This window comes from Musa acuminata, chromosome BXJ1-8 (assembly GCF_036884655.1).
Source record: "Musa acuminata AAA Group cultivar baxijiao chromosome BXJ1-8, Cavendish_Baxijiao_AAA, whole genome shotgun sequence".
Lineage (NCBI taxonomy): Eukaryota > Viridiplantae > Streptophyta > Magnoliopsida > Zingiberales > Musaceae > Musa > Musa acuminata.
This window is the reverse complement of record NC_088334.1, coordinates 36,755,182-36,827,270: the sequence shown is the minus strand read 5'-3', so window position 1 is coordinate 36,827,270 and position 72,089 is coordinate 36,755,182. Positions and strand designations below refer to the sequence as shown.

At 39.3% G+C, this 72,089-nt stretch overlaps 1 protein-coding gene across 1 annotated transcript; it reads left to right on the top strand.

The window, feature by feature from the left end:
* The first annotated feature begins 27,980 nt into the window (after window positions 1-27,980).
* Window positions 27,981-30,306, top strand: LOC135587766 (DELLA protein SLR1-like). The gene has a single exon (XM_065079515.1). It carries the CDS (start codon window positions 28,237-28,239, stop codon window positions 30,055-30,057), a length of 1,821 nt encoding a protein of 606 aa, XP_064935587.1. The 5' UTR covers window positions 27,981-28,236; the 3' UTR covers window positions 30,058-30,306.
* The last annotated feature ends 41,783 nt before the right edge of the window (window positions 30,307-72,089 follow it).

The window sequence follows — 72,089 nt, the reverse complement described above, 5'->3', positions numbered from 1 at the left end:
TGAGTGTGTGCTAAATATCAAAATCCATTTCACAAATTGATACTCAATTAAACTCGTTTTTATCTAATGCACAAAATAAGGCATTCATAGCCTTTGCGCTTAAAGCGAAAGTCTTCTTCTCCAATTCATTCCAATCGTTCATTTGAAGAAAAGACTTTTGAAAGTCATTTTCTACAATATTCCATAATTTGAAATCTATTAAAATTAGGAAGATCCTCATTCTAGTCTTCCAATATGTGTAATCAGTCCCATTGAACATGGGCGGATATGTAATTGAATAACCCTCTAGGTTGCCAACAAATGCTATCTCTCTTGGGTTTTAAACCAAACGAGAGTGAACCTTGCTCTGATACCAATTGTTAAGATCAATAGCGGCACTAAGAGGGGGGGTGAATTAGTGCAGCGAAAAACTTTTGTGATTTCAGAAAAATATTCGTTTCGATTAAAACTGATTCAAATGAAAATGGTTTCGATTCAATCCATTTTGGAGATATTATGAACTTGAAAGCTTTCGTAAAAGTGCAAGAGAGGATTAAGGAGATTTGTAGTAATGTAAATTGCTCAAATGAAAAGTAAACTAGGATTTAGAATGGTTCGATCAATGTAACCTACATCCACTTTCGGATTCCTCCTCCGATGAGGTCTCTGGCGTCCACTAAAGGCCTTCCTTCAATAGGTCAAGACCAACCACCTCTTTTACAGCGCTTTCTCCTTTTCACGAGTTTAGGAGAGAACCCTTATAAGTCTCACACCTCTCTTGAATGATCTCAAAACTTAAAAAGGGAGGAGGAGAACTCTAGCACTTGTTTACAACACCTTTATACCCCAACAACTCAAGATTATCTCAATACTTTCATGCCCTTTCATACAGAAAAGGGTGAGGTTTTTATAGGCCCCAATGGATTCAAAAATGGAGTCAAAAAGTATCTGATCCCAAATTTCTAAGGTCCTAGTAGTACTATCGCCATTACTAGGCAGTACCACTGCTTGACACCTGACACTAGGTGGTACCATTGCCTAATCTGGGCGGTACCACTGCCTGACAGAGCTCGGAGACCGAGCTCTAGCGATACCACCGCCTAATAAGGGCGGTACCACTGTTAGCAGCAATAACTATCGACGATACCATTGCCCAGATTTCCTGGGGCATTGCTTTCCAAGTGGTGCCACCGCCAACCAAGAATTCAGGAGCTGAATTGGGTACTCAATTCGGTCCAATTCAGCCCTATTAAGGGCCCAATTGGCCCTTAATTAAGTTAGTGGGATTATCTCCCAATCCTAAATTAATTTACGCTCTAACTATGATAATTAAGACATGTTTACTGCACTTCTTGTTCTGGTGCGTCAATTGCTCTTCCAGCGTACTTCTAGTGAACATCCGACGAACTCTCGGCAATGCTCCGGCGGACTCCCAGCAAGCTCCTGGACTTTACGATAATCTTTTTGGCAAGTTCCGACAAGCTTCTTTGGCAAGCTCCTGGACTTCTCGGTTGGTTCCGGTAGAACTTCTGATGAACGTCCGGACTTCCAACAAACTCTCGAACTCCCAATGATATCTCGATCTTGACTCCGGCACAACACCTACTTTATGTCTTCATCATCAAAATTCGAGATTAGATCAATATATAGATTAGATCAAACAATTTATAATTGACTTCATCATCAAAATCCGAGATTTAACAATAGAAGCTTATCAGAACTCGCTAAGAAGATCGTCAAGAAGTCCAAGAGCTTGCCGGGAGTCTATTGGAAGATTACCGAGAGATCGCCGAAAGTTCGTCGGAAGATTGCCGGAAGCTCGCCGAAAAAACCCTAGACTTACCAGACTTTTTTTGTTTAGTATATACCATAAAAATCGAAGTTAGCATATAATTAGGGTTAGGATTGGGAGGTAATCCCACTAACTCAATTAGGGGCCAATTGAGCCCAAAACAGGGCTGAGTTGGGCCAGATGGAAGGCCCACTCGGTCACTTGGAGCATTGCCAGGTGGTGGCACCGCCTAGTGTGAGTGGTGCAACCACCGGAGGCTCAGCCTCCGAGGAGGTTTGGGTGATATTACTGTCTAGACTGGGTGGTGGTATCGCGATAGTTAATGTTGCTAGGCAATGGTACCGCCTTGTCAAGCGGTGGTACCACCCTATCAAGTGGTGGTACCACAAGAGCCCAATCTCTGAGGCTCTGTCAAGCAGTAGTACTATCAAACTGGGCAGTGGTACCGCCTAGTGTTAAAGTATCAAGCGATAGTACCACCCAATAATGGTGGTGGTACCGTTAGTACCTCAAAAACCAAGGATGTGACATATTTTGGCTCCAATTCTGAAGCCAATTGAGGGCTATAAATGCCCGTTACTTCTCAACTGGTAAAGCATAGAGAAGTGATAAGAACTGAACTGAAACCATAGTGAAATAGCTTACAAAAGTTGAGAGTTCATCTCTATCGTTTCTAAGTGTGAAAGTTTGTAAAAGAAGAGTGACCCACTTGTGAAAGTTCTATAAAGGGGTGATTAATCTTTGCCCTTTAAGAAAGATCAATAGTAGAAACTGGTGATCTCATTGGAGGAGGTATCGAGAGTAGATGCAGATTGGACGACCGAACCACTATAAAATTGGCGTGTTCTCTTCTTGGTGCATACTTTACTTTTGCTGCATTTTACTTTACTTTATTGCGAACTGTCCAATCCCCTCCTCTCTACTCACTTATAAACTTATTCAAGTCAAACGTCTTTTCAAAATAGCTTTCATCGAACTAAGAGTTTCGTTGTACGAAGTTTTCAGAAATTGATTAAATTTATCGTTTTTATCCACTGCACTAATTCATTCGCATCAATATCTATATGTGCAGCGATGCACTCCATGCCTTATGATCATCTATTTCATCCTCGTCGGTTCCGTCGGCATCTTGGCGCATCTCCATGCATCGCAATCATCCGTCTCGACCACGTGGGTCCCGCTACCGCTTCCATGGTCCTATTGAATCTTGAATTTTGATAATGAAATCAAATGATAAATTATTTGATCCAATCTATATATTGAGAAAAGTTTGCAGGTTTAACTACAATAGCGATCAAGGCATAAAGCAAAACGAAGTGCTAGAGTCAAGATCGAGAATTCGTTGGGAATTCGAGAGTTCGTCGGGAGTCCGGAGGTTCATTGGAAGTGCCGACGGAATTGGCCAAGAAGTCCAGGAGCTTGCCAAAGAAGCTCATTGGAACTCGCTAAGAAGATCATCATGAAGTCTAGGAGCTTGCCGGGAGTCTACTAGAAGATTGCCAAGAGATCGTCGGAAGTTCGTCGGAAGATCGTTGGAAGCTCATCGGAAGAAACCTAGACTTACCGGACTTGTTTTGTTTAGTGTATACCTTAAAAATCAAAGATAGCACATAATTAGGGTTAGGATTGGGAGATAATCCCACTAACTCAATTAAGGGCCAATTGGGCCCAAAACAGGATTGAGTTGAGCCGGATGGAAGGCCCACTCGGCCATTATTAGAACCCTAGTGGATTCTAAGCTTGGGGTTGAACTTTTTAGGGGATCAACCTCTTTGGAACTCTATAGGGGTTCCTTCCTCCAAGTTGCTACTCAAAGGCTTTGTTAGGACTCTAGCTAGAAGAGTCCTAATTAAATTTTATTGAAAGGGGCATTCATGTAAAACCTACCTAGTCGACCCCTATTAAAGAGGTGAAGAGGCCGGCTAGGGTTAGGGTTAGTTGGGAGGTTGCTTCTCAAAATAGGAGTCTTATTAGGAGGTAGTTAAAAGTAGGATTCTTGAGTAAGAGTCTTATTAGGATTTTGGGTTTAGAAGCCCTATAAATAGTCATGTATTCATCCTCTTTTGACAAGCAATAGATAAATATTCTTAGCAGCCTTTGAGCAGCAACTTGGAGGAAAGAACCCCTATAGAGTTCCAAGGAGGCTGATCCCCTAAAGAGATCAATCCCAAGCTTAGAATCCGCTAGGGTTCTAACACTTGATATCAGAGCAGCATTCTTGACATCTCGCTGCCCTTCCACAGCCATCTATCAACCATCCAAAACCACCCAAAGCAATTCCCACAAATGCTTAAAAGATCATCGCTGAATTCCATCGTCATCTCCACCACTGTGTATCATCCTTTCATCTCCCTATGAATTGCAATGGGCATATGCAATGGCTTCTCAAAATCCAGTTGATGCCAAATTTGAAGCAGGGGAATCTTATATTGAATCGAGGATTGAATCGCGCTTGGAGGACAAATTATGTGCTTTGTTTGAAGAATTCATAATTGGACAACAGTCGAGTTCAACCAAATTTCAGTAAGGAGAGAGTTCAGAGAGGCCTCTAGAGAAGGAGGGATATGTTAGAACCCTTGTAAATTTTAAACTTGGGGTTGATCTCTTTAGGGGATCGGCCTCCTTGGAACTCTATAGGAGTTCCTCCCTCCAAGTTGCTGCTCAAAGGCTACAGAAAAGATTCATCTATTGCTTACCAAAAGAGGAGGAATACATGGCTATTTATAGGGTTTCTAAACCCTAACTCCTAATAGGACTCCTACTCAAGACTCATACTTCTAACCAACTCCTAATAGGAATTCTACTCAAGACTCCTATTCCTTTACAACTCCTAATTCTTATCTAAGAAACAACCTCCTAACCCTAGCCGGTCTCTTCACCTCTTTAATAGGGATTGGCTTAGGTAGGTTTTACATGAATGTACCTCTCAATTAGGACTCTCCTAGCTAGAGTCCTAATAGACCCGTCCTCTTCAAATCAGCCTTGTCCTCGAGGTTGACGATTTATGAATTTTGGGAATTTGATCTTCAAGTCATCATAGTTCTCCCAAGTGGCATCTTCTGTTGGTAGGTCCACCCACTATATTAGCACTTTAGTAGTGGGTCATCATCGTCGAGTCACGATCCGTCGATCAATAATGGCACTTGGCTGAGTCTGGAGTTATCCTTAGATAGTCATATTTGGTGGGTGGCTTTGGGTTGTCTCCAAGCACCTATTTACAACTTCTGTATGGTCATCGATTTGTGGGTGATATGCCGTACTCCTTTTCAATTTAGTACCCTGCATATGGAATAACTTTGTCCAAAATCTGCTCGTGAAGATGCAAGTAGAATTTATCATAAGCACAATGCATCTCTTACAATGTAATTCTTTTGAGTCTCAATTGTAATGAGCCACGGAGTTTGGTGCTTCCTCCAATTTTTTTATAATCTTACTAGTCTCTGAATCTTCCTGTCATTCCATCTTAATATCCTCAAGGAAGTCGCTGGTCGGAAGTGAAACAACCGAAACTTCAGCTTGCTCGGGTAGTTGTGAAAGCGCATCTGCAAGAACATTCTCTTTCCCCTTTTTGTAAGTTATTTCATAATCAAATCCAAGAAGTTTTGTTACCCATTTTTGCTTCTCAAGGGATGATATCTTTCACTCCAAAAAGTACTTGAGGCTTTTATGGTCGGTTTTAATTTGAAATCATCGACCAATCAAGTAGGGTCTCCACCTCGTTGTTGTGCGCACAATGGCGAGCATCTCCTTATCATATGTTGACTTATTTTGATGGGAGGGAGATAATGCCTTGCTAGTATATGTGAGTGGTCAACCATCTTGCATGAGAATGGCTCCAATTTCGACTCCAGATGCGTCGGCCTCAATAATGAATGGTCGATTGAAATCTGGTAGTGTTAGCACCGGCGTCGTCGTCATAGCTGCCTTAAGTTTGTCAAAGGCAGCGGAGGCTCTGTCCAACCATTGGAAGACATCTTTTTCCAGTAAGAAAGTAAGTGGTGCATTGATTTTTCTATAGTTTTTCATGAACTTACGGTAGTAGCCTGTTAAACCCAGAAAGCCATATAGCAATTTTATGTTCCTCGGGGTAGGCCAGTTTTGCATTGCTTCAATTTTAAAGGGGTCCACCATCACACCTTCCTCTGATATGATATGCCCAAGATATTCCACCTTCTGTTGAAGAAAGCAAAAATTCTTAGTGGTTGTTGTGTGTTCAAAAGGTGGTTTTTGGTATGTCTTCTTCGCACACTCATATTTGATGATACCTGGATCAAAGGTCCAGCTTTGTGAAGATTTATGCTCCCTTTCATCTAGCAATTCATCTGCTATTGGAATAAGGTATTTGTCCTTGATGGTTATGTCATTGAGAGCTTGGTAATCAACGCATATTTGCCATGTTTCATCTTTCTTGCGTACAAGTAGCACTGGTGAAGAGTAGAGGTTGCAACTTGGCCGAATAACTCCTGTTTCGAGCATCTCTTTTACAATCTTTTCTTTTTCATCCTTCTGAAGATGTAGATATTGATATGGCCGAGTATTTGCTAGAGGTTTGCCTGAAAGAATCGTTATATAATGATCATGCCGACGGGTAAGAGGTAGGTTGTGCGTTTTGTCAAATATATCTGAAAATTTAGCAAGCAAAGGAAGTAGGTTTGGATCTTCAAATTCTATTGGCTCTCCCTTAGTATGCTGCTCAAGTTGTACTAAAAATCTGCTGCATGCTTTATGCAAAACCTTCTTCATTTGTTGTGTGCAAATCGTCGTTATGTCACCCCCACGTTTCCTGTGCAATATCACTTGTTTCTCCTTACTGTAAAATTTCATAATTAGTTTCATAAAATTTCATAATTAGTTTCATAAAATTTCAAGAAACATCACATAATGTCATCAACCATTTAATTCTGAGCATGGCCTCATGATCGTTAAGAGGGAGAAGGAAGAAATCTGCAATTATCTCTTGGTCCTGCAGCAATAGTTTCTCCTACGGGCACCTACGATCACAATTCAAAATCCGTCCGTCAGTGACCTTAACATCAAACCTGCAACGATTCTTGATAGGTAATGTCATCCGAATAGCAAGCTTACTATTTAGGAAGTTAGTAGTACTGGCCGTGTCGATGAGAACAGTGATTGGTTGTTGTTTGAGAAGGCCTCCAACTTTCATCGTTTGCAGGTTTGAGTAGTCGGCTAGTGCGTGTACTGTAATGTCAATCGGTTGTGGCTCTTCTTTCGCATCTTCTTTATGTTCAAGGTTCTCTTCTGAATGTTTAATGACCTCTTCTTCTATTGGTTCAATCATAAGAAGTCTCCCTTTCATCGTTTGCGGGTTTGAGTAGCTAGCTAGTGTGTATACTATAACGTCGGTCGGTTGTGGCTCTTCTTCCGCATCTTCTTCGTTATGTTCAAGGCTCTCTTTTGAATGTTCAATGACCTCTTCTTCTACTGGTTCAATCAAAAGAAGTCTCCCTTTTCTACAGCAATGCTTGTAACTCCACGGCTCGTCATAATGCCAACATAACCGCTTCGCAGATTACTCTCGAAGCTCTTCTCTTGTCAACCTCTTTAGTATAAGGACTCGATTGACAGTAGGGGGGGCTAAGGGCTTTAGTATTTCTAGTCGAGGAGCAACTCTAGTCCTCCAAGCTTCATGATTCAATCGCTCCTCTTGATGTCGTGCGAAAGAGATGGTTGTCATAAGCGTGTACGGTTATCGTGCTTTAACTTCTCCCTGGATCTCCAGCTTCAAGCCCTCAATGAAGGTCCTCAATAGCTATTTTTGAGACCAATCATGAGTTTCATTAGATAACCTTTCAAACCTGGTTTGGTACTCCTGAATGGTGGAGGTTTGTCGGATCTTTGTTAGTTGTCCGTCAAAATTCTCGTAATCGGTTGGTCTGAAGCGGATCATCAATCCTTCTTTGAATTGTCGCCATAAGTGTGTTCAAACCAGTCAAACCACTGTATGACATCCCCTTCAAGATGTATAGCTACAATTTTCACCATAGATGCGTCCACAATTTTGTGGTATCGAAAATATCGCTCCGCACGCGAAATCCAACCAATCGGGTCTCCTTTTTCCCATCTAGGGAAGTCCACCCTTATGCGTGGATAGTTGGGATCGATTATAGAACCTCCCCTCTTTTGGAAGTCATCTCTTTGTTGAATCTTGGATTTTGATGATGAAATAAATTAATGGGTTAATTGATCTAATCCATATTATTAAAATTAAGTGTGCAAGATTAACTATAATAGCCTAAAAACATAAAGCAAGGATACTGGAGTCAAGTTCGATGGACGTTTGAGAGTCCGAAGAATTATCGGTGATGTTGTCGGAACCAACCAAGAAAGATCGAAGATGTATCGGAACTTTCGGAAGTCAACCGAAGAGATTGTCAGAGGTTCACAGAGATCACTGAGAAAGCTTGGCTACTCGTTGAATTCGTCACAAGATCGGGAGCCTACTGGGAGTCCACCAGAAGAAACCCGAGGGTGTATCGGAAGTCCACCGAAAGATCGTAGGAAAGCTCGCCGAAATAAAACTCGACGTTTGTCGGTTGAAAACTTGCTTAGGATTATGCTTTTGGGTATGTAGTTCACATGTAATTAGGGTTAGGATTAAGAGACGATCCTATATCTTGGTTAGGGGCCAACTGGGCCCAAAAGTGACCTGGTTTGGGACGGAATTAAAGCCCAACCAGAGATCTGTAGGGATGGGCGGTGGAACCGCCGGACTGGGTGGTGGCACCGCTAGACTAGGCGGTGGCACCACCCAGCACCCAAGATCAAGCGGTGGCACCGCCAGTATACCGTCTGACAGACATTGACAGGCAGTGGCACCGCCACCGATAGGCAGTGGCACCGCCAGTCTCGGAAACCTAAGAGCATTCAAAGTTTGGAACCCAAATTTGAATCCTCTTAGGGCCTATAAATACCCATCAATTCTCAGCAGAGAATACAACTTTTGCAAAGCATTAGTTTGAGATAAGAGCCTTAGCAAAGTCTTAGCAAGTCTTGTTTTCAAATTGCTTGAGTGTTCACCTCCTTTCTTCTTGTTGAAAAATTGTAAGAGTGTGAACCACTTGTAAAGGTTGTAAGAGGGGTATTAGTCCATCCCCTTCAAAGTGATCTGCTAGTGGAAGTTGGAAGCCTCATTGAAGAAGGCTTCGCAAGTGGATGTAGGTCATTTGATCGAATCACTTTAAATTGGCATGTTCATTGAATCTGTGAGTACTTACCTTTCTGCAATCGTTTTCGGTTTCTTACTTTACTCAAGTTACAATCAAAGCAAAATCTCCTTGCATTTTACGGAATCATTTTCAAACTTACAAGTTTTAATCCGCTGCACTAATTCACCCCCCCCCCCCCCCCCCCCCTCTTAGTGCCACTCCGATCCTAACAATTGGTATCAGAGCAAGGCTCACTCTCATTTTTGGTTTAATACCCAAGAGAGATGGCTTACTCCGGCATGCATGAGGGTCATTCTATCACACGTCCACCTATGTTTAATGGGTCGGATCACACGTATTGGAAGACCCATATGAGGATCTTCCTCATTTTCATGGATTTCGAGCTTTGGACTATTATCGAAAATGAATTTCAAAAATCTTTTCTTCCGATGAGCGAATGGAATAAATCGGAGAAGAAGGTTGTTGCTTTAAACGCAAAAGCTATGAATGCCTTGTTTTGTGCACTAGATAAAAATGAGTTTAATCGTATTTCAATTTGTGATTTGGCTTTTGATATTTGGAGAACTCTTGAGGTCACTCATGAAGGCGCTAGCCGAGTGAAAGATTCTAAAATCAACATCCTTGTGCACTCTTATGAACTCTTCCGAATGAAACCAAGTGAGTCCATCGGAGACATATACACCCGTTTCACGCATGTCATCAATGGACTCAAAGCTCTTGGTAAAGATTTCTCTAACTTCGAACTAGTAAATAAAATCTTAAGATCCCTTCCTAAAAGTTGGGATCCAAAAGTTACGACCATTCAAGAGCCCAAGGACCTTAAAACATTCCCTCTTGAAGAACTTATTGGGTCTCTAATGACCTACGAAATGACGTGTCAAGATCATGACAAACTCGAGAACCCCCTTCTAAAGAACAGGAAGGATATGGCACTCACATCACAAGAAGATCACTTAAAAGGAACATCAAGTGACGAGGACAGTGAAAATGACATTGCACTCTTGACTCAAAAATTTTAAAAATTTTTAAGAAAGAACAAATTTAAAAATAACACCAAAAATAGACTTGAATATAAAAAGGACCAAGTGATATGCTATGAATGCAAGAAGCCAGGGCATTTCAAAATGAATGCCTCCAAGCCAAGAAGAAGCAACCAAAGAAGAAGAAAGCTCTAAAGGCAACTTGGGACGATTCAAGTGATTCCAAAAGTAAAGAAGCTAACAACAAAAAGGAGGCAAACTTCGCGCTAATGGCTTTAGGAGAAGAGGTATGTGATTTAATTAATGAAGATTTATCTTTTGAAGAACTCTCTATCGCTTTTCATGAATTATTTGATGAATGTAGAACTATTAGTAAGAAGTTAAATATCTTAAAGAAAGAGCATGTTTTACTACAAAATAAGTTTGATAGTCTTCAAACTCCTCCATGCACTAAGTGTGAGCATTTAGAAGCAATAAAAAATAAAAATTTACTTCTTAAAGAAACCTTAAACAAGTTTAAGGTTGGTAGCAAAGGATTAGACACGATCCTTGCAAACAAGGGTCACATCGAAAATAGAAGTGGAGTTGGATTTGTAAAAGGATCACATCAAAATCCTACCACTTTCATAAAAGGACCTACATTACATGTTTCATCTTATATGAAATGTAACTTTTGTTGAAAATCCAGATATATTACCTACAAATGTCCATTTAGGAAAATTAGTCCACATAAATTAATATGGGTTCCTATAGGAACTATAAATAATTCAATAATGAATAACAAAATTAGTGGATCAATTTTTGAGGCACCCAAAATCAAATGGGTACCTAAAAATCATCCTCTTTTGTAGACAAACCCACAAGCTAGAGCAAGAGATGGTATCTCGATAGTGGATGCTAAAGACATATGATTGGAGATCCATCTCATTTCTCTATGCTCACTAGCAAAGAAGAAGAGTACGTCACCTTCGGAGACAACAACAAAGGCAAAATCATTGGCAAGGGAACTATAGGTAATAAATTAAGTTTTTCTATTGATGATGTTTTACTAGTTGATGGATTGAAACATAATCTCTTGAGTATTAGTCAATTATGCGATAAAGGTTATATCGTTAGATTCAAATCAAATATGTGTATCATTGAAAAACCAAACAATAACATGACTATGATTGCATTAAAACAAAATAATGTCTACACCATCAACCTTGATGAACTAAGTAATGAGATGTGCTTCTCTGCTCAAAATGATGATGCTTGGCTTTGGCATAGGAGATTAGGCCATGCAAGCATGAAACTGATATCTAAGATCGCATCTAGAGAATTAGTACGAGGGATTCCATATATGAAGTTTAATAAGGACAAAGTATGCGATGCATGTCAACTAGGTAAACAAATAAAAACTAGTTTCAAACCAAAAAATCAAATTAGCACCACTAGACCATTACAATTGATTCATTTGGACTTATTTGGACCAATTGACATGATAAGTCTAGGAGGAAGCAAATATGCTTTTGTAATTATGGATGACTATACTAGGTACACTTTGACCTATTTCTTAGTTCACAAAAGTGATTACTTCAAGTGTTTCTCCAAATTTTGTAAACTCACTCAAAACGAAAAAGGCTTTATGATTTCATCAATTCGGAGTGATCACGATTGCGAATTTCAAAATCGTGATTTCCAAAATCTTTGTGAAGTTAATGGATACAATCATAACTTCTCCATTCCAAGAAATTCTCAACAAAATGGAGTAGTTGAAAGAAAAAATAAAAACCTATAAGAAATGGTAAGGACTATGTTAAATGAACATAGTCTACCCAAGTATTTTTGGGCCGAAGCCGTGAATACGACTTGCTACTTCATGAATAGGGTTCTAATAAGACCATCTTCATCAAAAACTCCCTATGAATTATGGAATAACAAAAAACCAAATATTTCTTATTTTAAAGTTTTCGGTTGCAAATGCTTTATTTTGAATGAAAAGGATGCCTTAGGAAAATTTGAAGCTAAATCCGATGACGGCATCTTTCTTGGTTATTCTTCCGTTTCTAAGGCTTTTCGTGTTTTCAACAAGAGAACCTTAATTATAGAAGAGTCTATTCATGTAGTTTTTAATGAAATTTTTTATTTAAAGAAAAATAATTTTGATGATGATTTTGGTTTTGATAATTTGAATTTAAATGAACCCTTTCCTAAAAATGGCAACTTGGAGGCATCTTCTTCCGAAATTTCCTTACCCAAGGAATGGAAGTATATAGATGCTCATCCAAAGGAGCTAATTATAGGAGATACATTAAAAGGGGTTCAAACTCGTTCTTCTTTCAAGAATTTTTGTGCTAACGTCGCCTTCCTTTCTCAAATCGAACCTAAATGCATTGACGAGGCCTTAAAAGATAATTTTTGGGTTATTGCAAAGCAAGAGGAATTGAACCAATTTGAGAGGAATGAGGTATGGAAGCTTGTTCCTAGACCTAGTGACCATTTAATCATTGGTACTAAATGGGTCTTTAGAAACAAGCAAGACGAATGCGGTATCGTGGTTAGAAACAATGCTAGATTAGTGGCCGAAGGTTTCAACCAAGAAGAAGGTATCGACTACGAAGAAACCTTCGCTCCTATGGCAAGATTAGAAGCCATAAGGATGCTCCTTGCCTATGCTAGTAGTAATAATTTTAAGCTATTTCAAATGGATGTCAAAAGTGCCTTCTTAAATGGCTTTATTTCCGAAGAAGTATATGTCGAACAACTCTTGGTTTTGAAAACTCTTTTCTTCCTAATCATGTATTCAAATTGACTAAGGCTCTCTATGGCTTGAAACAAGCTCCTAGAGCTTGGTACGAAAGGTTTAGTTTCTTTCTTATTTTAAATAAATTTACCAAAGGCAAGGTTGATACTATATTGTTTATCAAACATTTTAAAAATAATTTTCTTATTGTGCAAATTTATGTTGACAATATTATTTTTGGTTCTTCGGATGAATCACTATGTGAATCATTTGCCAAATGTATGAGTCATGAATTTGAAATGAGTTTAATAGGTGAATTAACCTTCTTTTTAGGATTACAAATCAAGCAACTTAGTAATGGTATATTTCTTAACCAATCTAAATATACATTAGAATTGTTAAAACGATTTAACATGAATAATTCAAAAGCGATAAACACCTCTATGAGTACTTCGACTAAGTTAGATATGGATGAAAATAGTAAAAATTTCGATCAAAAAACATATAGGGGAATGATAGGTAGTCTACTCTACCACACCGTGACTAGACCAGATATCATGTTTAGTGCAGGACTTTGCGCTAGATTTCAATCCAATCCTAAATTATCTCATCTTAAGAATGTTAAAAGAATATTTAGATATCTTAAAGGAACTCCAAATTTAGGATTGTGGTATCCAAAATATGATAAATTCGATTTAGTAGCTTATGCAGATGCCGATTTTGGCGGATGCAAGATAAATAGAAAAAGTACATCCGGAACATGCTAATTTTTAGGACATGCACTTGTTTCTTGGACTTCCAAGAAACAAAATTCAATTGCACTATCTATGGCGGAAGCCGAATACATTGCTGCAAGTGCATATTGTGCACAAATTGTTTGGATGAAAAATACATTAGAAAACTATGGAATTCACTTAAAATATATTCCCATAAAATGTGATAATACAAGTGTCATATGTCTTACCAAAAATCTAATTCAGCACTCTAGAACTAAGTATATCGATATTAGGCATCATTTCATACGCGATCATGTCCTTAATAATAATGTCGTTCTAGAATTTATTGACATAAAGCATCAATTAGCCGACATTTTCACAAAAGCTTTAAATGAAGACCAATTTGAGTTCATTAGAAGGGAACTAGGCATGTTAAATTGTCCCTGAAAATAAGTTTGTTTGAATGTATTTTTTGAAAAATGTATCATCCTTGTTCCGTTCTTTTGTGGAGTTGATTTTATCCTTCTCTTTCGATTCCAAATGATATATTAAAGTACAACCCAATATCTCAACATATCTTGAGTCAAACACCTCTGAAAAACAAAAGGGGGGAAGAAAGAATTTTTTCTTCTCTTCCACGGCAAGCCAGCGGTGGCACCGCCAAAATCGACGGTAGCACCGCCTGAGCGCTTGGGCGCTAGGCGGTGGCACCGCCCGAGGGCCCCTTTATAAGCCGAGGGGTTAGGGCCGGCGGTGACACCGCCCCCAACCCGTGAGAACCTACTTTAAACTCTCCCACAACCTCTCTAAACCTTCATTCCAGCATTTATAAGCCTTGGAGAGGGATTCTTGTTGGTCCAAGCTCTCCATCTTTCAAGAAATCCTCACAAAGGTAAAATCTAAAATTCTTCCTCTCTTCTCATTGTTTTACCTACTCTTTACAGTTTCATCTATCATCTTGTCTAGATAATGGCTCCTAAGAGATCAAAAGGGAAAAGGGTTGAAGGAGATTCATATGACCAAGACCTTTTTAGATCCAAAGAAGTAGCTCTTAGGTTTCCAAACTTCAAAACAAGATGTATCCATAAGGGTAAACACGTTGATCTCAATGAACTAGGAAACCTAGAACCCATTAGGTGGTTTGCACATCTAGATGCCCTACCTCTACTACAAATAAATGAACCAATTTATTCTAGGTTAGTTAGGCTATTTTATGCAAACTTATATATGGATAATGATAGCCTAAGTACTTACCTACTAGGAACACAAATTAGAATTTTTGATAGTTCTATTTGTGAACTAATTGGAATCACTGAAAAAGATAGGGGATATTATTTTAGAGGTAAATGGGATGTCAATATAATCGAAGTAACTTACTCCGAAGCCGTCGAAACTATTTTTACAAATCCGGACCTCGGCATAATACCCAAAAGTTACGAGCACTTACTACCCTTTAACTCTAAAATCCTTCATCATATCATAACAAGCATACTATTCCCTAAGCAATTTCATCTTGATGAAATAAGTCTAGTAGAAATAAGCACCATGTATTGGATTATGACCGATCAATATAACTGTTTTGGATACTCAATACGACAACACATGAAGGATATTATAGCTAAAGACACTCTGTTGCCATATGGAGGGTTAATCACTTGATTCTTACTTGCCCATGACATTTGTATCCCACCCGATGAAGAAACAATTCAAAATGATCGGTATAACATCATCAATAGAAATCTGCTGAAAAGACTTAGGTGCACATTTAGCAACGGTATATGGGTTAGGCAACCTAGAAGGACTGATCCAATTCCCCCACCAGTAGAACACCCTGAAACACCAATTCTTACGGGAAATGAATCTCCTCCTCCTAGTCCCTTTGGCGCAGCACCTTCGGCTCCTATTTCATCCTCCGAAGAACTCATCATGGCAGAATTGTATCAGATCAAATCGCAGCAAGAACAAATTCAAATCCAGCAAATTGAAATTTTGAAGGAACTACGACAAATGAATCAAAAAATAGATGTCATATATCAGCACTATGGATTACCTCCTAAGGATTAATCGATGTAGTTTCTTATTCTGTTCTGATCACTCTTAATGTCGAGTTAGAAGTTTGTCATCTTCTTTTGAACAAAAACTGAACCTTTATTTGAGATGTATTGTTAAATTCTAGATAATTGCTTATTTATTTTGGAATCTGGATAAATATTTCTTGCAAGATTAACTTTGTATGATGAGTTCGAATTTTGTATGATATGATCACAAACTGTGTGTTTCAAGTCTCATCTCCTTATTTTTTTGTTGATGACAAAGGGGGAGAAGTGATAACTTGTACGTATCATGACTTAATAAAAATGACTTATGCGCATCGATAGTATGACTTATATGAATTGCAAAAGCTTGTCTTATATGCCTTGCAAAATCATTGAGTATATCGCGAGATTAGTTGATCATATGAAATCATTCCTCACATTTATATCATGAAATTCATGTTGAAAATCTTTATCATTTTCAAATTTTTTATCTCTCGTCATAATGAAAATTGTCTCTTATCATTTGACTTGAAAATGATTTTCAATGGCTGAAAATTATGAGAAATATGAAGTTTCATATTTGCTCATGCTTAATAAGACAATGATAAGTTCAACGGTTAGAACTTATCAATTTATGCTTGAATTCAAAGGGATGGAATTCAAGTGGTTTTATCTTCTCACAATATAACATATAGATAGGGGGAGTTATGTTTAACTCCGTCATCAATTGATTGTCATCATCAAAAAGGGGGAGATTGTTGAATCTTGGATTTTGATGATGAAATCAATCGATGGGTTAATTGATCTAATCTATATTATTGAAGTTAAGTGTGCAGGATTAACTACGATAGCCTAAAAACCTAAAGTAAGGATACTAGAGTCAAGTTCGATGGACGTTTGAGAGTATGAAGATTTATCGGTGATGCTGTCGGAACCAACCAAGAAAGATCGAAGACGTATCGAAACTTTCGGAAGTCTACCGAAGAGATTGTCAGAGGTTCGCAGAGATCACCGAGAAGGCTCGGCTACTCGTTGAATTCGTCACAAGATCGGGAGCCTGCTGGGAGTCCGCTAGAAGAAACCCGAGGGTGTATCGGAAGTCCGCCGGAAGATCCCAGGAAAGCTCGCCGAAATAAAACTCGACGTTTGCCGGTTGAAAACTTGCTTAGGATTATGCTTTTGGGTATGTAGTTCACATGTAATTAGGGTTAGGATTAAGGGACGATCCTATATCTTGGGTAGGGGCCAACTGGGCCCAAAAGTGACCTGGTTTAGGACGGAATTAAAGCCCAACCAGAGATCTGTAGGGACGGGCGGTGGAACCGCTAGACTGGGCGGTGGCACCGCCCAGAGCCCAAAGTGTCAAGTGGTGGCACCGCCAGACTAGGCGGTGGCACCACCCAGCACCCGAGATTAGGCGGTGGCACCGCCAATACACCGTCTGACAAACATTGACAGGCGGTGGCACCGCCACCAATAGGCGGTGGCACCGCCAGTCTCGGAAACCCAAGAGAATTCAAAGTTTGGAGCCCAAATTTGAATCCTCTTGGAGCCTATAAATACCTCTCAGTTCTCAACAGAGAATACAACTTTTACAAAGCATTAGTTTGAGATAAGAGCCTTAGCAAAGTCTTAGCAAGTCTTGTTTTCAAATTGCTTGAGTGTTCACCTCCTTTCTTCTTGTTGAAAAATTGTAAGAGTGTGAACCACTTGTAAAGGTTGTAAGAGGGGTATTAGTCCTTCCCCTTCAAAGTGATTTACTAGTGGAAGTTGGAAGCCTCATTGAAGAAGGCTTCGCAAGTGGATGTAGGTCATTTGATCGAACCACTTTAAATTAGCGTGTTCATTGAATCTGTGAGTACTTACCTTTCTGCAATCGTTTCCGGTTTCTTGCTTTACTCAAGTTACAATCAAAGCGAAATCTCCTTGCATTTTACGGAATCATTTTCAAACTTACAAGTTTTAATCCGCTGCACTAATTCACCCCCACCCCCCCCCCTCTTAGTGCCGCTCCGATCCTAACAATTGGTATCAAAGCATGGCTCACTCTCATATTTGGTTTAATACCCTAGAGAGATGGCTTACTCCAGCATGCATGAGGCACTAGTAGAGTAAAGGATTCTAAGATAAATCTTTTAATACATGATTTTAAGTTGTTTCGTACGAAGCCAAGTGAAACTATTATTGACATATATATCCATTTTACGAATGTCGTCAATAGTTTAAAAGCTCTTGGTAAATGTTTTTCGAATTTTGAAGTTGTTAACAAGATATTAAGATCCCTTCCAAAAAATTGGGATCCTAAAATCATGGCAATACAAGAATCAAAGGACTTGAACCATTTTCTCATTGAAGATCAATTTTTATCGTATGAAGAAATTTCAAATCGATGTTTTTATTTGTTACACTAATTCACCCCTCCCCCCCCCCCATCCTCTTAGTACCGACTCATTCCTAATAGTTGGTATCAGAGCCACATCTTTCTCATTTGGTTTAACACCCAAGAGAAATGACTCTTTTCTACTTTCAATAGGGCTTTTCTATTATTCGTTCTCCCATGTTCAATGGGACGGATTACACTTATTAGAAAACTTGGATGAGAGTTTTCTCGCTTTCCTTGAATCTTGATTTTTGAAATATTATTGAAAATGGATTTGAAAGGTCTCTTCTAATGAATGATTGGAATGAGTTGGAGAAGAAAACTCTCTTTAAATGCTAAGACTATGAATGTCTTGTTTTACGCTGTAGATAAAACTGAATTCAATCGAGTTTCTATTTATGAAATAGCTTTTGACATTTGGCATACACTCGAAATCACACACGAAGGCATAAGCAGGGTAAAGGATTCTAAAGTTAATCTTTTATTGCATGATTTTGAGTTGTTTCATATGAAGCCAAGCAAAACTATTGTTGACATGTACACCCATTTTATGGATGTCATCAATAGTTTAAAAGCTCTTGGAAAATATTTTTTGAATTTTGAACTTGTTAACAAGATATTAAGATCCCTTCCAAAAAGTTGGGATCTTGAAATCATGGCAATACAAGAATCAAAGGACTTGAACCATTTTCCCATTGAAGAATTGATTGGGTCATTGATGACCTATGAAATGAGTTGTATAGCTCATGAAGAACTTGAGAACAACCTTCCAAAGAACAAGAAGGATTTGATACTTAGAACAAATGAAGACCACTCAAGCGAAAGCTCAAGTGATGATGAACTCGAACTTCTCACTATAAAACTTAAAAAGTTCATTAAATAAGAATTAAAAAATAAAAATAAACTTAAAAATAAGTTACTAAAGAAGAAGAGAGCACTTAAAGTGACTTGGGATAAAATGAGTGAGTTCGAAGAAGAGCAAATTGATGAAGATGAAATGACAAACTTTGCTTTGATGACTCTCGACAATGAGGTAAAATACTCAAACGAAATCCCCTTAGTTTATTTTGAAATTACTTGATGCATTTCACATGTTGTTTTTAAATTAGTATATAAAATACAAAATATAAATAAATAAATAAAATGGGATCATGCTTTTCTTTTTTTAGTTAATTTTGAAAATGATAATGATAATTGCATGTTTTATGAAAATACAACAAATGTTAGATTTAAATCTAATGATTAATCCTATGTATATTTTTAAGAAAAAATAATGTGTAGCTAAATTGATGATTTCCGACATTGATTGAAAATGCTTTATGAAATCATGTTTGATGATATCATGCTTAATGAGTTTATAATTTGAAATTGTGCATGCTATACCTTGAAAACTTGAAACCATGTTTTGATGTCATGCTCAAAGTAGTGATGCCTAATGATCATGCTTAATAAGTTTATATTTCAAAATTATACATGATGATTTTTATGATTCATGGCTTATTGATCTTTGTCGCAATGAAAGTTGCTTTTTCGGTTATAAACAAGATGGATATTTTTTATGATAAAATTTATTTTTCGATCCTAAACGTTGATGCATATTTTTATTTGACATAAAAATACAAAGGCATACTTGCATAAAATCAATCAAAAATTTGAAACTAAAAGAAAATGAGATATCTTTTCATCTTATAGGAACCTATCTAAGTTGCTTTCATTTAGTTGTCCAAAAAGTGATTTTAATGATGATTTTAGATTTCTTTTTTATGATTTGTTTTAATAATGAGATGATATATCCAAATCTTTCACATATTCTTGAGATTTATGAATCAAAATCTTATATCTCCTAGGCTTCTTTTTGTCATTTACTAAAGAGAAAAATTATCCAAATAAATCATAAAGGTTCTTTCGATATTCATGAATTGATTATAACTTGTGATTTTTTTTATATGAATCATCATCTTGATTTCTTGATATTTGATACATGAGATTTTCTATGAATCAAGATCTTGTTTTTGAACTCTTATGTTTTTTCTTACCATTTATCTAAAAAGGAGAGATTAATGAATCAATCTATGTCCTTTTTTTATGAATATTTTAAAAATAATTTTGATTTGACGATTTGAATTTGAATGAGCTTTATCTTAATTTTTTGAAATTTATAACTTGAGATTTCTTATGCATGAACCAAGATATTATATCTTTTTTTTTTCTCCTATGTCTCTTTTTGCCAATTGCTAAAGAGAAAATAAATGATCAAAATGTTGATTTAATGATGAAGTGATAAATGCTTAAAAATTTTAATGTCTTAGCATCATGAATGTTATGCCCAAAATGATGTATCATGAATGCTTGAGTATCATGTATGATATGCCCATAATGATGATTGATTTATTTTTGGTCTCATGCATGAAGTAAGAATAAAATGTAAGGTTTTAAAATTATGCATGTTTTAATTTGAAACTATAATGATGCACAAACATATTAAAAAAAGATTGATACATTAACTTTGTCATGATTTGAAAATTGATGTCAAGGGAAAAAGAATTATAACATTGTATTCTTCCCTTCTTTTTGATAATGACAAACGGGGAGAAAAATTGCTAGCTTAAGATGCAAAAAATTTTCCAACTTTTATGTGTGAAAAACTTGCTAGTTTGAACATCGTAAAAAAAAGCAAACATACTAACTTGCACATCTAGTAAAATTTATAAACTTGCAAAATTTAAAATTTGCTAGCTTGCATATTCTAAAATGATGCATTGCTATCTTGCTAGCTTGCTAGCTTGCATTCTTTTTCAAAAACTTGTTAACATTCATACTTCAAAGAGAAGTAACACTTGCCAAATTGCTAGCTTTCATATTGTAAAATGATATAAAATTTTGTTAGCTTGTGTTTTACAAAGGAAGCAAAAAATCGCATTTCTCAAAAGAGAAGAAAGAACATGCTATCTTGAACATCACTGAAGATTTCTAGCTTGCCTCTCTTAAGAAGCAAAAATGCAAACTTGTAAAATTTGCAATCTTGCACATCTTCAAAATTAATGATTATTTGGTGATTATGCATGTTGTACGGTTATGAACAAATTTGCTAGCTGTATGTTATAAAACATGCATGATGATAAAACTGAAGATTATGTTTATTATGCAATGATTTGAACTTGTATGTCTAAACACTTATAGTTGAACTTCTCCTTTTTGTTGATGATAAAGGAGGCGAAATATGATGTTATGCATAATTTTATCATGACATATTGCTTGGATTTTTGAATCTAAGAGTTCTATTAATATGACACATTGATAGAGGGAGTTTGTTTAAACTTCAGGAGTTAAGGTTAACTCCGTCATCAATTGGTTGTCATCATAAAAAAGGAGGAGATTATTGAATCTCATATTTTGATGATGAAACCAGTTGATAGTGTTTATGATTTGATTTACATTTTTGACTGACACAGGAAGCTTTGATCAGGGAGAGATAATTAAAGTAGGAAGAATCATGCTAGGCCGGAGAAAAACATGTCAGAAGATTGGATGTCGAGTCAAAGGATCGGTCGATGTAATAATAGAAGGTTTCGGGCCATGGGTTTGGGCATTAGGCCAAGAAGAGCATAATTGCGCTAAGGAAATCAGAGTTGGGAGGTCAATTGGTCGATTGGGCAATAGGCTGCAAGAGAGAACGATGTGTCGAAGAATCAGACGAAGCGTTGATGAACCGATGACATGCTAGACAATATGATTCAAGCTTTATAATAATTGTCTAGATCGAAGTAGGTTTTTAGTGTGCAGGATTAACTACGATAGCAAGACATAAAGCAAAATAAAGTCTCGGAGTCAAGAACGAGACTTCGTTGGGAGTTCGAGAGTTCGTCGGAAGTCCAGACATTCGTCGAAAGTTCTATCGGAATTGACCGAGAAGTGTTGAATCTCGAATTTTGATGATGAAACCAATTGATAAGTGTTTATGATTTGATCTGTGTTTTGAGTGACGCAGGATGCATCGATCAGGGAGAGACAGTTAAAGTAGGAAGAATCATGTTGGGCTGGAGGAAAACATATAATAAGATTGGACGTTAGTCCGGAGGATCGATCGACCGTATCGATAGAAGGCTTCGAGCCATGGATTCGAGCATCGGACCAAGAAGAGCAGATATTATGCCAAGGATATCAGAGTTGTAGAGGTCAAATAGTCGATTGGGCAATAGGCCATAAGAGAGGCCATGAGCCGAAGAATCGGACGAAGCATCGATGAACCAATGACATGTCGGATGACATGATTCATGCTTAGTAATAATTGTCTAGATCAAAGTGTGTTTTTTATGTATGCAGGATTAACTACGATAGTAAGGCATAAAGCAAAATGAAGTTCCGAAGTCAAGAACTCGATTTCGTTGGGAGTTCGAGAGTTCGTCGGAAGTCCGAATGTTCGTCCGAAGTTCTGCCAGAACCAACCGACAAGTCCAAGAGCTTGCCAAAGAAGATCATCGGAACTCGCCAAGAAGATCGTCGTGAAGTCCAAGAGCTTGCCGGGAGTCCATCGGAACATTGCCGAGAGATCGTCGAAAGTTCGCCGGAAGCTCACTGAAAGAAATTAGACTTATCTTGCTTAGAATATGTCTTAGGAATCATAGTTAGCACATAATTGGAGTTGGGATTGGGAGATAATCCCATCAACTATTAGGAAATCTTTGGGGGCGACATCACATGCGCAGCGGAAGAACAAGAAAACAAAATCCCCAATTCCCAAAGAGATGTTCGTCATTGTGCAAAGATTAGTGCGCAAAATCTGTAAAACTTAAAACTGCGTATAGGGTAGATTGTGTTACATAGGGAGATCGTATATCTCTGTTTCCTTGCAGATCTTTAGGAGAGGGTGAAGGAGGTCAAGCGTCCTCCTCTCTAGCGGTAATCCACACAGTAGGGCTACGATGACGCTCCTTAAAACTCCAGGCCTGCTCTGAGGTGGAGAGGGGAAGGAGAATAGGAGAGGCAAGCAAAGGCTCTAGCCTATGAGTCTCTGAATCCCTCCTATTTATAGAGGTCCCCTGTCAAACCCTAATGGATCCTCCCCTAGTGGGTATTGGATCTGCATCCAATAAGACAAGGGCTCCATCGGATATCTCATATCCGAACCTCTACTCATCGCAATGCCTACTATATGTGTGTGACCCTCTAGGCCCAATATCGAGCTGGCCGTGAGTCATACCTGTCAGAACTCCTTCTAACTCAGTGAATTATTATCTCTGTAATAATTTACTTGACTCATCGACTACGGACGTACTAGGCCACTACGCCGTAATCCCCAAACGATACAGGGGAATCCAATCCATTGGACTTGTCTGTCCTCAGTTACCGTATACCTATAGTCCCTCATCCATCTAATATCCCAGAGACCGTATATCGAGCATGGTGTTGTCAGACCCATATGGTTTCTACTCGAGTCTCGCTCTAATCGGATTCTCTCGGAGAAACCTTTCTCTCTCAACCCGAATGACCCTGGCCAGGGATTTGTTTGAGCAAGAACACATGGGATATTCCTCTCATGATGCCGAAAGTGGATGATCCTCTATCAACACTCAATAGCTCTCATAAGGTCGACTACCACTCCCAATGACCAGCTGTACTAGATTTGGGACAGCCAAACCTATAAGTCTGGTATCAAAGAGTGGAGCACTCATACAGGACATCCTTGGTGTCTCAAGTCTAAGGACCAGATATACCACTAGGACTACGAAATCGCTATTTGACAATAAGGCATCATCAGCCATCCAACATTCCGTAAGTGGATCAATTAGTGAACTCATTCTCCAATGAGCACCTGTACTGTATCCCTAGTGTCCCTACACGAGTAGCTATGAGACTAGCTGCATCCATCATATGGATGGATATACAGCACACCAATTTGTCCGGTTATCACGATGTCCCTCACGAGTAACCTATGATCGGGATTATTTAGGATCTGTGTTTAAAGGTGAATCGATCTCATTATCGTGATCTCATCACGATCCGATTCCCATTGCACAAATCCAAGGACATCACAATATATATATGCATATATGCAATAGTTATAAAGTGATATATGTCAAAATATAATAAGCAAAAAGATTCTGTATCAAGTCACACGTGTCATCACTCACGTAATTGGCTTGCTGGGCACCTATGACTAGCAATCTCCCACTTGACCTAAAGTCAATCACCTATGTGTCTGATCCCCATCAGACCCTTGTGATGCTCAAAGACAATCTGAGACAACGGCTTTGTCAGTGGATCTGCAATGTTATCTTCGGATGGAACTCTTTCCACTACTACATCTCCTCGGGTTACGATCTCTTTGATAAGCTGGAACCTCCTCAGAACACTTCTGATGAGACCCGAGTTCCCTTATTTAAATAATCGCCCCATAGTTGTCGCAATATAAGGAAGTCAACTTCTCGCTATCCAGCACGACTCCCAAATCTGTGATGAACTTCTTCACCTAGACTCCCTCCTTTGCTGCATCTGATGCAGCAATGTACTCCGCATCTGTGATCGAGTCAGCAGTAGTATCTTGCTTGGAACTCTTCCAGCACACTGCTCCTCCATTCAAGGTGTACACGTACCCCGAATTCGACTTGCTATCATCAACATCGGACTAAAAACTTGAGTCTGTGTAGCCTTCAACCTTAAGGCTATTACCTCTATATACTAGTAAAAGATCCTTAGTCCTTCTCAAGTACTTAAGGATACACTTTACTGCTTTCCAATGCTCTAAGCCTGGATCCACCCGATACCTGCTCATGACACTCAGAGCATGCGCTATATCAGGCCTAGTAATAGCATGGCATACATGATAGACCCTATTGTTGAGGCATAAGGTATTATATCTATGTTCGTCCTTTCTTCTGGAGTCTTTGGGGACATACTCGTAGAAAGCGATATCCCATGTCTCATCGGTATGAGACTGTTAGGACTCTATCTTGGAGAGTCCTAATTGAGAGGGACATTCATGTAAAACTGTTAGGACTCTAGGTAGGAGAGTCCTAATTGAGAGGGACATTCTATTAGGACTCTAGCTATGAGAGTCTTAATTGAGAGGGACATTCATGTAGGAGGTTTTTTCTTAGAGAAGAATTAGGAGTTGTAAGGGAATAGGAGTCTTGAGTAGGAGTCCTATTAGGAGTTGGTTAGAAGTAAGAGTCTTAAGTAGGAGTCCTATTAGGAGTTAGGGTTTAGAAGCCCTATAAATAGCCATGTATTCCTTCTCTTTTCATAAGCAATAGATGAATCTTTTCTGCAGCCTTTGAACAGTAACTTGGAGGGAGGAACCCCTATAGAGTTCCAAGGAGGCCGATCCCTTAAAGAGATCAACCACAAGTTTAGAATCTGCAAAGGTTCTAACACCTGGTATCAGAGCAGCGTTCTTGGCATCTCGCTGCCCTTCCACTGCCATCCACCAGCCCTCCACAACCGCCCAAAGCAATTCCCACAATTGCTTAAAAGATCATCGTCGAATTCCGCCATAATCTCCACCACCACGGATCATCCTTTGATCTTCCCGTGAATTGCAACAGGTTCTGGTTTCCTACCTTATTGCTGCTACAATTTAGTTATCCTTATTCGAAAATAAAAAAAAAAAACTGTTCCTATATTACTGCATAAACCTTTCGTCACAAAGTTTTCATCTCTACGACGAAAGATACATTGCAGAATTCCAACCGCATAGCACCATCTGTTTGATCTTGCTACTGTGCTTTTTCTATCCAAATTTCTATGAAATTTTTATGACATCTTTGAAACTTCCTAACAGCAGATTTCCCTTTGGTTGTTTCAAAAAATTCTCAATATAAACCATTGATCTTTTACGTCTAATCTGTTATACTTGAAAATCTGCACTGTAAAATTTCAGCCGCATAGCACTGTTTATTTGATCTTGATACTATATTGTTTCTATCCAAATCTCTACGAAATTTTTATGATAGCTTTGACACTTCCTGACAGTGGATTTCCCTTTGGTTTCATCAAAAAATTTTCAATATAAACCACTGATCTTTTACGTCCAATCTGCTATACTTAAAAATCTGTGCTGCAGAAAATTTCAGCGGCATATTGTTGCCTTAACCCATCTATTTGCAATCTTTTTTGAATGAAATTTCTTATACACTTCATAGATCATCTTGGCTTCCATCTAAGATTGATATATTAAGGAATTCATCTCTAAAAATGATTTTGTGTTGCTGCAAATTTTCATCGTAACCCATTGAAATTTTTCGACGACAATTCTACTATCGTAACTTGCACCAATTTTCTTACTATTATACTGCCGAAAATCTCTTGATTAAATTAGACATCTTTGCTGTCATATAATCTATGATTTTGCTATCAATTCCCTCATCAATTCTCTTAAGTTTTTGGTAGAAATTACATCGAGAAACCATTGTTTCTTCGACGACAATTCTACTCTTACAAGACAGCACATACTTGCTGCAACTTCCACTGATTTCTATCAAACCTTTGCTGTCATCTACCACAGATCCAAAACTTTCATCCACAGCCCTAAAACTTCACTAAACCACACTCTCAAACTGTACCCAAAACTGCCACAAAACAAGCTTAAATCGTAGCCTACATCCACCGATCCACCAACCCTTTTGACCATCACTTCTCTCAACCTATACATGCCTTTAACCTAACAACAAAAGAGAGATCTTAATATCATAGATTTGGAGGCATATACTATGGCATCTAAGGAGATAATCAATGCTAAATTCGAAGCCTTAGAGGCGCGAATGGAAAATAAGATTCGAACGCTCTTTACCGAACTCAGATTGGGCCGACCACTAAACCCGAAGAAATCACATCAAGGAGAGAGCTTTGCCCAATAACACCAAGCCCAAAGATATGACTTCCAAAAGAAGGGAAGCTCTATGACCAACCCCAACTATCCATACATGAGAGTGGATTTCCCTAGATGGGAAGAAGGAGACCCGTTTGGTTGGATGTCGCGCGCGGAACGATATTTTCGGTACCATAAAATCACGGATGCATCTATGGTGAAAATTACAGTTATACATCTTGAAGAGGATCCAACCAAGAGTTGGTATCCTTCGGGTATCTACGTCCGCTGGTACGAAGAGTATTATCCTCTTTTCTTTTAGAGTGACGACCTATGGAGGGGGTGGGCCCACGTCCTAAGGAATCTCGACACGTGGCATATGCCGTAGCTTTCGTTTGGGGCGGGACGACGTCACAAACCCGGAGGCATCGGGAATGGAGAGGGAGGATAAGGCAGAGGGCCAATCCGATGCCTCGCAGCACCGTAAGTGGAAAGTTGAGGGAAAAGAAGAATACCTCGCGATCAGCTCATCACCGTCGGAGAGAATAAAGAAACAAACGGGCGATGATGACGATGACGACGACGACGATGGATTCGAAGGCGACGGGAAGAAAAGGTTGCCGACAGCGAGGTGGTCTGCTCCGTCGAGGCCGTTACGGATGCCGTCACCGCGGCCCACCAGGCGCGACGGGGATTCGCTGGAGGACTTAACGGCGTCGCACCCCGTGAACCGGGAGCCCGCACCCACCACTGCCGTAGCGTGGGAGCGGGCCCCGGTGGGTGGTGGAGGTGGAGGTCGACAAGGGACCCACGACGCAACTCAGCTTGACGGTGACAGCTGGCCCTCTCCCTCGTGTGTGTGGGAGGCAGTGCCGGCCCCTCACCTACGCCATCCCGTCTCTCTTCGTCCCCCCCATTTCGGCTCTGCTGTGTAGTCTGGACCTGCCATGCTGCGGTGTTCCTGCCATTGCTCATACACTGCTGCTCACCTATAAAGCATAAAGCAAAGAACACATTGGCCTTTTTCTCACGTAATTAGGTCTCATATATTTTCTGAGAATATAAATTTATGCTGTAAAAGACGGAATGGGACTCACCTTAATCATCTTCTTGGGTAGATCTCCACTGCGGATGGACGTCAAAAGTCGTGCTGGGAAATCAGACTATCCGGCCAGTCGTCAGGGTCCACGTGTAACACTGGCACTTGGCTTGGCCTCTGCGTGCTATAGCAGCCACTTCTATTATCAGGCGGTAGTGGCGGTACGGCTCCATTATCTTCCTTTAGCTCGCTTTTATTTTATTTTTTATTTACAAGAATTATGAAAAATTATGGTAATTTAAGTGGCGGATGATGAGGAAAGCAGGTGGAATCGCGGTTCAGTGAGAGAGAACGGAGCCAGTTGCTGCCTCCTGATTAATTTGTTCCACCTTATTACACACTCCCCACCTTCCGTTAACCTGTGCCAACTTATTCCCACGTCTTCTCTCTTCCTGCTCCACTCCTATAGACGCCTTCGAATCGCCCTTCTCTTCTTCTTCACTCGCGGCTAGTGCTGGCGTCCGCTCCCTGTCGCAGGAGAATAAGAAACGGATCGATCACTTCGATCGCTACTTGAAGAAAAGGTCAAAAAGAACATGAAACGAGAACGTCAAGAGACCGTCGAGGCGGCGGAGACGGAGGACGAGAAGGGGAAGGCGAGGATGGACGCCGACGATGGTGGTGTTGATGAGCTGCTGGCGGCGCTGGGGTACAAGATACGGTCGACGGAGATGGCCGACGTCGCGCAGAAGCTGGAGCAGCTGGAGATGGCCATGGGGAGCAGCGTCGCAGCCAACGACGATGCCCTCCTCTCCCACCTCGCCTCCGACGCCGTCCACTATAACCCCTCCGACGTATCCACCTGGGTCGATACCATCCTCTCCGAGTTCAATGCTCCTTCTCTCCCTCTCCCCCCGCCTCCGCTGTCTCCCGCTCCCCTCCAACACCACTTCAATCTTCCCCCTGACGGAACAGAGCAAAATTCCACCATCACCACCGTGGACGTCCCCTCCGGCCCCCGCTGCCCGGCCGACGCCTACCACCTCGAGCCACTTCACGCTCCCGCTGTCGCAGGCCGTATCGTGTATGGGTCCGACACCCAGTACGAGGTCTCCCCGTCCTCGAGAGATCGGAAGAGGATGAAGCTCTGCAGCTCTCCTCCCTCGTCGTCGTCGACAACGGATGCGGCGACATCACCGGCGGTGCTGCCGGTGGTGGTGGTTGACACGCAGGAGTCCGGGATCCGCCTCGTCCATGCCTTGATGGCGTGCGCAGAGGCGGTGCAGCAGGACAACCTGAAGGCAGCCGACGCCCTGGTGAAGCAGATCACGGTGCTGGCTACGTCGCAGGGAGGCGCGATGCGCAAGGTCGCAGGATACTTCGCCGAGGCCCTCGCACGCCGCATCTACCGGCCGCAGCCCGCCCGGAACTTGAGCCGATCTACCCTCGACTTCCCGGCCTTCGACGACATGCTCCACCAACACTTCTACGAGAGTTGCCCCAACCTCAAGTTCGCCCACTTCACCGCCAACCAGGCGATCCTCGAGGCGTTCGCCGGATGCCGCCGCGTCCACGTAGTCGACTTCGGGATGCGGGAGGGACTGCAGTGGCCGGCCCTCCTCCAGGCCCTCGCCCTCCGCCCCGGCGGCCCGCCCTCGTTCCGCCTCACCGGCATAGGACCGCCCCAACCCGACCACTCGGACGCCTTGCAGGAGGTGGGATGGAAGCTCGCCCAGTTCGCCGATACCATCCGCGTCGACTTCCGCTACCGCGGCTTCGTGGCCGCCAGCCTCGCGGACCTGGAGCCCTACATGCTGCTCGGCCCGGTCGCCAGCGACAGAGATGGCGAGGAGGAGCCGGAGGCGGTGGCAGTGAACTCGGTGTTTGAGTTGCACCGGCTGCTGGCGCGTCAAGGGGCACTCGAGAAGGTGCTGGGGACGATCCGGGCGATGCGGCCGCGGATCGTGACTGTGGTGGAGCAGGAGGCGAACCACAACGGAGAGACGTTCCTAGAGCGCTTCACGGAGGCGCTGCACTACTACTCGACCATGTTCGACTCGCTGGAGGGCGGGGTCTCGGCGGCGCCGGACGCGGCCGGTGGCGGCGGGCGGCGGGACCAGGCGATGTCGGAGGTGTACCTGGGTCGGCAGATCTGCAACGTGGTGGCCTGCGAGGGGGCGGATCGGACGGAGAGGCACGAGGCGCTGGCCCAGTGGCGGGTACGGATGGGCCGCGCCGGCTTCGAGCCCGTCCCGATCGGCTCCAACGCCTTCAAGCAGGCGAGTATGCTTCTCGCCCTCTTCGCCGGTGGCGACGGCTACCGGGTTGAGGAGAAGGACGGCTCCCTCACCCTCGGCTGGCACACTCGCCCCCTCATCACCACCTCCGCCTGGCGCATCGCCTCCGCCGCCTGCTGATGACCCTCAACCGCCGACTCTATCACAGAAGATGCAGCTCAGCCGTCCGATGACGTCTACTCTCTCTGCTGGCATCGCCAACGCATCTCTTTTCGGAGGGGCCCATCCCTGTGCGGTACAATAGACCGCAGTTACTAGCTTGGCCATAGCTCGAGGGTCGCAGCGCGGGCCCGTTCTTTAATTTTGTTTCCTGTTTAACTCTTGTGTACATCTATCATGCCTACCTATGAACCATCGACTCTTCTAGTCTGGTATAATAGTGTAGATGACCAGTTCCGTATGGTACATATGGCTGTCAACAAGGTGGGATGAAGAGGCTTAAATGGAAGGATAGTGGGGGAGGCGGTGGGTGTGATGAGAGATATGATAGAGCGGCAGTGGGCCCCCAGTTTGCGGAGGGGACATTTGGGCCCCACCAGCACTCAGGGGGGAAGCGCGAGGGTGACAGCCCACCCAGGCTCAAGATGCGGCGTCAAATCGACGGCGATCCATGATGGCTTGAGGATTAAATCATCGTTGAAACAGAAAAAGACGAAGACAGGAAGCTCTAGGTTAGTAAAATAAGTGAGGATTAAGAATTGGGAGGGATCAAAAGGTGCTTATCTGCTGAAATCATTCAGTTGCAGAGCATTGGCGGTGGTGAACAAGTGGGTGCAGGAAAAAGCTGAATTGTTGTCTTGATGTTGGTGTTACGCTCCAAAGCCAACTTTGGTGACCTCGCATTCCAAGAATCGAGGCCTGTTTCCGAGTCGGCCTCGACTACGTGAATCACCCGATCGTCGGCAGAGGCCAGCTGGGATTCGTTTCTTCTGTCTTGGAAGTCACCAAAGATCACAAGTCATCATTGTAGCTTCCGCTAAGCTTAGAAATAATCCCCCCCCAAAAAAAAAGGAAACACATAAGAAAACCAACATATCAGGGAAATCAAAATCGAAAGAGAAATGGTGATTAAGTTGTTTGATGACATTTGTGCTAATAGATCCAAGCCTACATAAGATGAAACAAATGTACTAACTTAAAGACGTTGGAAATGGGAACAAAGGTAGGGACCTATTCAACTGCAGTAGAAAGGTTGGAGATTGGGAACTTACTGTAGGTAGAAGGCTCAAACCATACATAAATGAACCAAGGGGGATAACTCCTGTTATGCCCGCTTAAAGGGTATTAATGCTCTTAGTTTGTACCGGGATAACTCTGTCGATTGTCCTCTTGGCCTATATTAGGGTTACTTTCTCAGAAGCGCCTGCAACACAGAAAGCGCACAAACGCTGCCCCGAGGAAGCAACAAGCATCGGACGATGGATCAATAAGCAATAGAGAAGAGGAGGTTTCAGGATTACATGTCGGCCAAGGCGAAGGCGACGCTTGTGAGGGAGGAGGGAGCCCGAATCGCTCAGTCTTCATCCCGCCGAAGCCGCTTTATTCTTTGCTCGCTGTGGGAGGGAGGGAAGGTTAGCAAGCGAGATATATATAGTTCTATTTTTCCCACCTTTTTTTCGAATTTAAAAGCCGCGCGCTCGACAGATTAAACCAGCAAATGTGCCCCACTCGAGTGGACCCGGTCGCTCGAGTGGGATTTATCCCAGTCTTAATACTGATAGAGAAAGAACGAACCTTCGGTGGTCTACACGAATTGTTTCGATGTTAAAGGCTAGAATTACTGATCATATAGATTAAAGAACATACAATAAACAAAGTCGAGAGGATAACTAAATGTGATATTAACTGGAACTATTATATAAATGTTTTAGAAAGATAACTATTGATCTCGAAACTGTTCATACATTTTGTTTGCCATGATATCATGGATGTTCTGAATAAACTGCAAAAACAAAGGAGAAAAATATTAGGCCAACAATAACACCGTGTAAATAGAAATAAGACTATATTATTCCTGACATGTCACCATGTGACTCATTTATGCAATAAAATGTTCGTGTCCCTCACTGAAATTATCAATAGATATAATGAGATGAACCTCAGGAATATAACCTCTACCTTCAAAGACATACATGCATCTTTCATAGTTCGGCATCTAACAATAAAGTCTGCTTGTCGTAAGTCAGCATGATAAGACATCAAAATTCCACCGAGGCATAGAATACATGTTATATATAAAATATAATGAGAATTAATCTTTCATATCACGGCATCTAAAAATAAAGTCTTCTTGTCGTAAGTCAGCATGATGAGACATCAAAATTCCATCAAGGCATATAATACATGTTATATATAAAATATAATGAGAATTAATCAAGCAAATTCTTATATTGAATCTATAATAATTGACAAGGACTTCATCGAGTCCTCAATCATTTCCATACATTACTTTTTTGTCATATTAAAATGACAAGCCTGAAAGATGTCCAAGTCATCATCAAGAATCAATTGGTCAAAAGATGTTAAGAACAGAGAAAAGATGTTCAAGTCATCATCAAAGGATCCAACATGCAAGACTTCAACAAATATAGGGTTCTGGGAATGACCAATATGTAGCCCTGCCCCAAGGGTTTCACTCAAGCCATCTTTAGAGAAGTGGAATTTTGTTTCATACACATAATAAACCTATCATACACTTAAGTACATACACCTATAACTATGCAATAACAATCAATAAACATAGAAAAGTCCGTTGCCTTGTTTTTCCCAAACAAACATTTTTATATTGTAGAAATATTACAACCCTGGTGGTGTATATACTCTTTGGCTAATATTAGTTGCAAATTGATTTAATCATTCATGAATGCCATATTGAGCCTTTCAGCAAGTAATCTAGGCCAGTGCTTGCTCAGAACAATATGTCATTAATCATTGGTAAAATTTATCCATTGGATTTCTTGGCAGTTGAAGAATACAAACAAAATCTTCCATCTGCTAATTACAGCCAAACCACAGTCACATGAATGACGTATGTTGTATGAACTGAAAATGTTTGAATGAATTTCCAACAGTCAAGCGGGAAGTGGCTATACTGATGGAGACTGAACAACTAAATAAATCTTGTTGTGATTTATTTGAAAAAAAATTTCCTCCTCTAATATCATATTCAAATACTATCAGTAATATGCAGGGTCCTTCTCTCACTTCAGCACTCTATCTCTCGACTCCTCCCTTCTTGGTCTCCTTTCCAATCACATACAGCATGATAGGCACTGGATTGTGCCCATGATTATATTCAGAACCACACCTATGTTCATATATGGGAGTAGAATTTGAAATGGCACCATATGATATCAGGACCACACCATCCAACCTGGACCAGCATGCGGGTATGGTGGTCCAAGAAATAGTTACAAAATGCATGATTTTGATCAGATCGCAAGTCGATGTGATTTGCTAAAGCTGGTTCAACAATGAAGATTAATGTTAAACATTCTGAAAGAATCAAAAAAATTTTCTTTTGAAATGGAAGCCAATGGTGCTTGTTCCTTGCTAATGATTATCTTCAACACAAACGCTAATTTGATGCAAGTTTCAAAATTAATTATCAGAGATATGGCAAAAGCATACTTACATTAAATAACATTAAGAACAAAAATAAATCAACACTAACAAACACAGAAATAATGGATACCTCTAAAGCCCCATCACCACAACGCTGGTCTGCTGCTCTCTTCAAATCAGATCGAGCCTTGTCCTTGAAGGTCTGCATGAGCACATGAAGCCATACTGTAGCCATATTGTGTAAGCAAGCAGCCTTTTGCCTCACACCAAGATCAATTTTCTCTGTTCCTCTTTTGCACGAGCTTCAAAGCAATATTGCTATTAGCATTTCAGAAGAAATAAAAGCAAAACTCAAAGAAACAAGTGTATACTTTGTTGATGGTTGAGATAAAATAGTTTCTTCAGGAATACAGTATAGAGAATAAGAAAAGATGTTAGACCATCAAGCTCGAGAAATCCCAGCCCAAGAATGGCAACATGTTGGCATGCACAATCATTTAGCCTCGTTATACCATCGGTGCATCAAAAATTGATGGAAGAAACCATCAACATGTGACTTCAGTAAAAAGGGTAGATTTCTTAAAAAATTACAGTAATAGACATCTACCTTGTTAATCTTGAGAGTAATAATGACAAAATTGATAAATCAAACTGCAGTAAGACAGAAAAATATGGTTCACAACATCTATAATATTTTTCTAAATTCATGATACTAATCTGGAAGAATGGTGCATGTTTTGTGGACCTTCTTAAATGATCAAGGAGCCAACCCTTCAATGAAGATGCATATAGTTTGGGTACACGTGCATATCAACATTTTAGGATGTTCCTTGTAATAGGATCAAAATACAATCATATTGATCAACTTAATTTGCTGTGATTGGGAATTTACCGTGCAAGCAATATAATGTGATTACGTCCTCTTTGATCCACATATTTTGTGTCATTGTAAACAAATCTACAAGCTTCAGCTAGGCTTTGAATTACAGTGAGGAGCATAACCTCCAGACTGCTCATCTTCAAGTTGTTCTCTGCAACAAAAGAGGTAAAAATCATAAGACAACGTAATTATCACATGATGGATTCTTTTGGTATCCAATAATCAGCAATAACAATACTTTCATGCATTAGTATTTATTTTGCTTACTATTGCTGGGGAAAGAAAAATATGTCATTTTCAGTCCAAAACTTTCCAGGATTCCAAATACTCCTCACCTATGATAGATCCTTTTGTTGATCCAATTTTAGTAGTAAAAGGAAAACCATGTTGGCTGTTAGGATAGGAGCATCCATACCTACAACTATAAGCAAAATAAAGTCTCGGACAATATAATTCATGCTTAGTAATAATTGTCTAGATCGTGTGTTTTTACATATGCAAGATTAACTACGATAGCAAAGCATAAATCAAAATGAAGTCCTGGAGTCAAGAACGCGATTTCGTTAAGAGTTCGAGAGTTTGTCGGAAGTCCAGACGTTCGTCGGAAGTTCTGTCGGAATTAACCGAGAAATCCCTGAGCTTGTCAAAGAAGCTCGTCGGAACTTACCAAAATGATCATCATGAACTCCAGGTGCTTGCCGGGAGTCCACCAAGAGATCGTCAGAAGTTCGCCGGAAGCTCGCCGGAAGAAACCTAGGCTTACGGACTTTATTTAGCTTAGTAAATGTCTTAAAATTCATAGTTAGTACATAACAAAGATTAAAATTAGACCAACCCAATTAGGGGACAATTGGGCTAAGTTGTTAGGATCAAGAGGTCAGGGTCGGTACTAAGAGGCGGGGGTAAATTAGTGCAGCGGAAAGATTACATCTCTATTAAAACTTTGTTCAATAAAAATCATTTTCGACGAAAACCTTTTCGTAAAGATCTTAACTTTGAAAGCATATGAAAACGTATTTGATGTAAAGTAAGGAAGACAATTAGCAGTTAAGATAAATAGCACAAAGAAAATACAAACCGAGATTTTAGATTGGTTTAGTCAATGTGACCTACATCCACTATCGGTTTCCTCCTCCGACGAGGTCACCAGTATCCACTAGAGGCCTTCCTTTAATAGGCGAAGGCCAATTACCTTTGTACACCCCTCTTCTCCTTTTACTAGGTTTAGGAGATAACTCTTACAAGCACTTCTCCTCTCTAAACAGAAATCTAACACTTAGACTAAGAGGAGGGAATTCATTTATGAACGCAACAACATTTTCTCTCTTTTAATCTCTCTGTGCTTTTGTGCTTTAACCAGGGATAGAAGGGGTATTTATAGGCTTCAAGTTGATTCAAAATTAGAGCCTAAAACTTTCTCATCCCGGGTTCCCTGGGCACGGGCGGTACCACCGCCTGCGCTGGGAGGTACCACTGTTAGGATCGGAGCAGCACTTAGAGGGGGGGGTGAATTAGTGCAGCAGCTTAAAACGTTGGTTTCGACAAATCTTTCGAACAATAAAAATCGGAATCAGAAGTGCTTAACTTGAAAGCGTATTCGCAAAGTTGTGCAGCAAATGTAATGAGGAAATAAAGCAAGAGGGTTTGCAGTAATGTAAATAGCAGTAATGAAATGCAAACCAGAGATTACGCCGTTTTTAAAGTGGTTCGGTCAAGTGACCTACATCCACTTGCGAGGCCCCTCTTCGATGAGGCTCCCACCTTCCACTAGCAAATCTCTTGAAAGGGAAGGGTGAATACCCCTCTTACAACATTTTACAAGCGGTTCACTCTCTTACATATTTTCAGCAAAAAAGAAGGAGGTGAACACTAGCAAATTGAAAATAAGACTAGCTAAGACTTTTCTAAGGCCTTTCTCTCAAACAATTACTGCTCAAAAAGTTGTAATCTCAGTTGAGATTTGAGGGGTATTTATAGGCCTCAAGAGGATTCAAATTTGGGCTCAAAAATTTGAATTCTCTTTGGGTTCCCGATGCTGGCGGTGCCACCGCTTGTCACTGTCAGACATTGACAGTGCTGGGCGGTGCCACCGCCCAGCTCTCGGGTGTTGGGCGGTGCAACCGTCCAGTCTGGCGGTGCCACCGCCAGACCCTTCGGTTCACTTGTTGGGCTTCAAATTTAGCCCAAACCAAGTCTAATTTTGAGCCCAGTTGGCCCATAACCAGGATATAGGATTATCTCTTAATCCTAATCCTAATTACAAGTGAACTACATAACAAAACACATCCTAAGCAAGTTTTCAACCGCGAACGTCGAGTCTTGTTCCGACGAGCTTTCCGACGAACTTCTTCCGACGGACTCCCAGCAAGCTCCCGAACTTGTGATGACTTTAACGAGTAGCCGAGCCTTCTCGGTGATCTCCGTGAACCTCCGACGATCTCTTCGACGAACTTCCGAAAATTTCAACAGGTTCCCGATTTCTTCTCGGTTGGTTCCGGCAGCATCTCCGACGATTCTTCGGACTCTTAAACGTCCATTGAACTTGACTCCGGTATTCTTGCTTTGTGTTTTCTGGTTATCGTAGTTACTCCTGCACACTTAACTCAATAATATGGATTAGATCAATTAACCCATCAATTGATTTTATCATCAAAATCTGAGATTCAACAATCTTCCCCTTTTTTATGATGACAATCAATTGATGACGGAGTTAAACATAACTCCCCCTATCTATATGCCATATTATGAGAAGATGAAAACACTTGAATTTCATCCATTGAATTCAAGCATAAACCGATAAGTTCTAACCGTAGAACTTATCGTTATTCTCATTAAGCAATAGTAAATATAAAACTTCGATGAAAATCATTTTCAAGTCGAATGATAAGAGACAATTTTTACTATGGCAGGAGATAAAGATTTTCAACATGAATTTCATGATATAAATGTAAGGCATGCTTTCAATTTGATTAATCGATCTTGCAATATTCTCAAGGATTTTGCAAGGCATATAAGACATTCATATCACACAAGCTTTTGCAATTCATATAAGTCATGCTATTAAAATGATACAAGTCATCACTTTTCTCCCCCTTTGTCATCAACAAAAAGGGAATGAGACTTGAAGCACATAATTTGTCATACAAAGATTTTATCATTGAACATACATCATTCATCTATATTATCATTGATCATACAAAGATTTTATCATTCAAAATTAAGTATGCTAAAATATTTACGCAGAGTTCATCTTAAAGGAAAATTCAGCATTCATCCATATTATCAAATCTCTTCTCTCTATAAATAACAAAAATTGTAGATGTATAAAGAAGAGATTGGGATAAGAAAAAAAGTTTCAGGTAGTAACTCCAATAAGTCAAGATTATAATTCGAATACAAATCCATTCAAATTCAATTCGTCAACTTGAAACTCATAATCAAGTCATCAAAATTAATTTCGAGATTCAAAATATCATAAAACCATTAATCTTAATCAGATGGGAGCGGTGTTTGACTCAAGATAGGATAAGATAATTTAACAAGTCATTTAGAATCGAAAGAGAAGGATCAGATTCACCGAGGAATGGAGAGAGAATGAAAAACTTTACGGAAAATCCATTCAAACAAGTTTATTCTTAGGGACAATTTAACATATCTAATTCCCTTCTAATGAATTCAAATTGGTCTTCATTCAAGGCTTTTGTAAATATATCTGCTAATTGATGCTTTGTGTCAATGAATTCTAGAACAACATCATTGTTAAGGACATGATCGCGTATGAAATGATGCCTAACGTCGATGTGCTTAGTTCTAGAGTGCTGAATTGGATTTTTAGTAAGACATATGGCACTAGTATTATCACATTTTATGGGAATGTTTTTAAAGTGAATTCCATAGTCTTCTAATGTATTTTTTATCCAAACAACTTGTGCACAGCATGCACTTGCAGCAATGTATTCGGCTTCCGTCGTAGATAGTGTAACTGAATTTTGTTTCTTGGAAATCCAAGAAACAAGTGCATGTCCTAAAAATTGGCATGTTCCAGATGTACTTTTTCTATCTATCTTGCATCCGCCAAAATCGGCATCTGCAAATTTTTCAGATTTTGGATACCATAATCCTAGATTTGGAGTTCCTTTAAGATACCTAAATATTCTTTTAACACTTTTAAGATGAGATAATTTAGGATTTGATTGAAACCTAGCGCAAAGTCCTACACTAAACATAATATCCGGTCTAGTCGCGGTGAGGTAGAGTAGACTACCTATCATTCCCCTATATGTTTTTTGATCGAAATTTTCACTATTTTCATCCATATCTAACTTAGTCGCAGTACTCATAGGGGTGTTTATTGCTTTTGAATTATCCATGTTAAATTGTTTTAACAATTCTAATGTATATTTAGATTGGTTAAGAAATATACCATCACTAAGTTGTTTGATTTGTAATCCCAAAAAGAAAGTTAATTCACCCATTAAACTCATTTCAAATTCATGACTCATACATTTGGCAAATGATTCACATAGTGATTCATCCGAAGAGCCAAAAATAATATCGTCAACATAAATTTACACAATAAGAAAATTATTTTCAAAATATTTAATAAATAATGTAGTATCAACCTTGCCTTTAGTAAAATTATTTAAAATAAGAAAGGAACTAAGCCTTTCATACCAAGCTCTAGGAGCTTGTTTCAAGCCATAGAGGGCCTTAGTCAATTTGAATACATGGTTAGGAAGAAGAGAATTTTTAAATCCGGGAGGTTGTTCGACATATACTTCTTCGGAAATAAAACCATTCAAGAAAGCACTTTTGACATCCATTTGAAATAGTTTAAAATTATTACTACTAGCATAGGCAAGGAGCATCCTTATGGCTTCTAATCGAGCCACGGGAGCGAAGGTTTCTTCGTAATCGATACCTTCTTCTTGGTTGAAACCTTTGGCTACTAATCTAGCCTTGTTTCTAACCACGATACCATTTTCGTCTTACTTGTTTCTAAAGACCCATTTAGTACCAATGACTAAATGGTCACTAGGTCTAGGAACAAGCTTCCATACCTTATTCCTCTCAAATTGATTCAATTCCTCTTGCATTGCAATAACCCAAAAATCATCTTTTATGGCCTCGTCAATGCATTTAGGTTCGATTTGAGAAAGGAAGGCGGCGTTAGCACAAAAATTCTTGAAAGAGGAACGAGTTTGAACCCCTTTTGATGTATCTCCTATAATTAGCTCCTTTGGATGAGCATCTATATACTTCCATTCCTTGGGTAAGGAAATTTCGGAAGAAGGTGCATCCAAGTTGCTATTTTGAGGAGGGGGTTCATTTAAATTCAAATTATCAAAACCAAGATCATCATCAAAATCATTTTTCTTTAAATTAGAAATTTCATTAAAAACTACATGAATAGACTCTTCTATTACTAACGTTCTTTTGTTAAAAACCCGAAAAGCCTCAGAAACGGAAGAGTAACCAAGAAAGATGCCTTCATCGGATTTAGCATCAAATTTTCCTAAGACATCCCTTTCATTCAAAATAAAGCATTTACAACCGAAAACTTTAAAATAGGAAATATTTGGTTTTTTGTTATTCCACAATTCATATGGAGTTTTTGATAAGGATGGTCTTATTAGGACTCTATTCATGATGTAGCAAGCCGTATTTACGGCTTCGGCCCAAAAATATTTAGGTAAACTATGTTCATTTAACATAGTTCTTGCCATTTCTTATAGGTTTCTATTTTTTCTTTCAACTACTCCATTTTGTTGGGGATTCCTCGGAGTGGAGAAGTTGTGATTGTATCCATTAACTTCACAAAAATTTTGAAAGTCACGGTTTTGAAATTCGCCACCGTGATCACTCCGAATTGATGAAATCATGAAACCTTTTTCGTTTTGAGTGAGTTTACAAAATTTAGAGAAGCACTTGAAGCAATCACTTTTGTGGACTAAGAAATAGGTCCAAGTGTACCTAGTATAGTTATCCACAATTACAAACGCATATTTGCTTCCTCCTAGACTTGTTGTGCCAATTGGTCCGAATAAGTCCAAATGGATCAATTGTAGTGGTCTAGTGGTGCTAATTTGATTTTTTGGTTTGAAACTAGTTTTTATTTGTTTACCTAGTTGACATGCATCACATACTTTGTCCTTAGTAAACTTCATATTTGGAATCCCTCGTACTAATTCTCTAGATGAGATCTTAGATATTAGTTTCATGCTTGCATGGCCTAATCTCCTATGCCAAAGCCAAGCATCATCATTTAGAGCGGAGAAGCACATTTCATTACTTAGTTCATCAAGGTTGATGGTGTAGACATTATTTTGTTTTAATGCAATCATAGTCAAGTTATTGTTTGGTTTTTCGATAATACACATATTTGATTCGAATCTAACGATATAACCTTTATCGCATAGTTGACTAATACTCAAGAGATTATGTTTCAATCCATCAACTAGTAAAACATCATCAATGGAAAAACTAAATTTGTTACCAATAGTTCTCTTGCCAATGATTTTGCCTTTGTTGTTATCTCTGAAGGTGACGTACCCTTCTTCTTTGCTAGTGAGTATAGAGAAATGAGATGGATCTCCAATCATATGTCTTGAGCATCCACTATCGAGATACCATCTCTTGCTCCTAGCTTGTGGGTTTGTCTACAAAAGAGGATGACTTTTAGGTACCCATTTGATTTTGGGTGCCTAAAAAATTGATCCACTAACTTTGTTATTTATTATTGAATCCTTTATAGTTCCTTTAGGAACCCATATTAATTTTTGTGAACTAATTTTCCTAAATGGACATTTGTAGGCAATATATCTGGATTTGCAACAGAAGTTGCATTTCATATAAGAGGAAACATGTAATGTAGGTCCTTTTATGAAAGTGGTAGGATTTTGATGTAATCCTTTTACAAATCCAATTCCATTTCTATTTGCGACGTGACCCTTGTGTGCAAGGATCATATCTAATCCTTTGCTACCAACCTTAAACTTGTTTAAGGTTTCTTTAAGAAGTAAATTTTTATTTTTTATTGCTTCTAAATGCTCACACTTAGAGCATGGAGGAGTTTGAAGACTATCAAACTTATCTTATAGCAAAGCATGCTCTTTCTTTGAGATACTTAACTTCTTGCTAATAGTTCTATATTCATCAAATAATTCATGAAAAGCGATAGAGAGTTCTTCAAAAGATAAATCTTCATTAAATAAATCGCATACCTCTTCTCCTAAAGCCATTAGCGCGTAATCAGCAACTTGCTCGGTGTTGGACCCCTCTTCTTCGGACGCGCTTGAATCATCCCACGTTGCCTTGAGCGCCTTCTTCTTTGATGTTCTCTTTTTGGCTTGAGGATAATCGTTCTTGTAGTGTCCCGGTTTTTTGCATTCATAGCAAATCACTTGGTCCTTCTTTTGTTCAAATTTATTTTTTGTATTATTTTTAAATTTGTTTTTTCTTAAAATTTTTTTAAATTTTTGAGTCAAAAGTGCAATGTCATTGTCACTGTCCTCATCACTTGATGTTCCTTTCAAGTGGTCTTCTTGTGATTTGAGTGTCATATCCTTCCTGTTCTTTGGAAGGGAGTTCTCGAGCTCGTCGTGAGCTTGACATGTCATTTCGTAGGTCATTAGAGACCCAATGAGTTCTTCAAGAGGGAATGCTTTAAGGTCTTTAGCCTCTTGAATGACCGTAACTTTTGGATCCCAACTTTTAGGGAGGGATCTTAAGATTTTAGTTACTAGTTCAAAGTTAGTAAAATCTTTACCAAGAGCATTGAGTCCATTGATGACATCCGTAAACCGGGTGTACATGTCTCCGATGGACTCACTTGGTTTCATTCGGAAAAGTTCGTAAGAGTGCACAAGGATGTTGATTTTGGACTCTTTCACTCAGCTAGTGCCTTCATGAGTGACCTCAAGAGTTCTCCAAATATCAAAAGCCGAATCACAAATTGAAACACGATTAAATTCATTTTTGTCTAGTGCACAAAACAAGGCATTCATAGCCTTTGCATTTAAAGCAAAAACCTTCTTCTCTGATTCATTCCGTTCGCTCATCGGAAGAGAAGATTTTTGAAATCCGTTTTCAACAATAGTCCAAAGCTCGAAATCCATAGAAATGAGGAAGATCCTCATCCGAGTCTTCCAATAAGTATAATCCGACCCATTAAACAAGGGTGGACGTGTGATAGAATGACCCTCATGCATGCCGGAGTAAGCCATCTCTCTTGGGTATTAAACCAAATATGAGAGTGAGCCTCGCTCTGATACCAATTGTTAGGATCGGAGCGGCACTAAGAGGGGGGGGTGAATTAGTGCAGCGGCTTAAAACATTGGTTTCGACAAATCTTTCGTACGATAAAAATCGGAATCGGAAGTGCTTAACTTGAAAGCGTATTCGCAAAGTTGTGCAGCAAATGTAATGAGAAAATAAAGCAAGTAAGAGGGTTTACAGTAATGTAAATAGCAGTAATGAAATGCAAACCAGAGATTACGTCGTTTTTAAAGTGGTTCGGTCAAGTGACCTACATCCACTTGCGAGGCCCCTCTTCGATGAGGCTCCCACCTTCCACTAGCAAATCTCTTGAAAGGGAATGGTGAATACCCCTCTTACAACATTTTATAAGCGGTTCACTCTCTTACATATTTTCAGTAAGAAAGAAGGAGGTGAACACTAGCAAATTGAAAACAAGACTAGCTAAGACTTTTCTAAGGCCTTTCTCTCAAACAATTGCTGCTCAAAAAGTTGTAATCTTAGCTGAGATTTGAGGGGTATTTATAGGCCTCAAGAGGATTCAAATTTGGGCTCCAAAATTTGAATTCTCTTTGGGTTCCCGATGCTGGCGGTGCCACCGCCTGTCACTGTCAGACATTGACAGTGCTGGGCGGTGCCACCGCCCAGCTCTCGGGTGCTGAGGCGGTGCCACCGCCCAGCTCTCGGGTGCTGGGCGGTGCCACCGCCAGACCCTTCAGTTCACTTGTTGGGCTTCAAATTTAGCCTAAACCAAGTCTAATTTTGAGCCCAGTTGGCCCCTAACCAGGATATAGGATTATCTCTTAATCTTAATCCTAATTACAAGTGAACTACATAACAAAACACATCCTAAGCAAGTTTTCAACCGCGAATGTCGAGTCTTGTTCCGACGAGCTTTCCGACGAACTTCTTCCGACGGACTCCCAGCAAGCTCCCGAACTTGTGATGACTTTAACGAGTAGCCGAGCCTTCTCGGTGATCTCCATGAACCTCCGATGATCTCTTCGGCGAACTTCCGAAAATTTCGACAGGTTCCCGATTTCTTCTCGGTTGGTTCCGGCAACATCTCCGACGATTCTTCGGACTCTTAAACGTCCATCGAACTTGACTCCGGTATTCTTGCTTTGTGTTTTCTGGTTATCGTAGTTACTCCTGCACACTTAACTCAATAATATGGATTAGATCAATTAACCCATCAATTGATTTTATCATCAAAATCCCAGATTCAACAACCACCGCTTGCGTTGGGAGGTACCACCGCCCAAGTCTGGCGGTACCACCGCCTGGGGGGTAGTGCTGAGCGTTACCACCACCTAGACTAGCGGTACCACCACTTGGCACCCTGCCAGGGCGGTACAACTATCGAGATTGGTGGTACCACCGCCTGACACAGTCTCAAAGACCGTGCCACGACGGTGAGACTTCTTGGGGTACTGTTTGGGCTTCTTATTAGGCCCAACATAGTTCTTAGATGGGCCTAGCTGGCCCATAATTGGGTTGGCCCAATCCAAGCCCAATTACGTGCTAACTACGAAATCCTAAGACATTTGCTAAGCTAAACAAGTCCCTATGTCTATTCTTTCGGCGATCTTCCAGTGAACTTTCGATAGATTTTCGGTAAGCTCCTGGACTTCACGACGATCTTCTTGGCGAGTTTCGATGAGCTTCTCTGGCAAGCTCTAAGACTTCTTGGCTGGTTCCTCCAGAACTTCCGATGAATTCTCAAACTCCCAAAGTGATCACGTCCTTGACTCTTGGACTTCATTTTGCTCCATGCCTTGCCATTATAGTTAATCCTGCACAAGTAAAACATACTTCAATCTAGACAATTAATACTAAGCATTAATCAAGTTGTCCGCTATATCATTGGTCCCTCGATGCTTCATCCGATTCTTAGACGCATTGTCCTCTCTTACGGCCTATTGCCCAATCGGCCAGTTGACTCCGCAACTCCGATGTCCTTGGCACAATTTTTGCTCTTCTTAGCCCGATACCCAAATCCACGGCCTGAAGCCTTCTATCGATACGTTGACCGATCCACCGGCCCGACGTCCAATCTTCTGACATGTTTTCCCCCAGCACAACATGATTTTTTCTACTTTAATTGTCTCATCCTGATCGAAGCATCTTGCATCACATAAAATGCAGATTAAAACATAAACACATATCAATTGGTTTTATCATCAAAATATGAGACTCAACAATCTCTCCCTTTTTTATGATAACAACCAATTGACGATAGAGTTAACCTTAACTCCTGGAGTTTAAACAAACTCCCCCTATCAATATGCCATATTGATAGAAACTCTTGGATTTAAAAATCCAAGCAATATGTCATGATCAAATCATGCATGATATCAACATACTTCTCCCCCTTTGTCATCAACAAAAAGGAGAAGTTCCAACTCTTATGTGTTTTGAGATAGGAGTTCAACTCATTGCATGAAAAATAGAATATCCATTTTTATCATCATGCAAGTTTGCTATCATCATAGATATACATGGTAGTACGTTATCAAGTTTATAATATACAAGCTAGCAAGAATTTTTCAACATTTTAAAACATGCAAGCTAGCAATTTTGAGATGTTCAAGAAAGCAACTCTTGCTTCTTGAAATATAAGTTTTGCTAGATGTGCAAGTTAACTTTTTGCTTCTTGAGATAGGCAAGATAGCACTCCTTGGTGATGTTCAAGATAGCAAGTACTACATCATACAAGCTAGTGAATCTTACAATATTTTAGAACATGCATAATCACCAAAGCATCATAAATTTTAATGATGTGCAAAATTATAAATTTTGTATGTTTGCATTTGTACGTCTTAAGATTTGCAAGATAGCACTTCTTGGTGATGTTCAAGATAGAAATTTCTTCTCTTTTAAAAAGTGCAATTATTGTGCGAGTTAGCCAATTAGCTTTCTAGCATGTTTTGCTCCCCCTTTGTCATTGTCAAAAAGAAAGGAAGACCCTTTACATTAATTTCTAAATTATGACAAAGGTAAATAGCATAGATAAAAATTCAAGTCATGAATATCAAAACAATTATTTTATCATAAATATTTCATCATTGCATGCATCATTATCATAAGTTAAAATATTGCATGCATAATTCCAAATCATCATATATATAAAATATAAAATCATCATTACATGCATGATTCCCAATCATTATTTATTTCACATCATGATAGTACCAATTTTGTCAAATTAACATTTCCTAGATATACATGATACCAAAACATGGTTTCAAATGTTTAACATATAACATACATAAATTCAAAAATTGAAAGGAGAAGGGAATAATTCAAAGATACAAATATTTCAACCATCTTATAAACAAATGAAAGATCAAGTTATGAATCCAAAATTCCATGAATCATTTCGACAAATCTTCTTTTAAATAATCAAAATGATCATCAAAGGAAATCTCATGTTATTCCAAGAAATCAAGATCATGATTTTGATAAAACTCATTTCAAATTCAAATCATCAAAATCATTTTCATGGTTTACAAAATTCATAACATAAGTAGATTCATGATTTCAATGATAATAAATTTTTCCTTTTTTAGGTGTTTCATTTTAAGTGATTGATTTTATGTTAGTATGCTTTTTTATTTATGTTAAATAAAAACATACATCAATGTTTAGGATCGAAAAATGAATTTCATCATAAAACCATCAAGACCAATAAATCATAAAAATTATCATGTATAACTTAAAAATCTCATGCATAAAATTGTCAATCATGGTATCAAAATATTTAATATCTTCATTACATCATTATGCATTACTTCAAATCAAACATGATTTTATTTAATCAAAAATAAAGAAATAATAATAGAAATCAACATGATACACATTATTACTTCTTAACCACATATAGCATGATTTCATATTTTCAATCAAAATTATTTTGTTTGTTTATCATAAAATATATATTTTATTATCATTTTCGAAATTACTAGCATGATCATAATTTTTTTTGTATTTTTATTTTTAAACATGTAATTTTAAAGAACAATAATTTTTCTAAGCAAAAAAAATGCATCATGGAAAGCATTATGTAATTTCGAAGTAAACTAAAGGCATTTTGATTACCTCAATGTCGAAAACCGTTAAGGCGTAGTTTGCCGCCTCGCCTTTGTTGTTTTTCTCCTTATCTTCAGAGAAACTCGATTTATTCTAATTCTTCTTCTTGCATTCAAAGCAAGTAGTTGCATTCTTTTTTTTTTTATTCTTTAATTTTTATTTCATTAACTTTTTAAATTTCTTAGTGAGTTTGAGTTCACCATTACTTAAGCTTATGCTCGAGTGGTCTTCAAATATTCTAAGTTCGAAATCCTTTCTATCCTTTGGAACGTGGTTTTGTTCATCATGTTCATCATGTGCATTGTGCACCATTTCATATGTTATCAATGAACTGATTAGTTCTTCAAGTGAAAAAATATTTAACTCTTTTGTTTCTTATATTATCGTTACTTTTGATTCCCAAGCTTTAGAAAGTGAGCGCAAAATCTTGTTGACGAGATCAAAATTCGAAAAGCTTTTATCAAGAGCTTTTAAACCATTAACGACATCCGTAAAACAGGTGTACATGTCTCCAATGGTTTCACTTGATTTCATATGAAATAGTTCAAAATCGTGCATTAAAAAGTTGATTTTCGAATCTTTTAATCTAATTGTGCCTTCGTGAGTGGTTTCAAAAATATGCCAAATGTCAAAAGCCGTACATAGAAACCCGATTAAACTCGTTTTTGTCTAAAGCACAAAATAAGGCATTCATAGCCTTTGCATTTAAAGAAAACGTCTTCTTCTCCAAATTATTCCAATTATTCATTGGAAGAAAAAACATTTTAAATCTGTTTTTGACTATGTGCTATAAATTTAAATCAATCGAAAGCAAGAAAACTCTTATTCGAGTTTTCCAATAAGTGTAGTCTGTTCCATTAAAAAGGGAAGGACGAATGAGAGAGTGACCCTCTTGAAAGTCGAAAAGAGCTATTTTTATATGGATGTTAAACCAAATTAAAAACAAGGCTCTGATACCAATCGTTAGGGTCAATAGGTCGGGGTCGGCACTAAGAGGGGGGGGGGGTGAATTAGTGTAGTGGAAAGATTACATCTCTATTAAAACTTCGTTCGATAAAAACCGTTTTCGACGAAAACCTTTTCGTAAAGATCTTAACTTGAAAAGCGTATGGAAATGTATTTGATATAAAGTAAGGAAGGCAGCTTGTAGTTAAGATAAATAGCACAAAGGAAATATAAACTAAGATTTTAGAGTGGTTTGGTTAATGTGACCTACATCCACTACCGACTTCCTCCTCCGACGAGGTCACCGGTATCCACTAGAGGCCTTCTTTTAATAGGCGAAGGCCAATTACCTTTGTACACCCCTCTTCTCCTTTTATTGGGTTTAGGAGATAACCCTTACAAGCACTTCTCCTCTCTATATAGAAATCTAACACTTAGACTAAGAGGAGGGAATTCATTTATGATCGCAATAGTGTTTTCTCTCTTTTAATCTCTTTGTGCTTATGTGCTTTAACCAAGGATGGGAGGGGTATTTATAAGCTTTAAGTTGATTCAAACTTAGAGCCTAAAACTTTCCTATCTCGGGTTCCTTGGGCACGGACGGTACCACTGCCTAGTGTCAGTCTAGCTGACATTGCCTTGGGAGGTATGACCGCCCAAGTCTGGCAGTACCACCGCCTGGGGGGTAGTGCTGGGCGGTACCATCGCCTGGCACCCTGCCAGGGGCGGTACAATCGCCCAGACTGGCGGTACCACCGCCTGACACAGTCTCGAAGACTGTGTCATGATGGTGAGACTTATTGGGGTACTATTTGGGCTTCTTATTGGGCCCAACGTAGTTCTTACATGGGCCTAGCTGGCCTGCAATTGGGTTGGTCCAATCTAAGCCCAATTACGTGTTAACTACGAAATCCTAAGACATTTGCTAAGCTAAACAAGTCCCTATGTCTATTCTTCCGACGAGCTTCCGGCGATCTTCCGGTGAACTACCGACGGACTCCCGGCAAGCTCCTAGACTTCACAACGATCTTCTTGGTGAGTTCCGACAAGCTTCTCTGGCAAGCTCCGAGACTTCTTAGCTGGTTCCTCTAGAACTTCCGACGAATGTCTGGACTTCCGACGAACTCTCGAACTCTCAACGTGATCGCGTCCTTGACTCCGGGACTTCATTTTGCTCCATGCCTTATCATCATAGTTAATCCTGCACATGTAAAATATACTTCGATCTAGATAATTAATACTAAGCATTAATTAAGTTGTTTGGCATGTCATTGGTCTCTCAACGCTTCGTCCGATTCTTCGACGCATCGTCATCTCTTGTGGCATATTGCCCAATCGGCCAGTTGACTCCGCAACTCCGATATCCTTGGCGCAATTTCTGCTCTTCTTGGCCCGATGCCCGAATCCATGGCCCGAAGCCTTCTGTCGATATGTTGACCGATCCACTCGCCCGACGTCCAATCTTCTGACATGTTTTCCTCCAGAACAACATGATTTTTTCTACTTTAATTATCTCATCCTGATTGAAGCATCTTACATCACTCAAATTGCAGATTAAAATATAAACACATATTAATTAGTTTCATCATCAAAATATGAGATTCAACATAAGTTTGGGCTATGTTGGGCCAAGAGAAAGGCCCAAACAGTGACCAAACAGGTAAAACCGTTGTGACACAATTTCCGAGATTATGTTAGGCGATGGTATCGCTAGTTTGGGCAGTGGTACCACCCAAACTCAGTCTCTGAGACTGTCTAAGTGGTGGTACCACCAGTCTGGGCATTGGTACCACCTAGTGTCAGGCTGTAGGCAATGGTACCGCCCATACCCTAAAATTTCAAGGGTTTGAATTTTAGGCTCCAAATTTGAATCCATTTGGGGCTTATAAATACCCCAGCTATTCCTGCATGTATTAGTAAGAAATATTAAGCAAAACCCTATGATTCTAAAGCTGTAAACTTTAGAAAGTTGAGTTCCCTCCTTCCAAAGCTTAGAGAGAGTTCTAAGGGAGGTGTGAGAGGGATACCTTGTAAAAGAGGGTTATAAAAGGTTGTCTCCTAAACTTGTGAAAAGGAGAAGAGGGGTGTAAAAGAGTAGTTGGTCTTCGCCCATTGAAAAAAGACCGATAGTGGATGCCGGTGGGCTCGACGGAAGAGGAATCAGCGAAATAGATGTAGGTCACGACGACCGAACCATTATAAAATCTGGTTTACGTTTCTCTTGTGTAATTTACTTTACTGCAAACCACTTTACTTGCTTTACATCCACTATGCTCTTCTATACACTTTCAAAGTTAATACATTTATGAAACAATTTTTCGTCGGAAACTGATTTAATCGCAACGAAGTTTTGAACCGACGTAATTTTTACCGCTGCACTAATTCACCCCCCCCTTAGTGTCGACTCTTTACCTAACAATTTTTTGTTAAACATATTACACTAGTATTATCATATTTTATAGAAATATTTTTCAAGTAAAGTCCATATTCTTCTAAAGTATTTTTTTTATCCAAATAACTTGTGCACGACATGCACCTATTGCTACATATTAAGTCTCGACTATAGATAAAGCAAAAGAATTTTTTTTCTTGGAAGACCAAGAAACAAGTGCATGACATAGGAGTTGACATATTCCAGATGTGCTTTATCTATCTATTCTACATCCAGCAAAGTTAACATCGGCATAAGCATTCAATTCAAAATTTTTAGATTTTAGATATCATAATTCTAGATTAGGAATTCCTTTTAATATCTAAAAATCCTTTTAACTACTTTAAAGTGAGATTGTTTAAGATTAGATTGAAATCTAATATAAAGTCTAACACTAAATATTATATTAGGTCGAGTTGTTGTGAGGTATAGCAAACTACCTGTCATACCCCTATAAGTCTTTTGATCAAAACATTTTTCATCATGGTCCATATCTAATTTTGTAGAAGTGCTCATTGGTTTGTTAATAGCCTTAGTACTATCCATATTAAATTATTTTAATAGATCTAAACCATACTTAGTTTGACTAACAAAAATTCCATCACTTAGTTGCTTATTTTGTAATTCTAAGAAAAATATTAATTCACTCATTAAACTCATTTTGAATTCTTGACTCATACTTTTAGCAAAAAGATTGACATAAAGACTAATTTGTAAAACCAAAAATAATATCATCAACATAAATTTGAACAATAAATTTTTTTTAATATTTAATAAATAATATAGTATCGACTTTGCCTTTCAAAAAGTTATTCTTAATAAGAAATGAACTAAGTCTCTCATACCAAGCCCTTGGGGCTGATTTCAATCCATAGAGAGCCTTAGATAACTGAAAAACATGGTTTAGAAAAAGAACATTCTCAAATCCGGGAGATTATTCAACATAAATTTCTTTGAAAATGAAGTCATTAAGAAATGTACTTTTAACATCCATTAGAAATAACTTAAAATTATTACAACATGCATAGGCAAGAAGTATCCTTATGGCTTCAAGTCTTATCATACGAGTAAAAGTTTCTTCATGGTCGATACCTTCTTCTTGATTGAAACCTTTGGCCACTAATCTACCCTTGTTTCGAACTACGACACCAAGTTCATCTTGCTTATTCCTAAAGACCCATTTAATGCCAATTACAAGATAGTCACTAAGTCTAGGAACAAACTTCCACACCTTTTTTTCTCATATTGATTTAACTCTTCATACATTACAAAAATACATGAGTCATCTTTTAGAGCATCGTCAATATATTTTGGTTCAATTTAAGACAAAAAGACAGCATTAGCATAAAAATTTTTAAATGAAGAATAAGTTTGAACATCTTCTTATGTATTTCTAATTATTAGCTCCTTAGGATAAGCATCTACATACTTTCATTCCTTGAGTAAGGATTCTTTGGAAGTAGATGTATCAAAGTTATTTGGAAGAGAATAATTTTCATTCAAATTTAAAGTATCAAAATCAAAATCAAAATCATCATCAAAATTATTTTTCTTAAATTCAAAAAACTCATTAAAAATAATATGAATGGATTCCTTAATAACTAAAGTTCTTTTATTAATAACTAAAGTTCTCTCTTTTGGTGGTCCTAAGGGACAATGGGAGGCTTCGGGAAGGCTGACCTTTGCGGACGGACACGCAAGGGTGCCGCACGACTTAGGCAAAACCAGCTAAGTTCGTGACAGATGGTATCAGAGCGGGACAAGCACTCATAGAAACACTTAGCATGCAAACGTGGGGGACCTAGCGGGGCTGCGTTGAGGGCAGTCAGCACACGCGCGACCGTTTGGGGGAAAACGGGCATGGAGATGTAGGGAAAGGGAGTCGCTCAAAGGAGCGGGCATCCGAGATTGGCATTCAGAGGAATGGCCAACCCTTCACGCAGGAGGCACCACGAGAACAGGCAAGCTTGGAAGAATGTGGAGCACCCAAAGGTTGGGATGGCTGAGTTTGAGCTACGGCTCAACGTTGACAACCATACTTGATGGTGCTCAAGGCAAGCGAGGCGCTTGGTAAAGGATGAGACCATCTAAGGTGGAATGAGTTGCTCAACGACTAAAAGAGTTATGCGAAGCTCACAGAGGTGAGGGGAATTGCTAACTCGAAGAATTTGGTACTCATGCATGGGCTTGTATGCGGACGATGGAATGTTCGTGGCCATCCCAAGGCGACCGAAACTCGGCGCCATGGAGCATTGAAACTTTCTCTTCGACATGTGAAGGATACGTCCATAGGAGGCTGAAGTGTGCAATGAGTTCAGCATGTTGCTAGGCCTTGAGGGGTGCAGTGGGGGCTATATTGACGTGGAAACGCAATCTAGCAAGTGCGTTTGCAGGAGGTAGAACAATGCACAGTTTGTTCAATAGATCAGAGTAGTCCAAGGGGATGGTGGTCTCCGAAACGAAGAGAGATATTGCTCCAATGGGACAGTTATCCAGGAGGGATAAGTCCCGGCCCTCCAGAGGGAGAATTATGTGCGACGAACCGCACATGTTGAGGAGTACCTCAACAAACAACAACTCCACGAAGCTCGATGGACTGAGCAAGCAGCGAGGAGTCGTCGCATGATCTCGCTTGAGAGAATGCATTGGTGGATGCATTACAAGATCAAGTGGGGGAGCGACCCAAAGCAACTTAAAGGTGTTAGGATCGGAGCGGCACTAAGAGGGGGGGGTGAATTAGTGCAGCGGATTAAAACTTCGGTTTTAGAAAAATCTTTCATATGATAAGAACGGAACTTAAAAAACTTAACTTGAAAGCGTATTCTTGAAGTTGCGCAACAAAGGTAATAAGGAACTAAAGCATGTAAGAAGGTTTGCAGTAATGTAAACAGCAATAATGAAATGCAAACCAGAGATTACGCCGATTTTAGAGTGGTTCGGTCAAATGACCTACATCCACTTGCGAGGCCCCTCTTCGATGAGGCTCCCACCTTCCACTAGCAAATCTCTTGAAATGGAAGGGTAAATACCCCTCTTACAACCTTTTACAAACAGCTCAACCTCTTACAAATTTTCAATAAGAAAGAAGGAGGAGAACTCTCTAGCAAATTGAAAACAAGACTTGCTAAGACTTTCTAAGACTTTTCTCTCAATCAAATGCTTCTCAAAAGTTGTAATCTCAGCTGAGATTTGAGGGGTATTTATAGGCCTCAAGAGGATTCAAATTTTGGGCTCCAAAATTTGAATTCTCTTTGGGTTCCCGATGCTGGCGGTGCCACCGCCCAGCCAAGCGGTGCCACCGTCCAGCGTTCGGGTGCTGGGAGGTGCAACCGCTCAGCCCAGGAGGTGTCACCGCCCAGCTCTCGGGTGCTGGGCGGTGCTACCGCCCAGCCAGGCGGTGCCACCGCCTAGCTCTCCGATTTCACTGGTTTAGCTTAATTTTAGCCCAAACCATATCCGACTTTGGGCCCAGTTGGCCCCTAACCAGGATATAGGATTATCTCTTAATCCTAATCCTAATTACAAGTGAACTACATAACAAAAACACATCCTAAGCAAGCTTTCAACCGCGAACGTCGAGTCTTGTTTCGGCGAGCTTTCCGACGAACTTCTTCTGACGGACTCCCATCAAGCTCCCGATCTTGTGATGACTTTAATGAGTAGCCGAGCCTTCTCAGTGATCTCCGTGAACCTCCGACGATCTCTTCGGTGAACTTCTGAAAATTCCGATAGGTTCCCGATTTCTTCTCGGTTGGTTCCGGCAGCATCTCCGACGATTCTTTGGACTCTTAAACGTCCATCGATCTTGACTCCGGTATTCTTGCTTTGTGTTTTCTGGTTATCGTAGTTAATCCTGCACACTTAACTCAATAATATGGATTAGATCAATTAATCCATCAATTGATTTCATCATCAAAATCCGAGATTCAACAATCTCCCCCTTTTTGATGATGACAATCAATTGATGACGGAGTTAAACATAACTCCCCCTATCTATATGCCATATTATGAGAAGATGAAAACACTTGAATTCCATCCATAGAATTCAAGCATAAACCGATAAGTTCTAATCGTAGAACTTATCGTCATTCTCATTAAGCAATAGTAAATACAAAACTTCGATGAAAATCATGATAAGAGACAATTTTTACTACGATAGAAGATAAAGATTTTCAACATGAATTTCATGATGTAAATGTAAGGCATGCCTTCAATATGATCAATCAATCTTACGATATTTTCAAGGATTTTGCAAGGTATATAAGACATTCATATCACACAAGTTTTTGTAATTCATATAAGTCATGCTATTGTTATGGTGTAAGTCATCACTTAGTCATCATTTCTCCCCCTTTGTCATCAACAAAAAGAGACAAGCCAGCTAATTTATGATCATAGAAAAAAGGTTTAGCATTTAATAGGAACCAAAGTTCATCATTCAAATTTGCCAGAAATAGTTTATCCAAAAGACATCATCATTTATGCAGATCAAAACAGTAGTTATCTAAAAGGAAGGATCAGTTATCGTTCAATCGATGACAAACTTTGAACTTGTTGTTAAAAGCAAACAGAACAGAATGAAAAGATACATCAGTTTAATCCTTAGGAGGTAATCCACAGTACTGATACAGGATATCTATTTTTTCATTCATTTGTCGTAGTGTCTTCAAAATTTCAACTTGTTGATTCTGAATTTGTACTTGCTGAGATTTGATCTGAGACAGTTCCGCCAAAATGAGATCTTCAGAGTTGGGAACAGGAGCTGAAGGTGCTGTGTCAAAGGGACTAAGAGGAGGAGATTCATTTCCCATAAGAATTGGTGTTTCGGGGTGTTCTATTGGTTGAGGAATTGGATCCGTCCTTCTAGGCTGCCTAACCCATATGCCATTGCTAAAAGTGCACCTAAGTCTTTTCAGTAGGTTTTTATTTATTATGTTATATCGATCATTTTGAATAGATTCTTCATCGGGTGGAATGCAAATGTTATAGGCATGAAGAAATCTAGTGATTAACCTCCCATATGGCAATATAGTATCTTTAGCCATAATATCCTGCATGTGTTGGCGAATTAAGTACCCAAAACAATTATGCTGACCGGTCATAATCCAATACATGGTTCCTATCTCTATTTGACTTATTTCGTCAAGATGAAATTGTTTGGGGAATATGATGCTTGTGATAATGTGATGAAGAATTTTAGAGTTGAAAGGCAGTAAGTGTTCACAGCTCTTGGGTAGGAAGTCAAGGTTTGGATTTGCAAAAATTGTTTCTACGGCTTCGGTATAGGTTGCTCCTATTATGTTGACGTCCCATTTACCTTTAAAATAGCATCCCCTATCTTTTTCAATTATGCCAATTAGCTCACAAATAGTGCTGTCAAATATTCTAATGGGTGTTCCTAGATGATAAGTGCTTAGGCTATCGTTGTCCTCATATAGGTTGGCATAGAACAATCTAACTAATCGCGGATAGATTGGTTCATCTATTTGTAGTAGAGGTAGAGCTTCTAGGTGTGCAAACCACCTAATGGGTTCTAAGTCCTCTAGTTCATCCAGATCAACGTATTTTCCCTTATGGATACATTGTGTTTCAAATTTTAGAAAGCTAAGGGCTACCTCTTTTGATCTAAAAAGATCATGGTCAAATGAATCGCCTTCAATCCTTTTTCCTTTTGATCTCTTAGGAGCCATTATCTAGACAAGATGATGATGAAATTTGTGAAAAATAAGCAAGGGAAAGAGGAAAGAAAAGAGGGAATGGGATACCAAAAAGAGGGATTTCAAGTGTTACCTTGTGGAGATTATGTTGAGAGATGGAAAGCTTGGACCACCAAGAATCCTTCTCCAATGCTTCTAAGAGTTAGAATGAGGTTTAGAGGGAATGGGAGAGGGTTTTGAGAGCCCTTTTTTCGGGTTGGGGGCGGTGTCACCGTCGGCCCTAACCCCTCGGGTTAATAAGGGTCGCTCGGTCGATGCCATCGCCAAACCGAGCGGTGTCACCGCCGGATCTGGCGGTGCCACCGCTGGCATCCCGCGGAGGAAAGAAAAAAAAAAAATTTCTTCCTCCCTTTTGTTTAGTTTCTTCCCTCAAGATCATAAGTTATACTTTAATGGATCATTTTGAATTGAAGAAGAAGGAAGAAATCAAATCCACAAAAGAAAGGAAAAGGACGAGTCATTTTTCGTGAAGCTCATTTTAGGGACAATTTAACATGCCTAATTCCCTTCTAATGAATTCAAATTGATCTTCGTTCAAAGCTTTTGTAAATATATCAGCTAATTGATGCTTTGTGTCAATGAATTCTAGAACAACATCATTGTTAAGGACATGATCGCGTATGAAATGATGCCTAACGTCGATGTGCTTAGTTCTATAATGCTGAATTAGATTTTTAGTAAGACATATGGCACTAGTATTATCACATTTTATGGGAATGTTTTTAAAGTGAATTCTATAGTCTTCTAATGTATTTTTCATCCAAATGACTTGTGCACAACATGCACTTGCAACAATGTATTCGGCTTCCGCCATAGATAGTGCAACTGAATTTTGTTTCTTGGAAGTCCAAGAAACAAGTGCATGTCCTAAAAATTGGCATGTTCCGGATGTACATTTTCTATCTATCCTGCATCTGCCAAAATCGGCATCTACATAAGCTATTAGATCGAATTTTTCAGATTTTGGATACCACAATCCTAAAGTTGGAGTTCCTTTAAGATACCTAAATATTCTTTTAACACTCGTTAGATGAGATAATTTAGGATTAGATTGAAACATAGCGCAAAGTCCTACACTAAACATAATATCTGGTCTAGTCGCGGTGAGGTAGAGTAGATTACCTATCATTCCCCTATATATTATTTGATCAAAATTTTCACTATTTTAATCCATATCTAACTTAATCGCAGTACTCATAGTCGTAGTACTCATAGGGGTGTTTATTGCTTATGAATTATCCATGTTAAATCATTTTAACAATTCTAATGTATATTTGGATTGGTTAAGAAATATACCATCACTAAGTTGTTTGATTTGTAATCCTAAAAAGAAAGTTAATTCACCCATTAAACTCATTTCAAATTCATGACTCATACATTTGGCAAATGATTCATATAGTGATTCATCCGAAGAGCCAAAAATAATATTGTCAACATAAATTTGCACAATAAGAAAATTATTTTCAAAATGTTTAATAAATAATGTAGTATCAACCTTGCCTTTGGTAAAATTATTTAAAATAAGAAAGGAACTAAGCCTTTCATACCAAGCTCTAGGAGCTTGTTTCAAGCCATAGAGAGCTTTAGTCAATTTGAATACATGATTACGAAGAAGAGAATTTTCAAATCCGGGAAGTTATTCGACATATACTTCTTCGGAAATAAAACCATTCAAGAAAGCACTTTTGACATCCATTTGAAATAGTTTAAAATTATTACTACTAGCATAGGCAAGGAGCATCCTTATGGCTTCTAATCGAGCCACGGGAGCGAAGGTTTCTTCGTAATCGATACCTTCTTTTTGGTTGAAACCTTTGGCCACTAATCTAGCCTTGTTTCTTACCACGATACCATTTTCGACTTGCTTGTTTCTAAAGACCCACTTAGTACCTATGACTAAGTGGTCACTTGGTCTAGGAACAAGCTTCCATACCTCATTCCTCTCAAATTGGTTCAATTCTTCTTGCATTGCAATGACCCAAAAATCATCTTTTAAGGCTTCGTTAATGCATTTAGGTTCAATTTGAGAAAGGAAAGCGGCGTTAGCACAAAAATTCTTGAAAGAAGAACGAGTTTGAACCCCTTTTGTTGTATCTCCTATAATTAGCTCCTTTGGATGAGCATCTACATACTTTCATTCTTTGGGTAAAGAAATTTCGGAAGAAGATGCATTCAAATGGCTATTTTGAGGAGGAGGTTCGTTTAAATTCAAATTATCAAAACCAAGATCATCATCAAAATTATTTTTCTTTAAATCAGAAATTTCATTAAAAACTACATGAATAGACTCTTCTATTACTAAGGTCCTTTTGTTAAAGACACGAAAGGCCATAGAAACGGAGGAGTAACCAAGAAAAATGCCTTCATCGGATTTAGCATCAAATTTACCTAGGGCATCCTTTTCATTTAAAATGAAGTATTTACAACCAAAAACTTTAAAATAAGAAATATTTGGTTTTTTGTTATTCCATAATTCATAGGGAGTTTTTGATAGAGATGGTCTTATTAGGACCCTATTCATGATGTAACAAGCCGTATTTACGGCTTCGGCCCAAAAATATTTGGGTAAACTATGTTCATTTAACATAGTTCTTGCCATTTCTTTTAGGTTTCTATTTTTCCTTTCAACTACTCCATTTTGTTAAGGATTTCTTGGAGTTGAGAAGTTATGATTGTACCCATTAACTTCGCAAAAATTTTGAAAGTCACGGTTTTGGAATTCACCACCGTGATCACTCCGAATTGATGAAATCATGAAGCCTTTTTCGTTTTGAGTGAGTTTATAAAACTTAGAGAAACACTTGGAGCAATCACTTTTGTGAGCTAAGAAATAGGTCCAAGTGTATCTAGAGTAGTCATCCACAATCACAAAAGCATATTTGCTTCCACCTAGACTTGTTGTATCAATTGGTCCAAATAAGTCCAAATGGATTAATTGTAATGGTCTAGTGGTGCTAATTTGAATTTTTGGTTTGAAGCTTGTTTTTATTTGTTTGCCTAGTTGACATACATCGCATACCTTATCCTTAATAAACTTCATATTCGGAATCCCTCGTACTAATTCTTGAGATGAGATTTTAGATATTGTTTTCATGCTTGCATGACCTAATCTCCTATGCCAAAGCCAAGCATCATCATTTACGGCGGAGAAACACATTTCATTACCTAGTTCATCAAGATTGATGGTATAGACATTATTTTGTTTTAAAGCAATCATAGTCATGTTATGATTTGGTTTTTCAATAATGCACATATTTGATTCAAATCTAACGATATAACCTTTATCGCATAGTTGACTAATACTTAAGAGATTGTGTTTCAATCCATCAACTAGTAAAACATCATCAATGGAAAAACTAAATTTGTTACCAATAGTTCCCTTGCCAATGATTTTGCCTTTGTTGTTGTCTCCGAAGGTGACGTACCCTTCTTCTTTGCTTGTGAGCATAGAGAAATGAGATGGATCTCCAGTCATATGTCTTGAGCATCCACTATCGAGATACCATCTCTTGCTCCTAGCTTGTGGGTTTGTCTACAAAAGTGTTAAATATTCTTTTAACACTCTTTAGATGAGATAATTTAGGATTAGATTGAAACATAGCGCAAAGTCCTACACTAAACATAATATCTGGTCTAGTCGAGGTGAGGTAGAGTAGATTACCTATCATTCCCCTATATATTTTTTGATCGAAATTTTCACTATTTTCATCCATATCTAACTTAGTCGCAGTACTCATAAGGGTGTTTATTACTTTTGAATTATCCATGTTAAATCATTTTAACAATTCTAATGTATATTTGGATTGGTTAAGAAATATATCATCACTAAGTTGTTTGATTTGTAATCCTAAAAAGAAAGTTAATTCACCAATTAAACTCATTTCAAATTCATGACTCATACATTTGGCAAATGATTCACATAGTGATTCATCCGAAGAGCCAAAAATAATATTGTCAACATAAATTTGCACAATAAGAAAATTATTTTCAAAATGTTTAATAAACAATGTAGTATCAACCTTCCCTTTGGTAAAATTATTTAAAATAAGAAAGGAACTAAGCCTTTCATACCAAGCTCTAGGAGCTTGTTTCAAGCCATAGAGAGCTTTAGTCAATTTGAATACATGATTAGGAAAAAGAGAATTTTCAAATCCGGGAGGTTGTTCGACATATACTTCTTCGGAAATAAAACCATTCAAGAAAGCACTTTTGACATCCATTTGAAATAGTTTAAAATTATTACTACTAGCATAGGCAAGGAGCATCCTTATGGCTTCTAATCGAGCCACGGGAGCGAAGGTTTCTTCGTAATCGATACCTTCTTCTTGGTTGAAACCGTTGGCCACTAATCTAGCCTTGTTTCTAACCACGATACCATTTTCATCTTGCTTGTTTCTAAAGACCCACTTAGTACCTATGACTAAGTGGTCACTTGGTCTAGGAACAAGCTTCCATACCTCATTCCTGTCAAATTGGTTCAATTCTTCTTGCATTGCAATGACCCAAAAATCATCTTTTAAGGCTTCATCATTGCATTTAGGTTCAATTTGAGAAAGGAAAACGGCGTTAGCACAAAAATTCTTGAAAGAAGAACGAGTTTGAACCCCTTTTGTTGTATCTCCTATAATTAGCTCCTTTGGATGAGCATCTACATACTTCCATTCTTTGGGTAAAGAAATTTTGGAAGAAGATGTATTCAAATGGCTATTTTGAGGAGGGGGTTCGTTTAAATTCAAATTATCAAAACCAAGAACATCATCAAAATCATTTTTCTTTAAATCAGAAATTTCATTAAAAACTACATGAATAGACTCTTCTATTACTAAGGTCCTTTTGTTAAAGACACGAAAGGCCTTAGAAACGGAGGAGTAACCAAGAAAAATGCCTTCATCGGATTTAGCATCAAATTACCTAGGGCATCCTTTTCATTTAAAATGAAGCATTTACAACCAAAAACTTTAAAATAAGAAATATTTGGTTTTTTGTTATTCCATAATTCATAGAGAGTTTTTGATAGAGATGGTCTTATTAGGACCCTATTCATGATGTAACAAGCCGTATTTACGGCTTCGGCCCAAAAATATTTGGGTAAACTATGTTCATTTAACATAGTTCTTGCCATTTCTTTTAGGTTTCTATTTTTCCTTTCAACTACTCCATTTTGTTGAGGATTTCTTGGAGTTGAGAAGTTATAATTGTACCCATTAACTTCGCAAAAATTTTGAAAGTCACGGTTTTGGAATTCACCACCGTGATCACTCCGAATTGATGAAATCATGAAGCCTTTTTCGTTTTGAGTGAGTTTACAAAACTTAGAGAAACACTTGAAGCAATCACTTTTGTGAGCTAAGAAATAGGTCCAAGTGTATCTAGTGTAGTCATCCACAATCACAAAAGCATATTTCCTTCCACCTAGACTTGTTGTATCAATTGGTCCAAATAAGTCCAAATGGATCAATTGTAATGGTCTAGTGGTGCTAATTTGATTTTTTGGTTTGAAGCTTGTTTTTATTTGTTTGCCTAGTTGACATGCATCGCATACCTTATCCTTAATAAACTTCATATTCGGAATCCCTCGTACTAATTCTTGAGATGAGATTTTAGATATTGTTTTCATGCTTGCATGACCTAATCTCCTATGCCAAAGCCAAGCATCATCATTTACGGCGGAGAAACACATTTCATTACCTAGTTCATCAAGATTGATGGTATAGACATTATTTTGTTTTAAAGCAATCATAGTCATGTTATGATTTGGTTTTTCAATAATGCACATATTTGATTCAAATCTAACGATATAACCTTTATCGCATAGTTGACTAATACTTAAGAGATTGTGTTTCAATCCATCAACTAGTAAAACATCATCAATGGAAAAACTAAATTTGTTACCAATAGTTCCCTTGCCAATGATTTTGCCTTTGTTGTTGTCTCCGAAGGTGACGTACCCTTCTTCTTTGCTAGTGAGCATAGAGAAATGAGATGGATCTCCAGTCATATTTCTTGAGCATCCACTATCGAGATACCATCTCTTGCTCCTAGCTTGTGGGTTTGTCTACAAAAGTGTTAAATATTCTTTTAACACTCTTTAGATGAGATAATTTAGGAATAGATTGAAACCTAGCACAAAGTCCTACACTAAACATAATATCTGGTCTAATCGCGGTGAGGTAGAGTAGATTACCTATCATTCCCCTATATATTTTTTGATCAAAATTTTCACTATTTTTATCCATATCTAACTTAGTCGCAGTACTCATAGGGGTGTTTATTGCTTTTGAATTATCCATGTTAAATCGTTTTAACAATTCTAATGTATATTTGGATTGGTTAAGAAATATACCATCACTAAGTTGTTTGATTTGTAATCCTAAAAAGAAAGTTAATTCACCCATTAAACTCATTTCAAATTCATGACTCATACATTTGGCAAATGATTCACATAGTGATTCATCCGAAGAGCCAAAAATAATATTGTCAACATAAATTTGCACAATAAGAAAATTATTTTCAAAATGTTTAATAAACAATGTAGTATCAACCTTGCCTTTGGTAAAATTATTTAAAATAAGAAAGGAACTAAGCCTTTCATACCAAGCTCTAGGAGCTTGTTTCAAGCCATAGAGAGCTTTAGTTAATTTGAATACATGATTAGGAAGAAGAGAATTTTCAAATCCGGGAGGTTGTTCGACATATACTTCTTCGGAAATAAAACCATTCAAGAAAGCACTTTTGACATCCATTTGAAATAGTTTAAAATTATTACTACTAGCATAGGCAAGGAGCATCCTTATGGCTTCTAATCGAGCCACGGGAGCGAAGGTTTCTTCGTAATCGATACCTTCTTCTTGGTTGAAACCTTTGGCCACTAATCTAGCCTTGTTTCTAACCACGATACCATTTTCGTCTTGCTTGTTTCTAAAGACCCACTTAGTACCTATGACTAAGTGGTCACTTGGTCTAGGAACAAGCTTCCATACCTCATTCCTCTCAAATTGGTTCAATTCTTCTTGCATTGCAATGACCCAAAAATCATCTTTTAAGGCTTCGTCATTGCATTTAGGTTCAATTTGAGAAAGGAAAGCGGCGTTAGCACAAAAATTCTTGAAAGAAGAACGAGTTTGAACCCCTTTTGTTGTATCTCCTATAATTAGCTCCTTTGGATGAGCATCTACATACTTCCATTCTTTGGGTAAAGAAATTTCGGAAGAAGATGCATTCAAATGGCTATTTTGAGGAGGGGGGTCGTTTAAATTCAAATTATCAAAACCAAGATCATCATCAAAATCATTTTTCTTTAAATCAAAAATTTCATTAAAAACTACATGAATAGACTCTTCTATTACTAAGGTCCTTTTGTTAAAGACACGAAAGGCCCCTTAGAAACAGAGGAGTAACCAAGAAAAATGCCTTCATCGGATTTAGCATCAAATTTACCTAGGGCATCCTTTTCATTTAAAATGAAGCATTTACAACCAAAAACTTTAAAATAAGAAATATTTGGTTTTTTGTTATTCCATAATTTATAGGGAGTTTTTGATAGAGATGGTCTTATTAGGACCCTATTCATGATGTAACAAGCCGTATTTACGGCTTCGGCCCAAAAATATTTGGGTAAACTATGTTCATTTAACATAGTTCTTGCCATTTCTTGTAGGTTTCTATTTTTCCTTTCAACTACTCCATTTTGTTGAGGATTTCTTGGAGTTGAGAAGTTATGATTGTACCCATTAACTTCACAAAAATTTTGAAAGTCACGGTTTTGGAATTCACCACCGTGATCACTCCGAATTGATGAAATCATGAAGCCTTTTTCGTTTTGAGTGAGTTTACAAAACTTAGAGAAACACTTGAAGCAATCACTTTTGTGAGCTAAGAAATAGGTCCAAGTGTATCTAGTGTAGTCATCCACAATCACAAAAGCATATTTCCTTCCACCTAGACTTGTTGTATCAATTGGTCCAAATAAGTCCAAATGGATCAATTGTAATGGTCTAGTGGTGCTAATTTGATTTTTTGGTTTGAAGCTTGTTTTTATTTGTTTGCCTAGTTGACATGCATCGCATACCTTATCCTTAATAAGCTTCATATTCGGAATCCCTCATACTAATTCTTGAGATGAGATTTTAGATATTATTTTCATGCTTGCATGACCTAATCTCCTATGTCAAAGCCAAGCATCATCATTTACGGCGGAGAAACACATTTCATTACCTAGTTCATCAAGATTGATGGTATAGACATTATTTTGTTTTAAAGCAATCATAGTCATGTTATGATTTGGTTTTTCAATAATGCACATATTTGATTCAAATCTAACGATATAACCTTTATCGCATAGTTGACTAATACTTAAGAGATTATGTTTCAATCCATCAACTAGTAAAACATCATCAATGGAAAAACTAAATTTGTTACCAATAGTTCCCTTGCCAATGATTTTGCCTTTGTTGTTGTCTCCGAAGGTGACGTACCCTTCTTCTTTGCTAGTGAGCATAGAGAAATGAGATGGATCTCCAGTTATATGTCTTGAGCATCCACTATCGAGATACCATCTCTTGCTCCTAGCTTGTGGGTTTGTCTACAAAAGAGGATGATTTTTAGGTACCCATTTGATTTTGGGTGCCTCAAAAATTGACCTACTAATTTTGTTATTTATTATTGAATCCTTTATAGTTCCTTTAGGAACTCATATTAATTTTTGTGATCTAATTTTCCTAAATGGACATTTGTAGGCAATATGTCCGGATTTGCAACAGAAGTTGCATTTCATATAAGAGGAAACATGTAATGTAGGTCCTTTTATGAAAGTGGTAGGATTTTGATGTAATCCTTTTACAAATCCAATTCCATTTCTATTTGCGATGTGACCCTTGTGTGCAAGGATCATATCTAATCCTTTGCTACCAACCTTAAACTTGTTTAAGGTTTCTTTAAGAAGCAAATTTTCATTTTTTATTGCTTCTAAATGCTCACACTTAGAGCATGGAGAAGTTTGAAGATTCTCAAACTTATCTTGTAGCAAAGCATGCTCTTTCTTTAAGATACTTAACTTCTTGCTAACAATTCTACATTCATCAAATAATTCATGAAAAGCGATAGAGAGTTCTTCAAAAGATAAATCTTCATTAAATAAATCACATACCTCTTCTCCTAAAGCCATTAGCGCGTAATGAGAACTTTGCTCGGTGTTGGACTCCTCTTCTTCGGACGCGCTTGAATCATCCCACGTTGCCTTGAGCGCTTTCTTCTTTGATGTTCTCTTTTTGGCTTGAGGACAATCGTTCTTGTAGTGTCCCGGTTTTTTGCATTCATAGCAAATCACTTGGTCCTTCTTTTGTTCAAATTTGTTTTTTGTATTATTTTTAAATTTGTTCTTTCTTAAGTATTTCTTAAATTTTTGAGTCAAAAGTGCAATGTCATTGTCACTGTCCTCATCACTTGATGTTCCTTTCAAGTGGTCTTCTTGTGATTTGAGTGCCATATCCTTCCTGTTCTTTGGAAGGGGGTTCTCGAGCTCGTCATGAGCTTAACATGTCATTTCGTAGGTCATTAGAGACCCAATGAGTTCTTCAAGAGGGAATGCTTTAAGGTCTTTGGCCTTTTGAATGGCCGTAACTTTTGGATCCCAACTTTTAGGGAGAGATCTTAAGATTTTAGTTACTAGTTCAAAGTTAGTAAAATCTTTACTAAGAGCTTTGAGTCCATTGATGACATCCGTAAACCGGGTGTACATGTCTCCGATGGACTCACTTGGTTTCATTCGGAAAAGTTCGTAAGAGTGCACAAGGATGTTGATTTTGGACTCTTTCACTCGGCTAGTGCCTTCATGAGTGACCTCAAGAGTTCACCAAATATCAAAGGCCGAATCACAAATTGAAACACGATTAAATTCATTTTTGTCTAGTGCACAAAACAAGGCATTCATAGCCTTTGCATTTAAAGCAAAAACCTTCTTCTCCGATTCATTCCATTCGCTCATCGGAAGAGAAGATTTTTGAAATCAGTTTTCAACAATAGACCAAAGCTCAAAGTCCATAGAAATGAGGAAGATCCTCATGCGAGTCTTCCAATATGTGTAATCTGACCCATTAAACAAAGGTGGACGTGCAATAGAGTGGCCCTCTTGCATGCCGGAGTAAGCCATCTCTCTTGGGTATTAAACCAAATATGAGAGATAACCTTGCTCTGATACCACTTGTTAGGATCGGAGCGGCACTAAGAGGGGGGGTGAATTAGTGCAGCGGATTAAAACTTCGGTTTTAGAAAAATCTTTCGTATGATAAGAACGGAACTTGAAAGACTTAACTTGAAAGTGTATTCTTGAAGTTGCTCAGCAAAGGTAATAAGGAACTAAAGCATGTAAGAAGGTTTGCAGTAATGTAAACAGCAATAATGAAATGCAAACCAGAGATCACGCCGATTTTAGAGTGGTTCGGTCAAATGACCTACATCCACTTGCGAGGCCCCTCTTCGATGAGGCTCCCACCTTCCATTAGCAAATCTCTTGAAATGGAAGGGTAAATACCCCTCTTACAACCTTTTACAAACAGCTCAACCTCTTACAAATTTTCAATAAGAAAGAATGAGGAGAACTCTCTAGCAAATTGAAAACAAGACTTGCTAAGACTTTCTAAGACTTTTCTCTCAATCAACATGCTTCTCAAAAGTTGTAATCTCAGCTGAGATTTGAGGGGTATTTATAGGCCTCAAGAGGATTCAAATTTTGGGCTCCAAAATTTGAATTCTCTTTGGGTTCCCGATGCTGGCGGTGCCACCGCCCAGCCAAGCGGTGCCACCGTCCAGCGTTCGGGTGCTGGGAGGTGCAACCGCCCAGCCCAGGAGGTGTCACCGCCCAGCTCTTGGGTGTTGGGCAGTGCTATCGCCCAGCCAGGCGGTGCCACCGCCTGGCTCTCCAATTTCACTGGTTTGGCTTAATTTTAGCCCAAACCATATCCGACTTTGGGCCCAGTTGGCCCCTAACCAGGATATAGGATTATCTCTTAATCCTAATCCTAATTACAAGTGAACTATATAACAAAAACACATCCTAAGCAAGCTTTCAACCGCGAACGTCGAGTCTTGTTTCGGCGAGCTTTCCGACGAACTTCTTCCGACGGACTCCCATCAAGCTCCCGATCTTGTGATGACTTTAATGAGTAGCCGAGCCTTCTCGGTGATCTCCGTGAACCTCCGACGATCTCTTCGGTGAACTTCCAAAAATTCCGATAGGTTCCCGATTTCTTCTCGGTTGGTTCCGGCAGCATCTCCGATGATTCTTCGGACTCTTAAACGTCCATCGATCTTGACTCCGGTATTCTTGCTTTGTGTTTTCTGGTTATCGTAGTTAATCCTGCACACTTAACTCAATAATATGGATTAGATCAATTAACCCATCAATTGATTTCATCATCAAAATCCGAGATTCAACAAAAGGTAGGCACACTTGGAGTCGATATGGAGATCGGACTCAAGGGAGGGCTGACCCGTGGAATGGTGGGCGCGAGGGCCACCATCAACTCAATGCAAAAACGAGGAGCGGAGCAACTTGGGGGCGACTTGGCGAAGTACTCAAGCCGCTTGAAGGGAGCCATCATAGAAGTTGGAACATGGAGCAGAGGCACAGTGCTTTCCTTAGACAGAGGTCAAGGACAGGAACTCTTGTAGAGGCAAGAGTAAGATTATGTTGTTCCATGGGTCCTTCATTCTGAGGGAGCGGACTCATCTTGCATGGTGCCAAAGACGAAGGGAGCTTTGGGGCACATGCACCATATCTCGGAGGAGCATTTGATGGAGGAACTAAGGCGACTCAATTTGTGGAGGCGAAGTTGAGTTCAGAAGGCCTTAGCACGGGGCAAGAGGACGCAGAGGCGGGTACTCTTGAAGAATATGCCACAGTGTTGCCATTCGAGTTGCTATGAAGGAAGCGATACGCAGCGGAGATTGTGCTGGTAGGGGCAGAGGCCCAGGATCCAGACAATGGTGCACAAATTACAATGAAGTTGGTGGACTTCGGGAGCTACTAGGCGACGGACTGTCCTAGAGCGGTGCTTCATCTAGGTGTGACCCAAGAGTGGGTGGATGAAGGTCGATTGCCAAAGGAGCGAACAAAAACGAAGGTGGAGGAGACCCTGCGATGTATTGGCAGAGGCCACACATGGAGGGTTCACAATTCGAGTTTATTCCACAAGGATCAGAATGCAATGGAGATGTCACCAGGAGGCGACATGGTGCAATGGATCGTGGTGGAACAGTTCGATGGCAATGCGATACACACGACCTAGTCCCGGGAGGGACTAGATCATATGGAGGTATGATCGGGAGTTACTGGGAGCTCCACTTCGGTGAACAACACGACGGCAAGAAGGGCTATGGATTCAAGGAGTGAAGGCCATGGTACCGTAGAGGTGGGTCTTCCGTGTGTGCATCGAATTTTGCATCGGATGAAAACCTTGGTCATCAGCATATGGGGGCTGGGTTCCACCAAGGGAAAAGTTCGAATGCAAGTACCAGTGTGTTCCATGGGAGGAACTTGATCATGTAGAGGTATGACCGAAGCAGCTGGAGAGTTGGACTGCTCTAGAGCCCATATTTGCTTAAGGGAGCCCGGCAAGTCAGAGGACAAGGCTGAGTAAGCGAACGTTGCTACCAAGGAAGCTAAGGAGAACAGAATCGGTGCAAACCCTACAACGTAATGGCAGAGGCCATGCATGGGAGTTGCAGTATGTCTTTCCATCGACCAAATGGACTGCTTGGAGAACACAAAGGTGTTGAAGCAAGGGGTCGAAAGGGGCGAGGAAGCGACGACAAGTCCAGAGGGACTTAGCTACCCAAAATCAAGCATCAGTTAGAATGGAGGTGGACTCAGAGGAGTGCCACAGAAACATTTCTACTAATCGTGAAGAAAAGGGATGCAGATGCGAGGCGACGGATAGTAGGGCCATGGGCATGGCAGCGCCATGGTACCGCAGAGGCGAGACTTCCGTGAAAGTTATTGATCCCTTGCTCTCATGGAGGGAGAGCGCTTGGTCGTGAAAGGGGCCAAGGAGGTGGAGAATGCAGAGGCAATCTCCAAGTACCGAGACAAGGCTGAAGGGCAGAGGCCGAAGAACTTCGTAAGACCGGTGTCAATGTGCTTCTCATCAAGATAGCCGAAAGTGAAGGATTTCGGGTCATGCAAGAGTGCATAACCAAGGAACGAAGCAAGCAGTATGCGGTGCTGTACCTTTGCTACTCAGTGGAGTAGGCGGCAGGGTTGATGGAGAAGACGGTACAATCCCAGAGGCGACCAAACCTATAAGAGAACTACTCCAAGTTGGGGTGAAAACTTCCTGCATTCCAGAAGTTCAATGGCATTGAGAAGGTGAATCACAGTAGCTAACTCAACGCAAGGAGTGCAAACACTTCATGTGCTTCAGAAGTGTGAGCAAAGAGTAGGAGAAGGCCAGTAACCAGCTCGATGCATGAAGTACAACCTTGAGGAGGCGGGCGAAGTCAAGTAACCTTTGCCTTCTCAACACTTAAGAGAATGGGTAAAACCGAGTACCCCAATTCTCTTATCTATCCAGCAGAGGAGCTCTACATATGTTCAAAAACCCTTCGAAGATAATGGAAGACAATAGTTGTCAAATCCTCACTAACGGTGATCAGTGCTGCTGAGAGTAGATTGTCCGCTTCATTTCCCAACGAAATGCCAATCGAAAGCGGAAGTGATGCGAACCTACTTGGATGCGACAACTAAGTGAAAGAAGAGTCAATGAGCAAAATTTTATGGAGGAAGGACCTAAAACTTCAGAAGTTTGCGAGACGATGCTCGTTAAAGCTCCAACAAGCATCCACCCAATTCAAGCAACATGTGGAATTTGAGAGACTGGCGCAATAAGGATGGTCTTTTCCTTCATCTAGGGGGATCCGCAGGAATCAACAATGATCAACACAACTCAGCCAACCCCACACCAGAGTCAGAGTCATTGGTGAGTTGAAGCAGCATGGCGGATCAAAGGTTCGACTACTCAAAAACAACGGAGAGCAGCTGGGAGCCAAGAGGCGCATTGTAGCTGGAGCAGAAGATTGAAGACTCAGCAAAGGCGAGGAGTTGCAGTGTCGACAAAGGCTTCAACGAGGACGTCGAAGGAATAAGTGGAGGAGAATGTCACGGACAAACTTCGAAATAGGATGTTTGATGTAATGCTTATGTATGTCCTTGTCTTTTGACATGTTCATGCCTTGTACAGCATGTAGAGGGGCAGCCGAAGGCTTAATAGTCCCATTTTAGTTGGGTTGGTGGCCTCTTTAGGCTTGTAAATAAAGGTTGTGTCATGTGGACACGTGTGAGAGATCTTCGGTCTGTAATGGACCATTTTACCCGTTATTGTGCCACTGTTCAGAGCTTGTAAAGTCTATTTGTAATTTGCATTGTCTATGAATTATTTTTCGGAGATGTTTGCTTATGGATCCCGATTGAGGCATTCTTTCTAACTCGTTCTCTCTTTTGGTGGTCCTAAGGGACAATGGAAGGCTTCGGGGAGGCTGACCTTTGCGGACGGACACGCAAGGGTGCCGCACGACTTAGGCAAAAAACTCATTAAAAATAATATGAATGGATTCCTTAATAATTAAAGTTCTTTTATTAAAGACACAATAAGCTTTATAAATATAAGAATATCCAAGAAAAATACCTTCATCAGATTTTTGCATCAAATTTTCCTAAAACATCATTTTTCATTTAAAAAAAAATATTTACAATAAAATTTTTAAAATATGACATATTAGGTTTTTTATTATTTCATAATTCATAAGGAGTTTTAGAAAGTAGTGGTCTTACAAGAACCTTGTTCATGACATAACATACCATGTTAGCGGCTTTGGCCTAAAATTATTTAAGCAGGCTATGTTCATTAAGCATAGTTCTTATCATTTCTTATAAACTCTTATTTTTTCTCTTAACAACTTCATTTTGTTATGGATTTCTTGGAGTAGAGAAATTGTTACGATCAAGAGCACACTAAGAGGGGGTGTGGGGGGGGGGGGGGATGTAAATTAGTGCAGCGGAAAACATTCGTCAGTTAAAATCTGATTTCATCAAAAATCGTTCCAAAAATATCTTTAAATTGAAAGCATACGGAGGTGTAGTTGATGTAAAATAATGAAGGCAGTTTGCAGTTAAGATAAATAGCAAAAAGTAAATGCAAACTAAGATTTAGAGTGGTTCGGTCAATCTTGACCTATATCCACTTTTGGCTTCCTCCTCCGATGAGGCCACCGACGTTCACTAGAGGCCTTCCTTCAATAGGCGAAGGCCAACCACCCTTTACAGCTTTTCTCCTTTTGACGAGCTTAGGAGACAACCCTTACAAGTTTTCACTCCTCTCTTGAATGATCAATACTTAGAAAGAAAGAGGGAGAAGAACTCTAGCTTTTACTACACTTTTAAGCCCTCAAATACTCAGAATTAAAGCAAGCTTTTGGTGCCCTTTCATGCAGGAAAGGGTGGGGCTTATATAGGCCCCAATCAGTTTGAAATTAGAGCTCAAAAGTATCCATTCCTGGATTTTTGGGGTCCTAGTGGTACCACTGCCATAACTGTGTTGAATCTCGGATTTTGATGATGAAACTAATTGATTGTGTTTAGATGTTTAACTGCATTTTGAGTGATGCAGGTCTACTCGATCAGGATTAGACAGTTAACGCAGGAGGAATTGATGTTGCGCCGGAGGAGATCACGTTAGGATATTGGATGGCAGAAGGCTTCGGACGTCGGGCATCGGGCCAAGAGCAGAATTGCTCCAAGGATATCGGGGTTACGGAGGTCAACCGCCGATTGGGCAACAAGCCGCAAGAAAGGACGATGCGCCGAAGAATCGGACGAAGCGCTAACCAATGACGTGCCGGGCAACAGAATGTCAATTCACGTTGTAATAATTGTCTAGATCGGAGTAGAGTTTTGGCTTGTGTGTGCAGGATTAACTACGATAACGATGAAGACATAAAGCGAAACAAAGTGTTGGAGTCAAGCGCGAAGGATTTGTTGCTAATTCGAGAGTTCGACGGAAGTCCGAAAACAGGCACTCAATGCTTTGACGGCTTCCATCCACCTCACCCGATTGGACAAGGGCAAAGTTGTTGCTCTTAGTTCGAGCAGTTCTGAATCCAGCAGCAACGACAAGGAGTCGCAAGGACCCCGGATGGGAGCAATGCATTTGTTGAACGCCATGCGGGGTCAAGTGGAGGAGAACATGAAGTCAAAGCTACAAAAAGCAGGAAGTAG

Bases quoted from the DNA above. Each gene is read 5' to 3' on its own strand.
- LOC135587766 (XM_065079515.1), top strand. From the start codon at position 28,237: ATGAAACGAGAACGTCAAGAGACCGTCGAGGCGGCGGAGACGGAGGAC.